The following is a 68,941-nucleotide window of genomic DNA, read 5'->3' as shown; positions in this document are numbered from 1 at the left end:
AAAAAAATGTTTTTTTTTTAATAAAAATTTCCATTTTAAAAAAAATATATTCATATTTTTTTTAAAAAAAATTAATAATTTTCATTAAAAAAATCGTTCTTTTTAAATTAAAATTTCGGGTTTTTTTTTTTTAAAAAAAAATTATTATTATTTTTTTTTTGAATTTATAAGGGTATTTTTGTCTTATTGAAAAATATATAGGGGCAATTTTATCTTTTTGTTAGCCTTGAGGAGACATTGACAATGTTTTGATAGTTTGGGGAGGACATTGTTACAATGGAAAGTTTGGGGGGAACATTGACATTATTTTGGTAGTTTCAAAATAATCACTCAAAAAATAAATAAATTAAAAAAAAGAAGATGATATTTTTATCATATTCCACATTTTTGTGCCAAAAAAAAAAAAAAAAACACAAATAAATGCATGAAAAAACGAGATGTGGGGAAAATGGCTAAGAAAAAAAATACAAACGAAATAACTTATAATACGTTAATTTTTTTGGGAAAAATATATTATTTTGGAGGGACGAATTCATAAAATATGTATATTTTATAAAGGGGTTCACCCCTACATAGTACAATACCGGTACTTTAGATATTGCCGAATATTGTCTTCTAGTAGCAGCTCGGCCAAATTTGACATCGAGTGGCTCACGCTACTAGCAAAATCGTAATGTTGACATCATCCATACATGATGCGCCCGTACCATGTACATTATCTTTTACGTACTAGTGTATCATGCCATACGATGCAATTCAATATTCACCTAATTTTAATGCATGCATTTATAAAATCATCATTTTCATCATCTTGTTTAATTTATCACTCATTTTCACAAAAATAAAGTTCACAATAATTTAAAATGTATTTCATTTGAGTTGTAGACATGCTCGTTTGATACATAAAATAATAATACTATGTGAAAAGAAGATAATAACAAGTATCCGCATGACTTTTAATTTACTCACTTGAGTCATAGGGTTCCTCCACATTATAAGCAAAGCCGTAAGCAGAAACCTCCAGTTTCCACATGACGTTACGACATTAGAGATAAGATCTCACAGCAATTTTTTTTTTTTTTCTTTCTAAATACTCTATGAATACCTCATAAATAACACCAAGAGCTGATTAAAATACTTCAAAATGTTATAGATATAAATATTGTTTTAGATATATAATGAATAAGGAATACGCACGTGTATCGAATAAGCATCATAGGCAGCACACAAAAAACCATAATTATACGTATCAAATATAATCAAAGACAGTCACTTATAATACTCTTAATGACAATCATAAGGACAGTAAAAATAAAGACGATTACTCCTATTGAAGACAATAAAAGTATAGTTGATCACTCATAATAGTCTTAAGGACAATCATGAAGACAATAAAAGTAAAGACGATCACTCCTGATAATCTTTAAGGACAATAAAAATAAAAGGAATTTATATCACGTTTTACTTTATTTATTTTTTATCTCGTAAGCTTATTAGGCCCTTTAACGACATAATTTGGAAAAACAGATATACACATAATTAAATGGACAATGAGAGGAACTCAATGAGTTCATTTGTAAAAATTGCATTCCCGATCCGAAACACTATTCATGCTAGTACCCTTTTTCTCTCTCTCTCACTAGCTCAGCTCTTTTCTCTCTGACTCTCATGGTCTCTCAGTTTCATCTCTCTCTGTTTTGGTCTCTTCTCTTAAGCATCTTAGCTCTCTTTCTCACACAGAATTGCACTCTCTCGGCTGGTGTGTGTGACTAGTGCAATGGAGAAAGGGTGAAATAAGAAGAGAGGAAGAGATAATTCTATTCTTACTTTTGTTTACGGAAGGAATTTTTTTTTTCGTAAGCAAAAAGGGTAGGCCGAGGAGATCAATTATGGTTCTTCTATCTGGATGTGACCATAGTAGCACATGAGGATATAGATGATGAGAACCGCAAGCGTTCCACTAAGTCCTACTGAGCTATAGTCTGACCCACCTTCACCCGAACATCAATAAAATTTAAAATGACTAATACTAATCAGTCATATATTACATAGAGATTCTCCATTTCTAGAATACTTAACCCACAAGTTAAGACGACTCACTCATCAATTTAAATTCGAACTTATCCATTAGCTCACCACGTGAGTCTTCTAACCAAGTCAATGTATATTCTTATGTCTCACGCCCAACTAGCTTCTTCTCTCCTTCCAAAAAAAAAAAAAACTAGCTTTTTCTCCAAGCTGTTATTTATTTTTTAATTTTTATTGCACTTCTCCCACTGCTTACTTTTAAGTATTTTTCTTTATTTTCTTTTCTATAATTCTATTTAATTTCATATTATACAAACCTCTATCATTTTAATTATTCTAATTTAATTCGATCCTTATCATTACCACACTAATACTATTATTATTAATATTAGAACATAATTATTAAAGGATAAGAAGACTACATAAAAGTCTAAAGTCTATTACACTTCCGTCTGTTTCAACTGTTACGAAAGTCCATTTCACTTCACATTCTAACCGTTACAGAAAATGAATTGTCTCAATTAATGTGGTTTTATTTAATTGTTATTTAATACACATGTAAAAATATCTCTATTTAAATGAATAGAAAATGAATGAAGTGTGAGAGACAATTATAATCAGAGTTTGTTTGAGTTCTATTATGATATCAAAGATATAGGCGAGCGCTATTCAATCCTGTGATTTTTCTCTTTAGTGATAGCACTGCCCTTATGGGATTCATCACTGCTAAACAAACAAGAGACTCAATAAAATACAATGTCAATGATAAGGATTGGTCATGAGGAAAAACAATGCCAAATTTTTAACTACAATCCAATGCCAAAAAGGATGAGATTGTACAAAGCCAAATCCAATGCCAAATTTTTAAGTACAATCCAATGCCAAAAAGTATGAGATTGTACAATGCCAAAACCAATGCCAAAATCTAATGCCAAAAGGCCCAAAACCAATGCCAAATCTATAAGGTAAAATCCATAAAGTTAAATCCGAATCCAATTAAGAACATATTATGCCTAACATTTAGGCAGTACATTAGAAATTGTTGGAATTGAGTTTACAAACTAATACCAAAATAAATGGGTGATAAGTTTACAAACTATATCACACTCTCACTCATACACTTGTCACACTCTCAAAATGTAATACCCCAACTTTTTAAATCATTTTAAAAAGAGTTTTAAACCTCTACTTAACGAGTTAATAGCCTTCTAAATCAGCCATAAACAAAAAACCCTAAGCCATCTCTGCATAACCCAAAGCCCTCACACTTAATCATAAAAGCCTTGAAGTAAAACCCAAGGTTAACCTTTTCTATTCGGACGTACACAAGGGTTGCCGGATGTACGCTTCTATCTTTTAGTGATGACGTATGCCGGGGAACCACATGGACGTATGCCTGACAATAGTACACATGGGGGACCACGAGGACGTACGCTCTTGTTTTTAGCGCGGACATATGCGTGGGGACTACTGAACGTACGCTACTTTTGGATTAACCCCTGGATAATACCTATACGTACGATGCACCATTTGGACCGTTGAGTAAATAGTACTGAACGTACACCCCAATAGTATCGGATGTCTGCTACTTTTCAGAGTAGTTGGTAGCGCCTTCAGCTTCTCTGGCCTATAAATACCCAACCCCCCATCGCCCTTCAAACATATTTCTCGCCTGCAGGCCCTCTAAAACCCCTTAAGTGAATATCTTTGTGAGTTTTGTGATTTGAGAAGAAATGAAGCATTTGTGTGCGTTCTTGCCAATTTCCAAGGTAACCCTTTGCTCGTTATATGCTTTCACTACTATTTTTATTGCTTCGTTAATGTTATGAGTTTCACAAGATGTTATGCTAAGCTCTTTTCTCATTTCCTTACAAAACAAGAAATGTTTTCAAAATAGTTTCAAAAGCTTCTTTGATTCTTTTGTATTGCATGATGTTGAGTTTTCCTACGTTGCATGTGTTTATTCATTAGCCTAGAAGGGATATAATAGCCTATAGATGTTGTAGGAACCTTAAAACACCGTTTGAAGCCCTTAACGGATTGCCTAACTCACTGACTAGACGTATGACCTCGAGCCCGGACGTACGGCCAGGGAGTCGGGCATCTGCCTTAAGCCTCATTCGCGTGTATTTTAGAGTCTAGCAAACCTTTTGTCTGATAAGATTTAGTTCTTACTCGAAAGGGTCCTCTAGTATTACGTATAACGGTGTGTTATATTCCATTATAGTAAGATTTAACGATGTCGGAGGATTCAAGCGAGCGTACGAGGTAAGTAAACACTTACGAACTCTTTCCTTAAAAATGTAGGATATGTTAGTTGACTAACTACGAGTATGATATAAGCATGTTTAATTTTTGTAATAACTTGGTAACTGCTTTATCAACTAATTAATAAGATGCATCGTATGACATGGTACACCGGTACGTGCAGTATAATGGTCATGGGCTTACTATATAGACTTTATTTTATAGTCAAATGTGTATATTGTTATGTGGGCTTTGGATCCCATGGTTTTGTGACCAAGTGCAGCCATTCCCTGATGGTTGGTCATTATAGGACGGACATCATTAGTAGTGTGGGTCATCCGAGGTCGGACTCAGTCATACCACTAATAGGATGGACGGTAGCGTACAATGGCTGGGGAACCGGCATTGTATTACAGGTCCCTCTGGATAGCGCCAATCCTGTTGAGAAGAGGTAATATCTCGGTTAAACCATACATGATAGTTATGACCTATAAAACACTAATCTTTCTACATTAAAATACTTGGGCGATTGCCGCCGATAGTACACCTCACTTTTAAAAACCAAAATGCTACTTTATGGTGTATTAACGGAGATAACACCCCATTTTGAATGTTTACTAAACTGCACATTTATTTATACTTAACTGGACTCATATCATACCTAATTGTGAGGTTTACTTACTAAGTCGTTAGACTTACGCTGTAATTACCCTTTTAGGAAGTCTATTATTAGAACCTATGAGTGGTACGGTCGCTACTACGGACCTTGCTTTAGAATCTGCACGCTGCTATCAGGTTTGTTTTGCATTGTTATTAGATGCTTCATGCCTTTAATTTCGAGGAATATACTTGTCCACATGATGCTTAACAGTTTCTCAGATTTATCTCATCTTCCTATGCATTAACTCTGATAATGCTTAGATGGACGATTCCTCATTTAGTCACAAATTGGTTTAATTGTGGTAATTGCCAGTAACCCTGCTAGATTAGCTAAGACTAATTTTGGGGGCGTTATACAAAAAATGGAAGAGAGAAGTAAAGCAAGATAAGTTTATTATTAAAGAAAACTATCAACCAACTTGCTTCTTGTTTCTTAAAAAACAACGAACACACGTCCCTTATGTAGACATCATAGCATTACAAAATCCAGAATATAATCAATAAACAACACAAAGCACTCATGATACAGCACTCAAACTTGAACAATTCAAAAATCTAATAATTCTCCATATCTATAAGATATGTCCCTCGAATAGATATGCCCATCAACTTCCATTCTTGTCATCATCCATCAACTTGCATCCACCCATTTTTATTTGCTAATTTCAACATAAACATTGTACAATTTAATGGGTGCAAAACGTTACAAAATGGTCAAGGCAACAACCCTTAACACAAGTAAGATAGTCTTCAATTCTTCAGCTGCTCAATATCAATCTTGATGCAAGTCCATTAGAAGATGGAAAAACATGAAGACAGCAAGAAGACACCAACAACATGCAACTCAAACTCGAAACTTCAGCTGAATTGAACAATACTTGTTCTTCTGCCTTTCTAGTTTCAGTGCAAAATTAGTAGCATCAACTTCAATTTTTGACTTGTATTCAGCAAGTTCAACCTTTAATTTTAAAGAGGGTTGTTTCAATCAGTGCCCTCTCAGACTTCAAACCCTACTATCACTCCATCAACATCGACACCACTTGATCATCACATACACAAATTTCAGATTCAACCCATTTTAAAAAAATGCAACCACAGTTTTTTTCATTCTGTACAATCACACAAATTAGGGTTTAACCCATCATTAAATGAATTAGGCATCTATCGAGAAAAAAAAAAAAAATCAACTTCTAGTTCAAATTAAAAGTAGCAAACACTACTGACTAAATAATTTACATAGGCATAAAACCTTTTGCCCAGATTTTTAGTCGTGCAAGCAGTTTTGATCACTATCTTGCTACCACATTTGCAAATCGGGTAGCTCGAGCCTGACGAGCACACCTCACCATCGGAGTGGTCCACGTTGACCGTCTTTGCCTTGCAAGTAGTGGGTAGTGGGTCTCAACTCCGCCAGAGATCAACAGCCCGTAGTGTTTCAGCTTCGTGTAGATCGAAATCTTCTACCTAGTGTGTGTGTAGGTCAAGTTCTTCAGCTTTTAGTGTGCGTGGGACGAGTTCTTCACTGCTATTTTTCACTGATTTCGTTTTTGTAAAATGGGGGAGAGCACGTGTCTATATGCTACACTGGGTGAAGGTATAATGGGTATAGAAAGTCAAAAAAGTCACGTGAATGGCACGTGATGGCCATTCCGTTTGAGGTTAACGATGAGAACTAACAGAGTTGTCAAATTGATTGCAACTGAAAGTTCAGGGGTCCAAATTGATGGTAATTTAGGAGTTTAAAGTGAAATTTTTCCTAAAAAAATTTCTTTAAATCGTGTAGTTATTGGAAGCGGTTACGGTCAGCGGTTATAGTTAATAACCTCTAACCGTAACTGCATTTTCACGCCTATCTGAAATGTATCCAACTAACCCAGTTCATTTGAAGATGAGAGAATCTTATTCTGTCGTGTTCATATTACACAGTAGTAACAGTATCTATAAAGTCCTTCCCCAAAATATTCCCTTAGAGTAGGGCTGGCAATTTTGACACGACCCGCGAACCCGACATGAACACGACACGAAAAAACAGGTATTGGGTTTGGGCTTATCGGGTTCGGGTCGTAATCGGGTGTACCCGATTAAGACCCGGTAATTTCGTGTCTGGCGGGTCGACCCGCCAAACATGGTTTCTGTGTGGGTCTGGCGGGTTGACCCGCTAGACCCGTTTTTTTTTTTTTTTTTTTCTTGCCCCTACTGATCTCCGGATCTCCCTCCTTTTTTCTTGCCCCTACCTCTTCCTCCTCCTTTCTTCTTCTTCTTCTCTCGCTCAGCTTCTTTCTTCCATCTCTCTCCTCCAGTCCTCATGCTTCCCCTCTTTTTCTCCGTCTTTCTCACAGTTTATTTCTCCTCTCTGGATCTTTCTCTCTCAAAAGTGTCATAATTTTTTTCTCTCTCTAGAACATGAGACTATGAGAGACCCACTTATTCTTTTTTCAGCCTATCACGTGGACAATAAATTTTTGGCATTTCAGTTTTTTTTTTTTTTTTTTTGTGGGTTAATTTCATCCACTTTAATTGGTTCAAAATCTGCCCACTCTCAAAAAAGAAAGAAAGAAAAAAAAATCTCCTCTGCCCAATGCACTTATACAGCCACTCTTAAAATTACAAATAAGAAAATACAATTTGATAAAGAGTGGACTTATATCAATTAACGTGAATATATTTTCTAAATGCCAAATAAAATAACTCAAAAATAATTAAATACCATTAATAGATAATTAAATATTAAAAGTAATTAATTGGACATGCAATATTTTTTTCAAAGTGTTTGAAACTTTGAAATCACAAAATAATTTATATTGGTTTTTGGTAGATAGAGTATAATATAATATTATGTTATATTAATTAAATATTAGTCTTACATCCTGCCCCTACAATAAGGAAATTCAAGCTCCGCCACTACTCCCAAATATATAGATATCATATTTTGTGTTGAAATATACATAATTCTTTTTTAGTGGAATGTAATTTGAGCAAAATTAAATTTCTTTATACTAAAAATTATTTTAATAAATGAACTTAGTCAATATGCTTGCTTGTTTTAAATTTAGGTGAAATCATGAGTTTAGTAATTTCTTTTGGAGTACAATTACGGTCACTTTCCTTTTTTTTTTTTTTTATTTTTTTTTTTATCCTTTATTAAAGCCTTTAATATCTTGGAACTCAATTTTTTGCATTGACTGTATTGATGTATTATTAATACAATTCTTTTTTTTTAAAAAAAAAATTTATAGTTTAGGATTTTAACGGGTCGTGTCTACCTAATTAGACCCGGTTATTTTAAATGGGTAAACCGGGTTGTGTCGGGTTACCTGACTATTTTCGTGTCAGATCCGATTACCCGTTTAGCTAAACGGGTCGTGTCTGGATATAGGCTAATCATGTAACGGGTACCCGCGGGTCGTAATCGAGTCGTGTCAGGTACTCATTTTGCCACCCCTGCCTTAGAGCACTCTTTTGAGCCTCACCAAAACCATTTTTAGGTTATTTTGGTGAGACAATTTAACAAAAGTAGCTTAAATCTCTACTTTTCAAACCCATTACGTAAAAAAAAAAAAGTAAAGTAAACAGTACTCACCAAATATAAAAAATATTGTTCACTCACTTATTGATTAAACAACTCATTTTTTTTTTTTTTTTTTCCTAAGAATAAACAAATTGTTGAAAAATAATATTTAAATAGAATAGTAAAAGTGGATTGTTAAAATAGTGAAACGGTGGTGGGTGCTCTAAAAATGTAAGTTATTAGATAAATAAAATTTGGTGAGACTGTTAAAAAATGTGAGTTGTTAGGTAAGTAAAATTTAGTGAGGCTGTTAAGGAATGCTCTTAGCAATATCCCCTTCTTTCTAGTTTGAGCGATTTTAATTTGAGTTTCACTTCAATTCAATGGATACCAATAATTGGAGGCCCAATCCGAGTCAAGACCCCGTTGGGGGAGGAGGAGGACCAGGAGCAGTAGGCGCTGGAGGCGGAGGAGAACCCACCATTGTCACCGGCGTTTGGAGGACCCAATTACCGACCGATAACAAAATGTGATTCTCTCTCTCTCTTCTTAACGAATAAAGTAAAATTCTATTTTGCGCTTTCCTTATATATATATATATATATATATATATATATATACACGGATTGAGATTGATTTGAGTGTTTCGGTTTTATATATGATCAAAACTAGAAATAGTTTCTAATCTCTAACTGTAAGTTTCCGTGTATGCCTCGTTATACACTTACAAGTACAGTGATTGCGCTCTCGATTTTATTGGATATTGCTTTATGCATGGTTTCTTGTTATTTTATTTTATTTTTTATGTAATTTTTTTTTTAAAGCAATTAACGGTTATTAAGGGTTAATTACTGTAAAGCTTGTGATTATTAAGGGTTAGTTACTGTAAAGCTTACTAAACGTACAGGCGGTTACGGTTAGTCAGTCTTTTGACCCTATCAAATGGTTCCACGGCTCAGTTCATTTGAGGCTGAGAGAATCTTATTCCGTCGTGTTCATATTACACAGTAGCAAACGTATCCATAAAGTTCTGCCCAAAATATTCCCTTACCTTACCAATATCCCCTTCTTTCTAGTTTGAGCGATTTGAATTTGAGTTTCACTTCAATTCAATGGATACCAATAATTGGAGGCCTAATCCGATTCAAGCCCACGTTGGGGGAGGAGGAGGACCAGGAGCAGTACGCGCAGGAGGCGGAGGAGAACCCACCATGGACACCGGCGATTGGAGGATCCAATTACCGCTCGATTCTCGTCAAAGAGTTGTGAACAAAATGTGATTCTCTCTCTCTCTCTATCTCTTCTTAACGAATAAAGTAAAATTCTATGTTGCGCTTTCCTGATATATATATGGATTGTGTTTTTGATTTGAGAGTTTCCCTGATATATATATATATATACGATCAAAACTAGAAATAGTTTCTAATCCTAGCTGTGGGTTCCATGTATGCCGCGTTATACAGTTAGAGAAGTACAGTGATTGCGCTCTCGATGTTATTGGATATTGCTTTATGCTTCGTTTGTTTGTTTGTTTGTTTGCTTTTTTTTTTTTTGTTTTTTTTGTTTTGTTTTGTTTTGTTTTGTTTTGTTTTTTTTTGACCAACTTTGCGTTCATCGTTTTGACTGCCTTTTGTGTTAAGATGTAAATATTTCTGTTAGGGTCAGTTTCCCTGGCCTGCCGGTTGGACTCGTGTCTCCCTAGTAAGCTCGATAGAAGTGTGTTCTTGTAGTAGCTTTTTACACCATAAACAGTGTTTTGAGTGTTTACAATATTAAATGGAGAAGCATTAAGCGGAAGCTTGGTTTTTTAATTTAGGCACTATTGGTTTTGGAGGAGCGAAAAGCCTAAAACACATGTAGGCTTTGTAATGTACGTGCATGTTTGACATTTAACAAGCTTGATTTGTGGATGAACATTTCAATGGTAAAATGGAACTATTTCTGTGAAGTTATATGGTATCATCTTAAAACGGTAGATAGTTGCTTAAATTTTGGTCAAGATGATCTCACGTGAAAGAAAAAAAATAAATAAATAAAATTAAAGAATACTCTTGGGGAAAAAAATCCTTGAAAGTTTGAAAAAATGCATTTTAAAATATAAGAATGACAAATCTTCGAATCCCCATACTGACATAGAGGATGGAAATTTTTCGACATCAAAAAAGAATGACAAATCTGACTTTAATTTTAAAGTGGCAGAAGTCATGGATTTGGGTAGCCTACTTCATCATCAATCACAGGCTTTACAACCATAACTTTGTTTAAAGGCACACAAGCATGTGAAGAAGAAACAGTATCACCATCACAATTCATATTAGAAGAGTGCTCACAAAGCATACTCTTAAAGTGACTACTTGAGAGTTTACACAATTTTGTCTCAAGAATTTTTAACTTATCTCTCAAACATGTGTTTTTAGCCTGTTAAGGCACAACAAACAGCACATGCATTCTTTAATTTAGAGATTAAAATTTATTTTTTCCTCCAAATATTAGTGAGTTTTTTTGAACACTTTTGCCAAAATCTGACAAATTCTCAAGGAGATTGTTTTCTACACAGTCAAATCTCCGAGAGGCACTTCATACTAGTTGTAGGAACATCCATGTTCTCACAAAACAACACAAAATTCACAGATGGATTCATGAATGGGGTCAAGGATCACACAGGGAAAAGACCTTTTCCTTTGGTCTCTATACCCGCTCTGATACCGACTGAGAAATATAACAACCAATTCTAACTCCAAACACGTGGAAGCATATACCAATATGCAATTAATCAATATATTAATTGAACACATGTGTATAAAAATATCAAGCCAACAATCACTAACAATCATACAACACAATGTTTATGTTGACGAAGAGGAAAACTTTGCACTAAGGAAAAACCTCTCCGGGGCATTCAAACCTAGGATTTCACTACTAAAAGAAGAACAAACTACAGACAATTGTAAAATTGACAACCCCTTTGCCACTTTACCCAGACAATCTGGAGGACGACTTGCTCCAAGTGTCTCTACTCCAACTCCTTTAGGTTGTTCTTCAGAGAATGAACACCTTACTGATCACCACCGATAGACTTTAGTTATTGCCTAGATTGTGTAGTCACAGCACGCCTACTTGAATCCCAATCCAAGAGTCTTCTCATGAGCAAACCCTTGGCACAACACTCAAGAACGTTGTATAGTTTTACACCAAGGTCTTGGGACTCATCTCTAAATACTCTCTTTGGAGGCTCTGAAAAACGTCTCTAAGAGATGTAGAAAGTTGAGATCAAACAGACTTTAAATAACAATTAGTGTTTTCTGTGCGGCAGCGTTAAAACAAGGAAGTAGGATGTCTGGACATGGCTAGGGTTTTTCAAAGATAACCACCTTCCATGTCTGGACATCAGGCAATCAAAATGTTTCGCTCGCAGGAATGTCCAGACAGTTCAGGGGACAGTAAAACTTCCTGGACTCTTGATGCCTGGACATCTATGTTCATGTTCGGACATCTCTCAAACCCAAGAGCTCATGTCCACAACCAAGTCTGGATCTTTCTGTAGACAACGCCATTCTAGAGTAGCTCATGCCCAGGCCGCCATACCAATGTCCGGACATCACTTAAACCCGAGGGTGAGTGTCCACTATCGTGTTTGTACAGGCCCAAGGTCGGTGATTCCCTTGAACTAACTAGGTCCGGACAACCTATGTTACGCACACAACTTCCCAAGTTTCCAAAACATAAAATTAAGCTTTGGACATGAGCCAATTACAAAACCTAACATAATATGTTCAGGAAAGCTTGGGGGTCTATGATGTGAAAGCAAGGTGTGCTGTTGTGTGACTAATAATTGTAACACTACACTCTCAAGTTACATAGGTCTCACTTAACCCCCCAAAAAAAGTTATCTTGGTCTTCCCACGATGTATACTGAAGATTAGCAGTAAAGGTTTTTTGGCCTTTGTGGATGTTTATATGTCTAAGTTGAGTCCCAATGATAACCATGGATTAAGGGTTCTCTCGTATATTTCTTGTGTATATGGATTGCGCCCCTTTGCTCGTTGTTTGAATATACATTATTTATCAAAAAAAAAAAAGTGCTAGTGAAACTTGCTGAAGTGCTAGTGCAGTGTTGCTGCCCCGCCCTTATAAACTGAAAAATTAAGTTGAGAGAACATTTTTCGGAGTTCCAAGTTTGTGGCTTCCAGATGGTAAAGCATAAACAGTCATGTACTGCCGCTTCTCTTTCTTTCCCTGGAAAAGTACTTGTTTTTTGTTTTTTGTTTTCATTTTAAATTTCATGAAATTGTATTTATAGTTTCTCTTGGTGTTTTTGTGGCTTAAGTTCTGCACTGTCAGCATAGTTTATCAATTTGGATCTCTTTGTGGCCGGTATTTATTAAGAATACATCTGATTTTTATAGAATGGATACATTGAAGAGGCATCTTCCCACTTCTGGCGAAGAGGGATTACATGAACTCAAGAAAATAGCCACAAGGTTTGAGGAAAAGATTTATGCTGCTGCCTCAAGCCAGGTACTTCCATCATAATGCTCCCATAACTTTCATGATGTATACATACATTTCCTTGCATGTATACTTGGAGAATAGATAATACTACGGTACTTCTTTTTCTTTTTTGCATCTTATAGTGCCATGAGATTTAAGTTTTTTTTGTTGATCCCTCATTTCAGTCAGATTATTTACGAAAAATATCTCTGAAGATGCTTACAATGGAGACCAAGTCTCAGAATCCTATAGGCAATTCTTTGCCATCCAATGCTGCTGGCAGTAGCAATAACCCCCGAGATTCAGGTATATAGAGTGTTGTGCTTGATTTTACTTGCATATTTAATATCCATCCCGTTTCTCTCTAATTTTGTGCTTTTGACACTGGTACATGAATATTTTTCACTACATTCACACATTATATATCCAGACATACATTACTTGGATAGGTACATATATAGATACATGATTGTATGTATACATAGTTACTTATGTTTTCGTGACTTTATCATTGTGAACAAGGATGCAATTCTTTTGAAAGGTAGAAAGATGGTCCTTTTTTTTTCCTCACGTCCTGAAATGTACTATTGCCAATATTTTATTGGTGGGGATGTGGAGAGAAGGCAGATACTACATGGAGTTGAATAGGTATGTCTAGCATTTGTTGGGTTGCTTTGCCATTTAAACGGATTATCAAAAATGCACGACACGGACTAGTGATCTCAATGATCACAAGAAACCAATACGCAGCAAATATATCAATTAAAAATACTGCAGTAATAAAAATCTGAAACCACCATAAATCTATCACACATCAACACCACATAATTTTTGTTGATGGAGTAGAAACCTTTGAACACTTTAATGGTAAAACCACTATAGGGCAGCAAAATACAGGAAATCAATTACCGAGAAAGAATACTTCACATTCATAGACACGTACAACCATTGTAACGCTAAGATGATCTGTGTGCAGACAAGCTCCTCATTTGACAACTCCAGCTCGTCACTGGCCTATCTTTCTTATCTGATTCCCTTACTAACCCATTGATAGACTTGTTGATGTAGAAATCAGCAATGTGGATTGGTAAGTCCAAGAAATCTAAACCTCAAGGCTCATACCATCAATAATGATCTCTTGGCACAAAACTCTTAAGTACTCGGTGTTTGGACCACTCAATACCAATGGTGCTTAGCTCAGTAGTCTCTCATGCTTGTTCTTCTTTTTCTTAAAAAATCGTTCCTTTTCAAATCCCTTATGGGCTTATGAAAATCTTACTTGAATTCCAAAGTTGGTTATGATTTTTAGTGGCAATTTCTGGACGCCAAAATAATTTGTCCGGACATGATTAGGGTTTAATGCCTAATCACAGTTCCATGTTTGGACAGCTGCGAACACAACAGCACACGGAGCTCCTTGGAGTCTATCATGTTCGTACACCAGCGCACGTGCGGTCTCTTGAAGTCCTCATGTGCAGACACCATCGCACAGATCAACACACACAACTCCTTGGTAGTTTTCATGTTCGGACACCATTGGACTGATCAACACACACAACTCCCGGGAAGTCACCATGTGTAGACATGTGCGCAGAGGCTAGTGCACACAACTTTTTGCTAGGACCATATTTAGTCATTAATCCACATGTTCCGGCATGAGCTTCTATGCTTGATTTCTTTGAGAAGTATTCAACTCTTCTACCAAAACTACCCAATACCATAAAATACATAGGAACATGTTTTGGACACTGAATAGGCCAAATGAAAGCCCATCTCTCAAAATGTAACACTTTCGAAGACATGAAAGTACTTGGAATTCGATGATATCTCGTGTCTTATTTTTATGAAGGCTCTCATCTCCTCTTGCATCGCTTCCCTCCACTTTGGATCATTATGCCTCTTGTAACTTTCTAAGGATCTCAAAACCTTTATGGATGTTTCCTACACAACAGCCGTATCAATAGCTTCTTCAACATCTTCAAAATACACAATGTACTTATGAACAAATTCGATTATCTTGATCATAAGGTCCACAAGAGAGAGACTGCCCTAGCGATGGCGCGATAGGCGTTGCACGCTAGGGTCCGGCGAGTTTCCATGGAGCGCAACTTCTCTTTTGAAGCTAAAACTTTCTGCCTTTCGGCAAAAGGTGGGTGTCCTAATCTTTGTCTGAAGGAAAGGAGAAAAGGATTCGTTGGGTATATTTTTGCGAGCATCCAATGTTCGTCGTGGTTGGTGGAGACGGTGGAGGCGGCGATTCAGTCTCAGGTGAAGGAAGAAATTGCCAAATCTTACCGTGAGGGAGATAAGGTTACAATGGTCCACGGGGGAGGTAATAAGGTTGGAAGGTTCTTGGAGGTGTCAGTTTTTGTTGAGGGTGGTCGCAAGGGAGTCATTTGGCTTCCGAAGAGCCGTTTTGGGAGGGGGTGGTGGCGATTTGCGGGAGAGCTTCGGCATCTATTGGCAGTTCAAATTAAGAAGGCTGGGTTGGTGGATCTTGGGGGTTCCATCTACGGTGGGGATTCTTGTGAATCCTCCTCCTTCAGATGCTAATTCTGGGAGGTTGTTTGTGGATGTCCTTCAATCTACTTCTGGTGATGAGGCGAAAGCAGTTGGATTGAAGGTTCTCTCCTCAAGTTTTCTCGATCTATTCCCGGTGCCTTCTTGTTATGAGACGGGGTCTGATGGAGAAGGGTTGCGATCTGCCATGGATTGCTATGCGTTGGAGAGTATGCCTAGGCCACGGTGGCGGCGGCTATGTCTTTGAGGTCCAAGAAGAGGAAGGGTAATTTTGGTATTACTGGGTTATTGAGGAATCTAGGGCAAATTCAATCTAAGTTGGACCGGGTCCTTGTTGGGTTAGCCTCAAAGCCCAAGCGTAGGAGGAAAAGGTTTGGTTTGTTTGGCTTAGCTAAAGCAACCTTTGGTCGAGAATCTAGGTCTATCCTTGAAGCAGGTTCGGGTCAATTTTCGACGCTAGATTCGGATCTGGGTTTGGGTCTGTCCTCAAATTTTTTGAAGCCTGTTTCTGTTTTTGCTCCTTCGGTCACTAAAGCAGATGTGGAGCTGCCGGCTAGGTCTCCTTCGAGTCTGCAGGATGTGTCGTAGTCAGTTTGTTTTCCTGATTTGGGTTTCCCATCGAAGACTACTTTGTTACCGGAATCTCCAGCGGTGGCTAGCTCTCCGGCGAGTACTCTGGCTGTCTATTACGCGGCAACAAAGGAAGTTTTAGCTCAGACTGATCGGATCTTTTCCTCGGTGAATGGTTTGATCAATCGGGGGTTTTCAGGCTCCAAAGTGGGTTCTCCTTCTTCGATCGGGTTTTTAGGCCTGGTCGCCGTGTGTACAACGATGGCGGAGGTGCAGCCGGAGCCTTCTGTGGAAGTTGGATTGGAGAAGGCGATGGGATGCTGTTTCGGTGATGGGATAACTATTCATGGTTGCGTGTTGAGACCTAGTTCGTCGTCGGAGGCTGCTATGTTACCGGAGACAGCCCAGGGCCGGTAGAATATTCTGGTGAGTACTGTGTCCAGGGTATCTGTTTCCCCTGTTGCCAAGGTGAAGGCCGCTATCTATCTGGCAGAGGCCTCTGCCTCTCAAGCGTCTCTGGCAGTGGTTTGTGTCCCTTTGGAGGTAGCTCTTGTTAAGGCTGATCGTATCCTGGCATCGGAAAAAGGGTTGCTTCATCAAGGGTTTTTAGGGTCTAGAAATGCTTCTCCTTCTTTGCCTGCGATGAAGTAGGCTTCATCTTCAGTTAAAGGTTCTAAGGTTGTCGTCGAAGAATCACAAGTCTGTTCTTCTTCGAAGAAGCACATGGCAGAATTGGGTTTGAGACTCAGCAAACCTTTTCCTTGCATGTCGGAGGGTGGTCTTCCAATTTACTCCTCTGTCTCCAAGTCTCAAATAGGGTATACCCGGAGAGTGAAGGAGAAGATTGCTAAGCAGTTGTTGCATAAGAACAAGGAGTTGTTTGCCGAGGTTGTGGTGGAAACTACGAAGAAGGGGGTGGAGAACTATTCGGAGGTGGTGCTAGATGCGGTGAAATTTGCCTCCATTGTGGGATTGTCTGGTGGTAAAGGAGGTGCCGAGAAAAGTCTTTTGAAGCTTTTTTCGAATATTGAAGAGGAGATGGAGCCCTATACTCCAAAGGTAAAAGGGAAGAAGGAACTCAAGAATTTAGAATGCTCCATCAATTATGAGGCTTGAGGGAGACTTTCTTCGGAAAGGTGCCAACGTCGGCGGGGTTGTGTTGGAACCAAAAATGCATTTTCATTTCCCCCAGAGGTGCATTAGGGGATTTGGGTTTTTAGGGCTGGTGTTGGGCTAGTGTGGGCTTTAGTCTTTGGGTTCTCTTTTTGGTTTTTCCGTTTGGCTGTGGTTACTTGGTGGATTTTTGGTTTGGGTCTTCTTGGGTTTTGTCTTTGGGTTTTAAGTTGGGCTACCTATGTATTCTTTCTTGTGTACCTAGAGGCGCATTGCGCTTTTTTTGATATATACAATATTACTTATCAAAAAATGAAAGTACTTGACAGTGGGCTCCTTTTCTTTCCACCACTCACATGAGGTCTTTGCAGTTCGTGATTGTAGGTAGACCCTATTGATAATGTGACATGCAATTTTGACAGCTTCCCAAAAATAGGTGGCCAGATTTTTACAATTCATCACTTGACTCTTTCTTTCAACCACTTCATTTTGTTGAGGAGTGATGGGTGCCGAAAACTCTTGCTTGGTGTCGTTCTCCTCACGGAAGTCTGCAAAACTTGTATTCTCAAATTCTTTGACATGGTCACTTCGAATTCTCTTTATGTAGTAGCCCTTTCCATTTTGTAGCTTCTTGAATATGACTTTGGCATGTTCAAAGGCTTCAGACTTTTCTCGGAGTAAAATGACCCATGAATATCTTGGTAAGTTATCAACAATTACCATGTACTTCCTTCCCCCTATACTTTCGGTGCTTGATGGTCACATCAAGTCCATGTGAAGCAGCTCGAGAGGTCTAGAGTGTGGATGGAATTTGTCTTCCCGTGTTGGGACTTGATATGCTTTCCCATTGACTTGGTTCACAAACGGTCTTCTCTATCTTTACCAATTTAGGCAGCCCAAGTATGAAATCCTTCTTTGCTGCCTTGGAGAGATCCTTTAAAGTTTAGATGTCCCAAGCAGTGATGCCACAATTCCACTTTATGAAACTTGGCTCTGTTGCAGCTTAAAGTGGTACTTGGCTCAACCGCATAACAGTTATCAGTTGTCTTTAGTCCTCCCATGATCCATTCTCCATTGTTGTTGAAGTCATTACATTGCTTCTTGGAGAATTGCAGCATGAGATCATCATCACATATTTGACTATACTTGCCAGGTTCACCTTGAGACTTTTGTCATAGAGCACATTGTGTGGCAATGGAAGTCCTGGAATCTCAACTGTGTCCTTGTCCTTCACTTGTGACTGACTACCATCACCAAAGGTGACATTACCACCCTTGCACTCATCAATTTGTTTATACGTAGGCTTATCCCACGACATGTGTCTAGAGCAGCCACTGTTGAGGAACCAAAGGCAAGCGTTAAGCACCTTAAGTGTAGTGTGGGGAACGAAACACAAGGAATCATCTTTCTTCCAGACCTTTTTGAGCTTGGGTTTGGTCATGGGATGGTCATAGGTCCCTTGAGTTCTATTTTTCTTAACCATGGAAGACAATTTCGACAACTCATCAAGTCTCTCACTAATGAGCTTGACTTGCTCAGTCAAGGCTCTAACCTGATTCTTATAATCAGGTTCATCTCTCCTAGAGACATTCTTTTTCCTCCAAGTCTTTTGTATCTCAAAATAAGGCAGTTTGGTCTAGTGTGACCAACAATCCCACAATGAAAATACGTAGGAACAAACTTGGTTGAAGTCTGTTTCTTAGAAGAAGTCATGGATTTGGGATTCACACAATCATGCAAACAAACGGATTTTTTCCCTATCCATATAGGCTACATTAGCCTTGACTCCATTAGCATTCACATGCTTGACAAGCATGGTCTTATTCATAGACACACAAGCATGTGAAAAGCATTAAAAGAACCACAACTCATACTCAGTTAATGCACACCAAATTAAATTTTCAAATTATCACTTGAGAGTTTATTCAAAGAATCCTGTCTCATTTATTCTTTCACAAGAGATTTAACCTTAGTCACTAACATGATATTTTCAGCTTGTAAAGCATCACAGACTCACATATATCAAAAGGATTTTTCAACTCATCAAGCAAGCGATCTTTTTTGCTATCAATATCTTTGAGCTTTTTGGAAGCTCTTTTGTTCATCTTTGACAAATCAGAAAATTTCTCAAAGTGATTATTATACGAAAACTGCAGATCATTTACCTGCTCAAAGTCATCCTCGGATAACTATATAGAGTTAAGAGTCATGAGACTCTAGGACGTTATTCATAGAATCGGTAAGAGACCCAAAATTCCCACCTTTCACAATATTGCTCATATCCAAAGCATTTGGAAAGATTAACTCCATAAAAATAGGGGTCAAGGATCACACCCAAGAATTTAATCCGGACAAAGTGAAACCGCTCTTATTCCAATTGCAAGATGCAGAATAGCGACCCCACCCCAATGATCACAAGCAACCAATACACATCAAATATATCAATTAAAAATATTGCAGTAATAAAAATCTCAAACCACCATAAACGATAAATCAATCTCACATCAACAACAAAGAATTTCTGTTGATGAGGTGGAAATCTCTTTTAACACTTCAAAGGTTAATCCGCTTGGAGGCAAACTCAGGAACTCAATCACTAAGAATACTACACATGCATAGACACTTACAACCACTGTAGCATAATTCCCTTGTCGAGCCACCGGTAGACTTCAGCTCATTGTTGATGCAGAAATCAACAATGTGGTTTGGAAACTCCAAGAGATCTAAACGTCAAGGCTCATACCATCAATGATCTCTTGGCACAAAACTCTAAACACTCGGTGTTTGGAACACTCAATATCAATGGTGTTTAGCTCACTAGACTCTCTTGCTTGTTCTTAAAAAATTGTGCCTTTTGAAACCCCTTATAGGCTTATCAAAATTAGACTTGAATTCCAAAGTTGATTATGAATTTCAACGGCATGGCCCGGACACCAAAATAACCTATCCGGACATGATTAGGGTTTCATTATTAATCATAGTACCATGTCCGGACAGCTGCACACAGAGAAGCACACGAAGCTCCTTGGAATCCATCTTGTCCAAAGACCATTGCTCATAGAGAAGCACACAAAACTCTCTGGAAGTCTTCATGTCCGGAGACCATCACACGGATTAGCGCAAACGACAACCTAGATGTCTTCATGTCTGGACACCATCACACTGATCAATGCAAACAACTCCATGGAAGTCACGATGTTTGGACATTTGTGCATAGGCCAGCGCGCACAACCTGTTGGCAGAACCATGTGTGGATATCAATCCACCTGTCTGGACATGAGCTTTTGTACTTGATTTCTTTGAGAAGTCTTCAACTCTTCATCCTAAAGCCTAAGTAAAACACTACTCAATGCTATAAAATACAAAGGCACATGTTTTGGACACTGATTAGGCCAACTAAAAACCAACAAAAAAGAACTGAGTTGTTGTGTGGTTCTGTGGGGATAGTTCAGTGGGTTAGCCAGTGAGGATGGCAGCTTGCCTAAACGGTCCTTTGCGGCTGTGCTTGTCCCGACTCCGGGTGGTTTGAAGCCGTCGTTGAAGCTTAGGCTCCTGTGGAGGTTTGCTTTGAGCTGGGGAGGAGCCTTCCTCTGGGTGGCGGCGCCTCAATGCTGGAGGCGTTGAGGATCTTGCTCTCGCTGAAGATGCTTCTTGCAAAGGTTAGGGCTGACATGGATCAGGTTATTTCTTTCGGGTTGGGCCTAAAGATCAAAGCTAAGGGGAATTAGGATGAGGGCTGGGCTGGGTGTCAAGTTGAGGGTAAAGCCCAATTATTTGGGGAAGTTTTGGGTTGACCTGGACCAGGTTTTCTCTTGGTTGGAACCGAAACCTAATTTTCTTCTTGGGTATAGGCTGAAAGCCTTTGGATGCAAATTTCCGGGTTAGTTCTACTTCGGGTGATGCTGTGGCTCTGAGTCCTAAAGCGGGTCTTGGGGTTGATTCTACGGCGATGGGTGAAGCGGCGGTCTCTGCTTCTCCAACGGGTAAGATTGATGTCCGATTTCCATCTCCGATGAAGGGTCTGTTCCGGCGTGGGTTTTTTAGGCCTGTGTCTTCCTCTCCGCCTGAGGAGGATGAAGTGCTGTCTCTGGGTTCTACTGAGTCGAATCCAAAGGGGACTGGCCCTATTTTGGATCTTGATTCGTCTTTTGGTGGTTCGGAGTCTTCGGCTAGCGAGGTGTTGCGACAGGGTTCTCAAGGTGTTGGGGACTTGTCCTCAAACGTGGGCGTTGTCTCGACGAAGGGTGAGAAAGATCCTCTGGAATTGTGGCAAGAGAGAGTTGTTGAGCTTAGAAAGTTCCATCAACTTTGGCTTAGCCGGCAGGGTTGCTCAGGGTAGGAAGGACAATATTATAGGGGTGTAGGCTTTCGTGTGGGGTGTTTTTTGGGCTTTGGGTGTTTGCTTTGAGGGTTCTTGGGTGGGTCTTTGGGGTCTCTTGTGGGTGCTCCTTGTGAGCTTAGGGTTTTTCTTGGGTGTTAACTTAGTGGAAGACTAAGGTAACTAATCAAAGAGTAGCGCCTTTGGTTTTGCGAGGAGAAGCGTTTTCGTCTTCTACCCAAAAAGATAAAAACAAACCCGCAGGCTAAAAGAAAGATAAAACTCCGCAGAGTATTTGAGAGAGAATTCTCTTATTTTATAATAATTCAATGGATTTTGTTTTACAAAATAAGCAAGCCTATTTATAGAAAATAAATACTTGTAGAGAAAGTAAACCTACTTCTAGTAGAGAAAGTAAATCTAATCCTAGTAGAGAAAGTAAATCTAATCATAGTAGGAAAGAAAAATAATTAAAGCAAATCTAACCCTATTAAGGAAAGAAAATAATGTTTTAATAAAATAAAATAAAATCCTAATATAAAATTGATAATCAGCGGGAATCATGACAATCTTTCATTTTGCACTTCCATTGTCTGAGAACGGATAAAATTCTGATCAAGCGGCGCTACTCCAATATTATTTTTGATATTTTCCTTATTTTCGTTTTTACCAAAAATATAGGTAAATATCGTCCTACATCAGGTGCATCTAGGCGCTCTCTTGTTATACTTCCTGTGTAATAGCGTTGTTGCACCTCTTAAATTTGCATTTTTTTGATATATACAACATTACTTATCAAAGAAAAAGTTCAGTGGGTTAGTCTTGGTTGCCCTTGGTGTTTGTGTTGAGGGCTTTGGGTGGGTTGTTGGGTTTTTCTTTAGGCTTGCTTTGGCTTCCCTGTGTACACTTCTTGAGTAATAAGGGGCACCTCACGCTTTTCTTTTTCTTTAATAAAACACATTATTAGTTATCAAAACAAAAATTGCTTATGCATGTTCTTTGTTCATCTCCCCCACCCACCATTTTCCTTCAATATTTGTTTTTTCTCTAGCGTGGTGTCTGTTTTTATTGTTTCATATTGAATAGGATTAATAGGTTTGTCATCCCAAGTTCACAACCAAGGGCAATTGCCATGATCACCTTTTGAGTTATGTTTTCATAAACCACTGACAGCCCCTTACCCATGCCTTTGAAGTGAATGAATTCTGTAATGGTTTTATCATCATATGTAAATCTATAACACTAATAATTCACTGTTATTCATTTTGAGATTTGATCTGTACCCAAAAAAGAAAAAAGAAAAAGAGGAGAAAGAGATTTGATGATATTTTCTTTGGGCAACCACTGCTTTCCTCATCAATTTCTCTCTCTTTTGCTATGTATGGGAGGGGCTTTATAATATTTATCAAGGTCTTTTTCGTTACGGTCATATCAATATTAGGTAATTGGTTAACTTTGGAACTTATATATTTAGTTGGTTTGGATTATCATGGGTCATGCCTAGTAAGGTGGCGGGCTTGTTTGCTTGTTGGTGGTTGAAAGGTCGTTCTCGAAGCGTTGTTGTGTTGAAGATGGTTCCTCTATGCCTCGTGTGGTGTTTATGATTAGAAAGGAATGCGAGATGCTTTGAGGATTGTGAGAGATCCTTGGAGGAACTCACGACCTTCTTTTTTTACACGCTTTTCACTTGGACAGCAGCTGGGCTCGCTCCTTTAGTGATTAACTATCCCAATTTTCTTGTTCTTTTCTCTTCTCCTAGTTAGACATTTCTCTTGTATACTCCTTGTGTACTAGGGTTGCGCCCTTCTACGCTTTTGATATATAAACATAACTTATCAAAAAAATATTTGACCTTGTCATGCTGCAATTTTCCGATTCTGGCTTGTTGATTGGCCACATAAGATTTCTTGTTTCAAAACTTTCTCTAGGTCCAAGGGCATCCAAAAAGACTCTAAAAGGCTCACTAGACCCGTTGTGTGTATCTTTTCCCCTTTTTTAGGAGTTTTGGTAAAAGAATTAAAGAACAATTCTGCTAGTTTCGCATATTAAAACTTTGCAATATTCTATGGCAAGTATAACCAATAGATTGTTTCTGTGTACTTGGGTTGCCCCTTTGCCTTTTTTAAATATATCTCAATTATTTATATATATAAAAAGGTTTAACCAATAGATTGTGTTCATGGTCACTAATGGTGCCTCAACCCTCAGAGGGCATAACCCTCAAGCTACCTTTATCTGCTTGGTTTTAGTTCACCTGGGTTGTGTTGAGACATGCCAAATGAGAGGTCAAACTCCATCCTTATACCGACCTGATTTCCTCTTACATAAAAATGAGAGATCAAATTCCTATCAACAGTAGCCAGTGAATGTTGTTATATTCATCCCTAAGGTGAAAACAAACTATTGAGACCTCTAAGGAATTATTTGATGAAGGATGCACATTGGATCAATTGAAACTAGATGAGGAGTCTTAATAATTTAGTGTGCAGAGAGTGTAAAGTAATTTGCCTTGGGATGCCCTATTTTTACTTCACATGTTTACATCAGAGTTGTTATTTAATGTGCATATGATCTTTCGGAGTGAAGATTCTTTGATATAAATGTGTGTCTTATTAATTTGTTTTTCACTAGTCTAGTGTTCTCTTAGCTGGCCTTCTCTAAATTATTTTCCTTTCTAATGGTTATTCATTCAGGTGCTCATATTGACACATTGATATCTTTGTAGTGTCTCTAGATTTCATGGCTCAGACAGGACATGCAAATGGGGGTGATTGGCAAGAAACGGCTTCTCAAGAGGTAATATGAGAAGGCTTATGAATTTCAATTGTAGAGGGCTATTTATAGGAGTTCAATGGCTGAAGTGTTATTATTCAGTATTGCCGGTACATGAACGCTCGTTTCTACTATGTCGAACGTTCGTTGCTAGGGTTACAAGCAAACATTCATCTTTACTTTGTCGAACGTTTGGGTCTAGGGTTCCAAGCAAACATTCGTTTGTCGAACCTTGAACACTCGACTAAGACAATGAGTTAAGATTCTTCCCTTTAAAACAAACTCTGACAAATCCAATAGTCAAACCAAAGCTTACTTATTTCCAATTAATATTTGGGGTATTACAATAACTCACTAATTTTGTGTTGGATTCATATCAATTTCACAGGTCATGTCAGATTCATCACCCCCATTATCCCCTTCTCATCCCCAAATATGATGTGGCATGCTCCTCCAAACTAAAAAACCAATTCCTATGCACCAAATGTTATGGGATCACGCCATGTCAGCTTTGGGGGATGAGAACATAATAATGGGGTGATGTATAGTGTTATTCCTTAGGAATATCTATTACCCAAGAATGGGATGATCTTGATATTTTTTTCTCAAAAAGTTCTTTTTTTTTTTTTTTATGGAAAAAAATATATATATTTTTAACGGATGATGGACCACCCTAAAGAAAAAAAATATATTTTTTTGCACATAATTTTTAAAATTATGATATTTTAAAAACTTAAACAAAATATAATTTAATTTTAATTACAAAATTTGGTCATTTATATGTTGTTAGGAATGATTCAATTCAAATTCGTCTTGTTTGAAGAACAATCATCTCTATTTAAAATTTTAAATGAAATATTTGAAATAGATACTATTCATCTATTTTAAACTTACGATTTAAAGTTGAAGTATTTAATATTAACTTTTTAGGGTTTAGTCATGACTCTGAAATTAGGGGTGAAAGGGTGGGTGGTTATTAATTGTCTGCTAACCACTAACCGTTAACCGCTCTTGAAGACGGTTATGAAAAATCGCTAACCGCCTTTACGTATATTATATAATATATATTATATTTATATGGGATAAATGTAAAATTGGTTCTTGTGGTTGGCTTAAATTACAAATCACTAAATGTGGTATAAAAAATAACTTATAAGTCCCTGTAGTTGGCCTAAATTACAAATCACTCACTGTGGTATAAAAAAGAATTTATAGGTCCTCAAGGTATGCCAAAATAACAGTTTACTTCACGAAATAAATTTCCGTTAAATAATTAACAAAATCTGTCACTTTGCAATGTCATACCCAATAAAAACGCGACACATATTATTATTAATTTCTAACTTTCAAAAATAACAATTAGGATTTTTCACATTATTTTACAACTCCAACTAAAATTGCACATCATCCCTCACTCCGTGTGATACTATTATAGTAAATTAACCTAATATTAATACAATAAATTAACCTAATCTCTTATATTCCCAAAATTTTACTCCGTGCGTAACTCTCCCTCATCTTCATCTTCCTCAGTCACTTTACAAAATGTGACCATCAAATTCTCGCAAAATGCTTTTAAATCGTGGCGAGGAAGATGAAAATGAATGAGGGTTACACATTGGGTAAAATTCAGGGATAGAAGATATTAGGTAAATTTACTATAATAGTATGATGTGACAAAGTAATGGATTTTGTTAAGTTACTTAACGGAAATTGATTTTAGGAAGTAAACTATTATTTTGACCTACTCTTAGGATTTATCAATTATTTTTTATACAACATAGATTGATTTGTAATTTAGGCCAACTACAAGGACCTATAAATTATTTTTTATACCAAAGTGAGTGATTTGTAATTTAGGCCAATCACATGGACGGATTTTGTATTTATTCATATTTATATATATATATATATATAAATATAAAAAAAAAAATGAAACGACGTCGTTTTGTGCTTATATATATAAATTTAGAAATGATGTCCTATGTAGTAGGGTATTATCATATTACCATATAAACGACATCGTTTTTGTTTTTTTAATGAACTTAATTTTTTTAAAAAAATATTTCTTTAAAAAACAGTTAACGGTTATTAATCGCTAACCGCTGGTTAATCGCATAGGCGGTTGTTAGCGAATACTAACCGCCAAAGCAATTACGGTTATTCATTAGCCGCCTAGGCGATTACGGTTAGCGGTTATAGCCAATAACCGTTAACCCGTAAAGGCCTTTTCACTCTATCTGAAATGGATCCGACTGACCCAGTTCCTTTGAAGCTGAGATAATCTTATTCCGTCATGTTCATATTACTTATTCTGTCATGTTCATATTCAACAGTAGCAAACGTATCCATAAAGTCCTTCCCCAAAATATTCCCTTACCTTACTAATATCCCCTTCTTTCTAGTTTGAGCGATTTGAATTTGAGTTTCACGTCAATTCATTGGATAACAATAATTGGAGGCCCAATCCGAGTCAAGCCCCCGTTGGCAGAGGAGGAGGACCAGGACCAGGATCAGGAGGTGCTGGAGGCAGAGGAGAACCCACCATAGACACCGGCGATTGGAGGACCCAATTACCGCTCAATTCTCGTCAAAGAATTGTGAGCAAAATGTGATTCTCTCTCTGTCTTCTTAACAAATAAAGTAAAATTATATTATTTTGCGCTTTCCTGATGTATATACGGATTGTGTTTGATTCGAGTGTTTCGGTTTTATATGTGATCAAAACTAGAAATAGTTTATAATCTCTAGCTGTAAGGTTCCGTGTATGCCGCGTTATCCAGTTACAAGTACAGTGATTGTGCTCTCAATTTTATTGGATATTGCTTTATGCTTGGTTTCTTCCTTCATCGTTTTGACTTCCTTTTGTGACTGAGTTAAGATGTAAATATTTCTGTTAGTTTCCCTGGCTTGTTGGTTGGACTTTTGTCTCCCTAGTATGCTCGATAGAAGTGTGTTCTTGTTGTAGCTTTTTACACCATAAACAATGTTTTAGTGCTTCTTTTTTTTTTCTTTTTTTTTTTTTTTTTTGTAAAAAGCAAAGGCATGTGGTAAGCTTGAGATTTGAGTGTTTACAATATTAAATGGAGAAGCATTAAGCGGAAGCTTGGTTGTTTAATTTAGGCATTATTGGTTTTGGAGGAGCTAAAACACATGTAGGCTTTGTTATGTATGTTCAAGTTTGACATTTAACAAGCTTGATTTGTGGATGAACATTTCAATGGTAAAATGGGACTGTTTCTGTGAAGTTATATGGTATCATCTTAAAACGGTAGATAGTTGCTTAAATTTTGGTTAAGATGATCTCACGTGAAAGAAAAAATAAATAAATAAAAAAAATTAAAGAATACTCTTGGGGAAACAAATCATTTAAAGTTAGAAAAAATGCATTTTAAAATATAAGAATGACAAATCTGACTTTAATTTTAAAGTGGCAGAAGTCATGGATTTGGGTACTTCATCATCAATTACAGGCTTTACAACGTTAACTTTTTTTTTTTTTTGGATAAGTAGTGTTTATATAACAAAAGTGCAGAGGGGTGCAACCTTAGTACACAAGGAGTATACAAGGAAAACGTCTAAATAGAAGAAGAGAAAAGAACAAAGAAGTCAAGATAGCTAATTACTAAGGGAGCGAGCCAAGCTGCTTTCCAAGTGTAAAACGTATAGAAGAAAAAGGCCGTGAGTTCCTCCAAGGATCTCTCAGAAGCCTCAAATCATCTCTAATTCCTTTCTAACCACAGACACCACACGATGCATAGGGGAACCATTTTCCAAACAACAGCACTCCAAGAGCGATCTCCCGACCACCAACAAGCAAACAAGCCCTCCATCTTGCTAGGCATGACCCAAGACAAACCAAAACGATTGAAGATGGCATACCATAAGGAATGAGCAATCTCACAGTGAAGGAAAAGGTGATCAATAGTCTCCCCATCTAATTTGCACAAGCAACATCTATTGATCACAATAAGATTCCTCTTTCTGTGATTATCAATATTAAGGAACTTTCCTAACACTGCCGTCCAAGTAAAGAAAGCCACTCTCGAAGGTGCCTTCGTGCACCAAATACTCTTCCAAGGAAAAGGACTCGCCTCTTTGCTTACCAAGGTATTATAGAAAGATCTAACATCGAACTTCCCTTTTCTAGACGGAACCAACCAAATTTTATCCTCCCCTTCCCTACTCATTGTGTGAGAATATAACATAGTACAGAACGAGGCTAGCACTTCCAATTCCCAATCATGGACCGACCGAAAGAAGCTAACATTCCATTGAAGAGTTCCACCCGTAAGCTCCAAATTGTCAGCAATGGACGCATCTTTTGCACTAGCTATATTGTATAGGCCTGGAAAAGTTTCCTTGAGGATCGTATCTCTGCACCAAACATCATCCCAAAATTTGATTTTAGACCCATCTCCTAGATCGAATCTAGTATGTAGAAAACAATCACCACCCCTTACTAATATACCTACAAAGACCCACCCCATGAGGCCCAGGAGTATCAACAAAATGCCATCCACCCCACTCAGAACCAAACTTGGCATCCACAACAATTCTCCACCAAGCCTCTCTCTCATGCGCGTAACGCCACAGCCACTTCCTTAGTAAAACTTGATTGAAAACTCTCAACTTCCTAATCCCTAAACCACCTTTAGAAATAGGAGAGCATACCTTGTCCCAGTTAACCAAGTGATACTTGAGCTCTTCGTTTTGACTACCCCAAAGAAAATCACATTGGAGCTTCTCTATCCGCTTGGCCACAGAAGCAGGTAAAGGGAAAAGGGACAAGAAATAAGTAGGAAGATTAGAGAGCGTGCTCTTGATCAGAGTGAGCCTTCCTCCCTTGGAAAGATACAACATTTTTCAACTAGCCAACCTACGCTCAACCTTTTCCAAAATATCATCCCAAATGGTCTTGGCCTTAAAGCAAGCGCCCAAAGGGAGCCCCAAATACTTCAATGGCAAAGAAGCTATACCACAGCCCAAGACCCCAGCCAACTCTCCCACATTAACCACATCTCCTATCGGGACCAAAGCTGATTTAGCCATATTCACCTTTAGACTTGAAACAGCTTCAAAACAAGTAAGTAATGCTTTAATGGAGCGAATTTGATCAAGATTCGCCCCACAGAAAACCAACGTATCATCTGCAAATAAAAGATGAGAAATGTTGACCCTCTCAGACACATTAGCTCCCACTGAGAAGCCCGAGATAAAACCATTATTGATGGCAGCAGCAATCATCCTACTAAACGCTTCCATAACCATGACAAACAGAAACGGAGACAAAGGATCCCCCTGCCTCACCCCTCGAGAGCTTCTAAAGAAACCGGAAGGAGTGCCATTTATCAACACCGAAAATCGAGCAGTCGAGATACAACGCTCAATCCAAGAACACCATTTTTCGCCGAAACCACACCTCCTAAGAAGATATAAGAGAAACTTCTAATCTATATGATCATAAGCCTTCTCCATATCCAATTTACAAAGCAGCCCCGGTTCCTTAGAACTGATCCGACTATCCAAGCATTCACTTGCTATAAGAATCGAATCCGTAATTTGCCTACCCTTAACGAATGCATTATGAGGCTTTGATATCACCCTATCCAGAACCCTCCTCATCCTATTAGCAAGAACTTTAGCAATAATCTTATAGGTTCCACTTATAAGACTAATAGGGTGAAACTCCTTAAATTCAGAAGCCCCAGGCACCTTTGGAATAAGAGAAATGAAAGTAGCATTAAGGCTTTTTTCAAACTTACCACGAGCATAAAAATATGAAAAGACCACCATAATGTCTTCCTTGATCACCTCCCAACAATCTTGAAAAAAAGCCATAGAGAAGCCATCCGGACCTGGAGCCTTATCTCTGTCCATGCCTTTTACCACTTCCAAAACCTCCCTTTCCTCAAAAGGAACTTCTAGCCGATCAGCCTCGCCCGCATCCAAAACATCAAACGCAAGATTATCCCCCCTAGGCCTCCAATTGGAACATTCAAAGAACGAAAACTCATAATATTGCACCGCATGGTCCTTAATGATGTCTTGGTTAGAAAAAAGAGAACCATTAATAGCTATGGAATCAATGGAATTGCATCTACGATTTGAATTGGCAATCCAATGAAAGAACTTAGTGCACTTGTCACCCTCCTCGAGCCAACGAATCCTGGATTTTTGTCTCCAACTAATTTCCTCTTGTAAAAGAGTAATCTCCAACTCCCTAATAATCACCCTTTTTCTTTCCTTCTCTTCTTCATCTAAATCTCTCTCTTCCTCCAATCTATCCATAGCCTTCAACTCTTCCGGTTTCTCTATGCACCTAGCACTCATTTTTCCAAATTCAAGCTCATTCCATCTTTTGATGTCCGCCTTTGGCTTTTTGGCAAAATAAAACTCGGAGAGCCAGAAAAAGTATAAGACGACCACCAAGCCCGTACCCTATCCACAAATCCATCAGTTTTCAATCACATATTCTCGAATTTGAAAGGCCTCTTACCCCTAACCATGCCATCACAATCAAGCAAGATGGGGAAATGATCCGAACACAGTCTAAGCATCCTCTCCTGTATCATGTCAGGATATTTGATTTCCCATTCTGGAGAAACTAAAAATCGATCGATCCTAGACCGTGAGTAGGAATTAGACCAAGTAAACGTCCCTCCAGCAAGGGGAATATCCATAAGCCCCTGCTCGGATATGAAATCCGAGAAATCTGTCATTGCACAAGTGAGACGCGCTCCCCTCGCCCTTTCACTAGGAAAGTAAGTAACATTGAAATCACCATCGATACACCACGGCACATCCCACCAGCTGATGAGACCAGCCAATTCCTCCCAAAGAAGATGTCTGATGTAATCAAAGTTCGGACCATAGACCCGCGTAAAAGCCCAAACAAAATCATCCTCCACATTCTTAAAAGAACAGGCTGCGACAAACTCTCCCACGCAAACCTCAATCTTCATGACCTCCCTTCTATCCCACATCAACAAAATGCCACCCGAAGCTCCTCTTGATGCAACAAAGCACCAATCTGCATAAGCACATACCCACAAATTTCTCATAAAACTGCTGGAAATGTACTCCATTTTCGTCTCTTGAAGGCACACAATGTCCACCTTCCATTGTCTAAGCATATTTCTCACCCTCAAACACTTATTACCCTCATTCAGCCCCTTCGCATTCCAAGAAACAATCCTTGGCTTCATAGAAAATCTCTTTGTGCCCTTCCTTTAGCCCTAGCCCGACAAGCACTACCATCGTAATTAATGGAACTTACAAGATTATTAAGTTCTCTCGAACCTTTTTTTCCCGCATTTGAGGTCACGCCCGCTCCCTTCCCTTCATTATCTGCAATTATAGTCACAAATAGCTCCGAGAGCTTCCCTTCATACCCATCACTCAAAAGCCCCACGTAATGACTAAATTCCTCGACAAGCTTCAAGACCCTGTCAACGGGCTGAGCCCCCTTCTTCCCCAAATGCCCCAATGCTGGACAGCTCATTAACGGAATGTGATCCTCCCCTTCAAACATTTCCATTTCCAAACCTGCCACAGAGCTATCCCTAAGTGGAGCAGATTTCTCCATAGAACATGGAGAATTGTATACCTCCAAGCTGGTTTGAATAGGTCCACTGTCCATATCATTCCGGGGTTCCAAAGGAACTTCCTTTTCCTTCGGTGTCTATACCTGCTTTGATACTGAGTGAGAAATATAACAACCAAATACTTAGGTCTCCAGGGCATTCAAACCCAGGATTTCACTCTACTAAAAGAAGAATAAACTACAGACAATTGTAAAACTGACAAACCCTTTGCCACTTTACCCAGATAATCTGGATGACGACCCGCTCCAAGTGTCTCTGCTCCAACTCCTTTAGGTTGTTCAAAGAATGAACACCTTACCGATCACCACTGATAGACTTTAGTTATTGCGTAGATTGTGCAGTCACAGCATACCGACTTGAATCCCAATCCAAGAGTCTTCTCATGAGCAAACCCTTGGCACAACACTCAAGAACGTTGTATTGTTTTACACCAAGGTCTTGGGACTCATCTCTAAATAGAGGCTCTGAAAAACGTCTCTAAAAGATGTAGAAAGTTGAGACCAAAGAGACTTTAAATAACAATCAGTGTTCTCTGTGCGGCAGCGTCCAAACAAGGAATTAGGATGTCTGGACATGGCTAGGGTTTTTCAAAGCTAACCACCTTCCATGTCCGGACATCAGGCAATCAAAATGTTTCGTTCGCAGGAATGTCCGAACATTACTCTTGTTGCCCGGACATCTCTCAAACCCAAGAGCTCATGTCCACAACCAAGTCTGAATCTTTCTGTAGACAGGGCCATTCTGGAGTAGCTCATGCCTGGGCCGCCATACCAATGCCCGGACATCACTTAAACCCAAGAGTGAGTGTCCACTATCGTGTTTGCACAGGCCAGGGGTCGGTGACTCCCTGGAACTAACTAGGTCCAGACAACCTACGTCACCGTCTCAACATTAGTTGATGTATTTTTGTTTTTACAACAGTCTGTAAATTTTGAAGCGCTGGCCTACGCAAACAACTTCCCAAGTTTCCAAAACATAAAATTAAGTTTTGGACACCGAATGAGCCAATTACAAAACCTAACATAATATGTTTAGGAAAACTTGGGGATCTATGATGTGAAAGCAAGGTGTGCTGTTGTGTGACTAATAATTGTAACTCTACACTCTCAAGTTACATTAGGTCTCACTTACCCCTCCAAAAAAAGTCATCTTGGTCTTCCCACGATGTATACTGAAGATTAGCAGTAAAGGTTTTCTGGCCTTTGTGAATGGTTTATATGTCTAAGTTGAGTCCCAATGATCACCATGGATTAAGGGTTCTCTCGTATATTTCTTGTGTATATGGAATGCGCCCCTTTGCTTGTTGTTTGAATATACATTATTTATCAAAAAAAAAAAGTCCCAGTGAAACTTGCTGAAATGCTAGTGCAGTGTTGCTGCCCCGCCTTATAAACTGAAAATAAAGTTGAGAGAACATTTTTCGGGGTTCCAAGTTTGTGGCTTCCAGATGGTAAAGCTTAAGCAGTCATGTACTGCTGCTTCTCTTTCTTTCCCTGGAAAAGTACTTGTTTTTTGTTTTTTTCATTTTAAATTTCATGAAATTGTATTTATAGTTTCTCTTGGTGTTTTTGTGGCTTAAGTTCTGCACTGTCAGCATAGTTTATCAATTTGGATCTCTTTGTGGCCAGTATTTATTAAGAATATGTCTGATTTGAATAGAACGGAAACATTGAAGAGGCATCTTCCCATTTCTGGCGAAGAGGGATTACATGAACTCAAGAAAATAGCCACAAGGTTTGAGGAAAAGATTTATGCTGCTGCCTCAAGCCAGGTACTTCCATCATAATGCTCCCAAACTTTCATGATGTATACATACATTTCCTTGCATGTATACTTGGAGAATAGATAATACTACGGTACTTCTTTTTCTTTTTTGCATCTTATAGTGCCATGAGATTTAAGTTTTTTTTGTTGATCCCTCATTTCAGTCAGATTATTTACGAAAAATATCTCTGAAGATGCTTACAATGGAGACCAAGTCTCAGAATCCTATAGGCAATTCTTTGCCATCCAATGCTGCTGGCAGTAGCAATAACCCCCCAGATTCAGGTATATAGAGCGCTGTGCTGGATTTTACTTGCATATTTAATATCCATCCTGTTTCTCTCTAATTTCGTGCTTTTGACATTGGTAAATGAATATTTTTCACTACATTCACACATTATATATCCAGACATACATTACTTGGATAGGTACATATATAGATACATGATTGTATGTATACATAGTTACTTATTTTTTCGTGACTTTATCATTGTGAACAAGGATGCAATTCTTTTGAAAGGTCCAAAGATGGTCCTTTTTTTTTCTCACGTCCTGAAATGTACTATTGCCAATATTTTATCGGTGGGGATGTGGAGAGAAGGCAGATACTACATGGAGTTGAATAGGTATGTCTAGCATTTGTTGGGTTGCTTTGCCATTTAAATGGATTATCAAAAATGCACGACACTGACTAGTGATCCCAATGATCACAAGAAACCAATACGCAGCAAGTATATCAATTAAAAATACTGCAGTAATAAAAATCTGAAACCACCATAAATCTATCACACATCAACACCACATAGTTTTTGTTGATGAAGTAGAAACCTTTCAACACTTTAATGGTAAAACCATTATAGGGTAGCCAAACGCAGGAAATCAATTATCGAGAAAGAATACTTCAAATTCATAGACACGTACAACCATTGTAATGCTAAGATGATCTGTGTGCGGACAAGCTTCTCATTTGCTTCGTGTCCCTTGACAACTCCAGCTCCTGACTGACCTATCTTTCTTATCTGATTCCCTTACTGACCCATTGATAGAATTTAGTTTGTTGTTGATGTAGAAATCAGCAATGTGGATTGGTAAGTCCAAGAAATCTAAACGTCAAGGCTCATACCATCAATGATCTCTTGGCACAAAACTCTAAGTACTTAGTGTTTGGACCACTCAATATCAATGGTGCTTAGCTCAATATTCTCTCATGCTTGTTCTTCTTTTTCTTAAAAATTCGTTCCTTTTCAAATCCCTTATAGGCTTATGAAAATCATACTTGAATTCCAAAGTTGGTTATGATTTTTAGTGGCAGCGTCCGGACGCCAAAATAATTTGTCCGGACATGATTAGGGTTTAATGCCTAATCACAGTTCCATGTTCGGACAGCTGCACACACAACAGCACAGGGAACTCCCTAGAGTCCATCATGTTCGGACACCAGCGCACTTGTGCTCTCTAGAAGTCTTCATGAGCAGACACCATCGCACAGATCAACGCACACAACTCCTTGGTAGTGTTCATGCTCAGACACCATTGGACGGATCAACACACTCGACTCCTTGGTAGTTTTCATGTTCGGACACCATCGGACGGATCAACACACACAACTCCTTGGAAGTCACCATGTCTAGACATGTGTGCAGAGGCTATTGCACACAACTTTTTGCTAGGACCGTGTTTAGTCATTAATCCACATGTTCCGGCATGAGCTTCTATGCTTGATTTCTTTGAGAAGTATTCAACTCTTCTACCAAAACTACCCAATACCATAAAATACATAGGAACATGTTTTGGACACTGAATAGGCCAAATAAAAGCCCATCTCTCAAAATGTAAAACTTTCGAAGACATGAAAGTACTTGACAGTGGGCTTCTTTTCTTTCCACCACTCACATGGGGTCTTTTCAGTTCGTGATTGTAGGTAGACCCTATTGATAATGTGACATGCAATTTTGACAGCTTCCCAAAGATAGGTGGCCAGATTTTTACAATTCATCACTTGACTCTTTCTTTCAACCACTTCATTTTGTTGAGTGATTGGCGCTGAAAACTCTTGCTTGGTGTCGTTCTCCTCACAGAAGTCTGCAAAACTTGCATTTTTGAATTCTTTGACATGGTCACTTCGAATTCTCTTGATGTAGTAGCCCTTTTCCATTTTGTAGCTTCTTGAATATGACTTGGCATGTTTTAAGGCCTCAGACTTTTCTTGGAGTAAAATGACCTATGAATATCTTGGAAGTTATCAACAATTACCATGATGTACTTCCTTCCCCCTATACTTTCGGTTCTTGATGGTCACATCAAGTCCATGTGAAGCAGCTCAAGAGGTCTAGAGGGTGGATGGAATTTGTCTTCCTGTGTTGGGACTTGATATACTTTCCCATCTGACATGGTTCACAAACGTCTTCTCTATCTTTCCCAATTTAGGTAGACCAAGTATGAAATCCTTCTTTGCTGCCTTGGAGAGATCCTTAAAGTTTAGATATCCCATGCGTTGATGCCACAATTCCACTTCATGAAACTTGGCTATGTTGCAACTCAAAGTGGTACTTCGCTCAACCTCATAACAATTATCAGCTATTTTTAGTCCTCCCATGATCCATTCTCCATTGTTGTTGAAGTCATTACATTGCTTCTTGGAGAATTGGACCATGAGATCATTTTGGACACCGATTAGGCCTACTAAAAACCTAACAAAAAAGAATTGAGTTGTTGGGCGGTTTTGTGGGGAAAGTTCTATGGGTTAGTCTTGGCTGCCCTGTGTGTTTGTGTGGAGGGCTTTGGGTGGGTTGTTGGGTTTTTCTGTGGGCTTGCTTTGGCTTCTTTTTGTATACTTCCTGTGTAATAAGAGGCACCTCACGCTTTTCTTTTTCTTTAATAAAACACATTATTAGTTATCGAAAAAAAAAAAAAATTGCTTATTCATGTTCTCTGTTCATCTCCTCCACCCACCATTTTCCTTCAATATTTGTTTTTTCTCTAACATGGTATCTGTTTTTGTTGTTTCATATTGAATAGGATTAATGGGTATGTCATCACAAGTTCACAACCAAGGGCAATTGCCATGATCACCTTTTGAGTTATTTTTTCATAAACCATTGACATCCCCTTAGTACCCATGCCTTTGAAGTGAATGAATTCTGTAATGGTTTTATCATCATATGTAAATCTATAACACTCTAATAAGTCACAGTTATTCATTTTGAGATTTAATCTGTACCCAAAAAAAAAAAAAAAAAAAAGAGAAAGGGATTTGATGATATTTTCTTTGGGCAACCACTGCTTTCCTCATCAATTTCTTGTTTGCTTTGTATGGGAGGTGATTTATAATATTTATCAAGGATTTTTTTTTTTAATGAAAAGCATATGAGTGTATCAGAAATTGTCTTTTTCGTTACGGTCATATCAATATTCGGTAATTGGTTAACTTTGGAACTTATATATTTGACCTTGTCATGCTGCAATTTTCCGATTCTGGCTTGTTGACTGGCCAGATAAGATTTCTTGTTTCAAAACTTTCTCTAGGTCCAAGGGCATCCAGAAAGACTCCGAAAGGCTCACTAGACCAGTTGTGTGTACGTTTTCCTCTTTTTTAGGAGTTTTGGTAAAAGAATCAAACTATTGAGACCTCTAAGGAATTTTACATTGGATCAATTGAAATTAGATGAGGAGTCTTAATAATTTAGTGTGCAGAGAGTGTGTAAAGTAATTCACCTTTAATCCTGGGATGCCCTATTTTTACTTCACATGTTTACATCAAATTGTTATTTAATGTGCATATGATATTTCGGAGTGAAGATTCTTTGATATCAAATGTGTGTCTTATTAATTTGTTTTCCACTAGTCTAGTGTTCTCTTAGCTGGCCTTCTCTATATTATTTTCCTTTCTAACAGTTACTCATTCAGGTGCTCATATTAACACATTGATATCTTTGTAGTGTCTCTAGATTTCATGGCTCAGACAAGACATGCAAATGGGGGTGATTGGCGAGAAACAGTTTCTCAAGAGGTAATATGAGAAGGCTTATGAATTTCAACTGTAGATTTTTGGTGGAAACGTTTCTTGTGAGGGTTGTTGGATTTGGGTCTGGGTGAAATTTGGGCTTAATTGCAATGTCCGTAGTCGCTGAACAACAGGACATAACAATTATAAAACTATATAGATATGGAATATCAAATGGAGAACAAAACTTCGTATCTTTATAGGATTTGAAGAATTATCTTCGCAATAGAGAATATGAATTTTTTTTTTTTCAAAAGAATTTTTTTTTTTTTTTTTTTTGGGGAAAATAGACATTGTTGAAACTTATATGGAATCTTTACTATCCTAAAAAAAGTGCTCCTAACCATACTTTTAGAAAAAACGAAAATGAAGATAAAGAGTCAAGATGCTCATTTATCTTATGCTATAACAGTGTATATGGTATTGCATTAGTGAGGATAATAATGCTGCACATATGCCAATGAGACTGAATTGAAATTAAGATGGTAATCTGAATATACTGATTACCAGCCATGATCAAAAGAAAAAGAATAATGTCTACCAATGAATTACTTGATGGTGTGTGTTGGCGCATGTCGTTAGTTTTTCCCTCGTGTTTCTTCTTGCAACCGGGTTCTTGAGCTTGTTTGTTGTTGAGTTCAAAACCTATGAGTTATCGGTGCTAGAAGGGGAGCCTTTGCTTCGGATGGTTGAAAGAGGCTGAGGGTTATCCGGTGTAGTGTTGCTGGGTAAGGTGAGTGTTGCTTGGTTATCTTCCATAGTGGAGGATTTGTTTTGTAAGGCAGAGGTGGCTGAGTTCTTCAAATTGTCTAGGGAGGAGAGTTTTATTGTCCAACGATGTTCCAATAGGTCTGGTTTTTTTCGGTATTGGAGGTGTATGGAGTGGCGGTCATAGATGCTCCATTGTTGTGCCCGAGGGAGAAGAAGGCAGGGGTGGAGATTTTTTGTTGGGGAACTAGGAAAGGCAGTCGCCTTTTTCGATCATTCTCATGGCAGTGGTATCCGGGGCGCGATTCCTCAACGGCCCATTGATGGCATGCAAGCTATTGGAGTTGGTGAACGTTCTTTGTCTACTACGAGTAAGGTGCTATCATTAGGAGGCTCTTATGTTCATTCTCTCGGCAGTAGGAGCAGGGGCAAAGTTCCTTGATAGCTCATTGGTGTCTTATACGGAGGTGCTAGGACAGCCGCTGAGGTGTCCTACAGCGCCGGTCCTCCCTACGGTGTTTGGTACAAGGAGGGTTCACAACCTATCTGTTGGTTGAGGTGAGGCAAACTTGTCTTGTCTCTGCTTTCATGCTGCAACAAGAAATGTTCTTGTACGTAGGGATGTGGTGTGTGTTAGTGGGAAAATAATTTTGTCAGCTAGAGTTTTTAAAAAGGGTTTTAGTGGATGAGGGTTTGGGTTCTTTTGGGCTTAGGGATGAGAAAAAGGCTGAAAAAGATAAAGCCCATCGTGCGCCTATTTCTAAAGGCCAATCATCTAAAGACAAAGCCCCCTCTTTTGTTAAAAACGATAAGGGCCCCCTTACCATGAAATGTGTGCTTCATGTGACGCCCACTTTTAAGTGGGTTAAGAGAGCTCGTTATGGAAGTCCTTTCTTCAGGTTTAGACACAATTGTGGTTATGGGTCTTTTAAGGTTGGAATCGGATCGTACCAACTCGCCTTGTCCAATAGTTTGCTAGAGGATACACTGCCAGCTCTTGCCAACATTGTTCCTAGTGTGCATGTTGAGCAGCTAGCTGGCAATGCGCCTTTGCTGGGCGTTGGAGATGGTTGCTCGCCACTTACGGTGGAGTCTTTGGGTAGGTGTACTGCCCAATTTTGTGGTTCTCAAGTGGTCTTGCTGGCAGTCATCGAAGATATCGAGAGGGCTGCGCAACCTTCTCCTAGGGATTTCGTTGCTGTGTCTGAGCTTGTTGGTAGCCCCCTGGCCATGGAGAATCCATCAGTGCTTCGTGTAACATAGTCCACCATCCTCTCCCCTTAGATTTTGCCGGTGATATGGTTGAGTTGATACCCATTCCTTCTTGACTCTTCATTGTATAGTATAGTTTCTTTGTATGCAGACCGTTGTGTTTGTCTCATTTGGGTAGGCACGTGGGCTTGAATTTTATGGGGGAAAGTGCTAGTTCCAGCTCTTTTTTCCCCTTCTCTCCTCTTTCCAAAGAGGTGTTGCAGGGGGCAATGTAATGACCCAAGGAAAAGTTGTAGCTACATTTGTGCTATCATCCCAAAATGACTAGTTAATTTGGAGCTTTCTTAGAATTCCTTATAAAGAGCAATTTTACCTAGTAATTAGGCAATGTATGACTTAACACTCATGACTTTATCTTTACAAACCACCCACTATGTTGGATACTCTTCATCTTCCCAACATGGGACCGGGTTGTTACAAATCCCTCTCTTAAACTCCCGACGTCTTTGTCAGCGCCATTCATGCAGTGCTCTAATACCGCATGACTTGGCGTTGCTAAGTGGCTCTGATACCATTTGTAACGACCCAAAGAAAAACGCTAGTCACATATGCGTTATTGCCCCAAAAGGACTAGTCAATTTGGAGCTTCCCTAGAATTCCTTATAAAATTCAGTTTCACCTAGTAATTAGGCAATATGGGATTTATCACTGATGACTCTATTTTTATAAACCACCCACTCTGTGTGGGATACTCCTTATCTTCTTAATATGGGATTGGGGTGTTATAAACTCTCCCTTTTAAACTCCTAACGTTTTCATTAGGGTCATTCATGCAGTGTTCCAGTACCACATGACCTGGTGTTATTAGGTGGCTCTGATACTATTTGTAACGACCTAGGAAAAAGTGTTAGCTACATTTGCGCTATCACCCCAAAAGGGCTAGTCAATTTGAACCTTCTTTGGAATTTCTTATAAAGCCCAGTTTCACCTAGTAACTAGGCAATGTGAGACTTTGCACTCATTATTCTATCTTTATAAACCACTAATTCTATGTGGGATACTCCTTATCTTCTCAATATGGGACTGGTGTGTTACAGGCAATGTGTGCCTAGTTAAGGATAAAGGCCTTGCTTTTGCTTGAGTGTGATTGGGGGTGATGTGGGCGGTGGGGGGAGAAGTGATGCTCTTGTTTCCTACTCTTTTCTAGATGTGGATTTGTTCTTTGAGAAGGTGTCCACTCCGTTGGGATCCTGTCCAGTGAGGACAATAGGGTCTCTGCCTTCATCCTGGGTTCTGTAGACAACAAAGAAAGTCCATCATATTGTGGGGCTTTCATGTGAGGATTTTGAAGAGGAGTTGAGGCGTCAGCCTCATGCTCCAGTTTTGGAAAAAAGGCAATAGAGAATTAAGAAGGTTAGTTTGCTCCTTTAACTATGACACAAACAGTGGCAGCGCTAGCCTTGGTAGAGTCAAGGTGGAGAGTTGCTAGTGGCTTTTTATGAAGCCTAAATTGTTATCTTGGAATGTAAAAGGGTGTTGAACGAGGGTGATAAGTGTTTGAGAGTTAGAAATCTTCTAAGACAGTGGAAGGCAGATATTATTTGTTTGCAGAAGTCTAAATTGGAGCTCATTTTCAGCAGTGTGGTGCGAAGTTTGTGGGGGTGTCAACATATGGATTCGTGCTACTCACCTTCTAGAGGGGCTTTCGGTGGTACTTTGGTTATGTGGGATAAGAGGATGGTGGAGAAGATCGAAGAGTGTGTTGGGGAGTATACTGTAGCCTGCTCATTCATAAATGTTGAAGATGGTTTTGATCGTGATAGAAGGTCCTTGTGGGAGGAGTTGGTTGGTTTGACTAGTTGGTGGAATTTGTTGTGGTGCATTGGAGGAGATTCAACATCACCTGGTTTCCTAGCGAAATACTGGGCGAAGCTCGTTTTAGTGTCGCTATGATGGATTTTTCTGATTGTAACTTTGAGCTGGGCCTCATGGATCTTCCCCTTGTAGGGAGGACTTTTACATGGTCTAACAAATGGGGACTCACCCTCTTGGTCAAAAATTGATAGATTTCTTGTTTCTCCAGAGTGGGAAGCTAAGTTTCCTAATCTTTTTTTAGAAAATGTTGCATATATTGTGCTTAGACCACTTCCCCATTCTCCTTGATTGTGATGGTAACCAGGGAGGCAAAAAATCTTTTAAGCTTGAGACTATGTGGCTTAAGGCGGAAGGCTTTGTGGTTAGGATAAGGCGGTAGTGGTCTTCTTATCACTTTCAAGCCTCTCCTAGCTTCATTTTGGCTCATAATTTGAAGGCCTTGTAAGTTCTAAAAATCTGGAATGAGCAGGTGTTTGGCAATGTGGAGTCCCATTAAAAATCTCTTATGGAGGAGTTGTGTGTTCTTGATGGGTTGGAGGAAGTGAGAACCTTCGTTGATGAAGAGAAGTTGAGGAAAACCTTCATTATCAATGAATTGGAAAAAGTTACTTTAATGGAGGAGATTAGTTGGGGGCAAAAGTCTAGGGCTCTTTGGCTAAAAAAAGGTGATAAGTGCAAGAAGTTCTTTTATCGGGTGGCTAACTCAAATAGGGGAAACGACTCCATTGAAGTGATGTCAGTTAATGGCTCAGTTTCTTTTGATCAATTTGCTATTAGGGAACATATTGTGCAATTCTATGATAGTTTGTGCTTAGAACAATTCAACTAGCAACCTAGGCAGGATGACCTTGCTTTGATTCCATAGATGCAGAGGCTGTGTGAGGAGAATGAGGTTTTTAAGGTGATGAAAGGCATTAATAGTGAGAAGGCGCTAGGGCTGATGGATTTTCTATGGCTTTTTTTCTAAGGTTGCTGGGATGTGATCAATATGGGGGTGTTCCGTGATTTTCACGCTAGTAGTAAGTTGGAAAACAGTCTTAATGCCACCTTCTTTGCTCTTATTTAAAAAAAATCTTGGGCTATTCATCTAAAAGGTTTCTGGCCTATTAGTCTTGTGAGTAGTGTTACGAAGTGGCCATGTCTTGGAGGGGTTCCTCGTTATTAAAAAAAAAAAAAAAAGTCTTGTGAGTGGTGCTTACAAGATTATTGCCAAAGTCATGTACTTGTTTAAGGATGGTAGGGTTACCCTTATTTCTTAGGGGGCGAGATAGGCGAAGAGTTCAAATTTCACTTAATAAGTTGGTTCAAGATTTGTTCTTCAAATTTTGAGGGAGGGTAAGGGGTTCGGAACTTGCTGTTGTATAATCACTCTCCTAAAGAATTGGCTTATTGCGCTCTGTGCATGAGAAAGATGCGTGATGGAGAGTTGTGGTAGACTCTAAATTTGGTAGTTCATAGGATTGGTGGTATTCTAATGAGCTTTTGGGTGTATGGGGGATGGGATATGGAAGAAAGATGGTGCCTTCTTGCCTTTTGTGGTGTCTTTGGTGGGAACACAATGATAGAAGTTTCGAGGACCGTAAAAGGACATTGGTGGAGCTTATGTCTTTATTATTAATACTCCTTATATTTGTGTTTTTGTCTCCTTTGATGCATAGCATTATACATAAAAGATGATTCTTCTAGTTTAGCTGAATGTTGTTTTGGTTCGGTTAATGTTGGCATAATGTCTAAAGAAATCGAGAGAGGACTGTGTTTGTGGATGATTTATGGATGTTATCAATTTAAAAATTCTTTTATTCTTAACAGCCACCCCCACACACCTTACCCCAAATTGTGTAGATGTAGCACATTACCTATAGAGGGTATGGCACCTGAAGAAATGAAGAGTTTGATAATATATGTTGCTAATATTATATTGCAGATCAAAGCCGTGAAGGAGATGTTGGAATCTTTTGAGAAGCAGATATTAGATTTTATAGACACAAATAGGCCAAGGAGTCCTGTTTCTTCACTGCAGCAAGGACAGCTTTCCCCGCCACATGTGCACCCTATGCAGCAGCCTCATGAAAATCAAATGAACTCTCAGTTGCAATCAATGAACTTACAAGGTTCTGTAGCAGCTCTAGATTCCACGGCTCAGACAGGATGTGCAAATGGGGGGTGATTGGCAAGAGGAGGTTTATCAAAAGGTAATATGGGATGACTTTGCAAAATTCACCTGTAGATTTTGGAGGAAAAGTTTCTTGTGGAGGTTGTTGGATTTGAGTCTGGGTGAAATATGGGATATGAATAGAGAACAAAGCTTACCATCTTTATTTTTATAGGGTTAGAAGAATTATCTTAACAGTATAGAATATGGACTCTTCGTTTTTTGTTTTCAGAAACAAAGACATTGTTGAAGCATATATGGAAATAGTTACTATCCTGAAAAAAGTGCTCCTAACCGTACTTTCAGAAAAAAGAAAAAAAAAAAAAAAAAAGAAGATAAAGAGTCCAGATAATCATTAATCTGATGCTATAATGCTGTATAGGGTATTGCATTAGTGAGGATAAGAGTGCTGCACATGCAAATGACACTGAAATTGAAATTCAGATGGTAGTCCTCTTTACTCATAATTCAGATGGTTTTGGTTTATGTAGTTGTTTAAACTATTCATAATAACACTAATTTTGGAAGTAAGTTATCCAAATATATATATATATATATATATTTGTCTGAGAGAGAGAGAGAGAGATGATTTGCGGTTGGTACCTTTTGATTTGTAAAAGTAATGTTTAGCTCTGAAAAGACCATAAAATATGAGAGACTGTAAGATCAGATCTGCATTGGACTTGGAGGAACTTTCATGTCTAGAAGGAGCTAATATAATTAAAAAGAAATGAATAAAAAATGGAAACGAAGGAGCTTTCTTATCGGTAAGGACCTGTGTTCTATCAGCTTCTTGCAAAGCTGTTGAACTTGCATTGACTGAAATCTGTTCTATCAGCTTCTTGCAAAGCTGTTGAACTTGCATTGACTGAAATCTAGAATGTATTTTGTTTACTCATGAGACGATGCATTTAATTATCTGGTGATGCTTTAAACAATAGGTTTTTTAAGTCATGTGTAATGGATTGATTGATTTTATTGCTTGCTTGATTTGCCAAAAACTGCTTTTGGTGAACAGGAGGGAACATAGTAAGAACGAGGCCTAGACATCGATATAAAAGTTATTTTTATTTCTTAGGTCCTAAGATTTGTATATCGGTGGAACCAAGAGTAATTGTAGAAGTCCATCTTAGAATGATGTGCTATTTAAATCACTATTTGATCAAAATCCAATAATGATTAATCACAAGCCTTATGGTGATTTTAATAACCACATCATTCTTGAAAGGACTCAAGGGAGACACAAGAGGGATTTGTAGCATTACTCATGGAACCAAGGGAGCATTTGAGATGAAATATAGAATGGAAGACTTATTATTATCTCTAGATACTAGAATGATGAGTAATCTTATGACTCTTATGTCTTTCTAAAATTGATGTGGTTTTAAAATTACTATTAGATTTTAATCAAATTGTGATTTTAAAAGCCACATTAGTTTTAGAGAGCCATGGGAGTGATATTTAGAATTACTCTAGAATGATACATCTAATCTTGATTATAAAGAGCAGCAATACACAATAATATGGAAATACAATAAATGAGAACATGCATGGATAGGAAATCAAATTTGGAAATAAAATCATACAGTTGCATATCTTTAGCACTCTCCCTCAAGCTGAGGCGAAGATATCTTGCAGGCCCAACTTGCATAGGGTTGAATGAAGAACATTATTGGACACTCCTTTCATTAAAATATCTGCAAGTTATTCCCATGACTTCACATAAGGTATACAAATCAATCTTGCATCAACTTTTTCCATTTTTTTTTTTTTTTTTTTTTTTTTCCTAAACAAGCAAGGGAAAGGAGATTACATGATTAAACAAACACAAAAGGAGATGCCGCCCTGACAACAAAGCTCAAAATGGTAAGTGCAATACAAATACAGGAACAATTCTAGATCCAGTTCAAAAGGACCAAACAGCAAGCAATAGTGATTGCCAATGGTCCAAGAAGAACTATAAGCAAGTTGGGCATTTTCTAGGGCCATACAGAGCGATACAAATTGCAAAGAAACTTCGTGAAGAGTCTGTTATGATAAAAGCAAAGAAACAATCATTGTTAAATAGTTGTTGCAAGGCATGCATTGCAAAGCACCAAATAGGAGCCGTTGAAGGATGACTACCAGCATTAATCTCCACCTCAAGATGAAACCATATCATGGCAAGGAGATAAAAAGCCACAAAAAGCAAGAAAAACAACAGAATAAAACATAAATTACAACAAAACAAGCACCCAAAACAGCAGCACCAGATCGGATCAGAGGCGGTTGATGATAGGGCAGGGTGGATGGCGACAAGTCGGCAATAGAGGAGCAAAACACCACAAAGCACTAGCAGGGGCGAAGGTAGGCAGGCGAAGGACAGAGCGGAGGAGCGCCGACCAAGCTTTGGAGTGTGCAGATCACAGCTCCGCGAGTGATATCCACTATCGGGCTCGTGAGGCACACGTGCCGGCGAGTGTTGGCCGGATGGAGATGCTAATGACTACAACGGGAAGCGTAGAGGCCATGGAGCTTGATGGAGAGGCACTTATGATGGAGGAGCTGCCTGATATTGACAGATCGAGTTCTGAAAAAAAACCAAATTGGGAAAAACCAGTAAGGGGGCTGCGAAGGTTGATGGGTAGCTGGTGGAGGCTAGGCTCGGCTAATTTGTGGCGAAGATAGGACGGAGCTGAACGGCAACGGTGGTGGAGTGATGGGAGCTGTTGTAAAGGGAGAAAACGACTGAAAACGAAATAAAGAAATGAGGAAAACACGAGAAACAGGGAAGAAAATGGAGAACAATGGGGGGAAGGGAGGAGGAAGGGAAAAAAATTCATCCCTCGTCCCTCAAGCAGTCGTACAAGGTGAAGGAGAGACCTCACAAGGAGGTGGAAAACTTCTCTTACAGAGAAGGGGGAGCTTCTCTCTCTACAAAAGAGAGAAGCATGCATGCACTTTTTCCTTGATAAAATGTCTATCAATTTCAACGTGTTTAGTTTAAGATAAAAAATTCAATCAAGCCGTGGTGTAAACTTGGTGTTTTGTATCCTTCAATAGGAAGTAGACACCTCAACTTGAAACAGCAAAAAATAATATAACATTTGTTTTTTTTTTTATAAGTAAAAATTTATATATCAAAAGCACAGAGGGGCGCAACCCATATACACGAGAAGTATAAAAGAGAGCGCCTAAGAGGGAGAGAAATAAGAAAGGAAGTTAGAAAAACTAATTACTAAAGAAGCTAGCCAAGCGGCCATCCAAGAGTAAAGAGTAAAAAAGAAAAGATGAGTCAGTTCCTCTATAGTCCTAGTAGAGTTCTCAAAACATCTAGCATTTCTTTCAATCCATATACACCACATAAGACATAGAGGGATCATCTTCCATACTACCGCACTTTGAGCACGACCTCCCGACCACCAGCAATAAAAACAAATCCCTCACTCTGCAAGGCATAACCCAATGCAACCCAAACCGACTGAAAATAGTGTGCCAAAGAGTTCTTGCGGTTTCGCAATGGAGAAGAAGATGATCTACTGACTCTCCTGACTTTTTGAACATACAACACCACTCTGTCACCACAAGGTTCCTCTTACGCAGATTATCATGAGTCAAAATTTTGCCTAGGGCCGCAGTCCACCCGAAAAAAGCCACTCGCAAAGGCACCTTAGTGCACCAAATACTCTTCCAAGGAAACATCTCATGGTCAAAATTAGACAAGGCCTTGAAGAGCGACTTAACCTCGAACTTGCCTTTCCTAGACGAGGCCTAGCAAATACGATCCACCGTACCTACAGAGATCTTGCACGAGTACAACCGATCTAAAAAAGGAGCAACCAAATCCATCTCCCAATCCTGAACAGGTCGCACAAAAATGACATTCCACTCTATAACCCCACTCCTCCAAGTAAAATTATCCTTCACCCAAGCTTCTTTGTGTCTAGCGATGCTGAACAAAGATGGGAAGTCTTGCTTCAAACGATTTTTCCCACACCAAATATCATGACAGAAACGAACTTTCGAGCCCACCCCCACCTTAAATCGACAACCTTTGGCAAAGGAACTATAATCTTGACGAATATGCTTCCATACACCCACCCCATGAGAACCCGAAACCTCCTTCGTGCACCACCCTCCTTCCTGTTCTTCGTACTTGGCTTTGATAACCTTGCACCACAAAACCTCACTCTCATTCGCATATCTCCAAAGCCATTTCCTCAAGAGAGCTTGATTAAACTGATACAACTTTCGAATACCAAGACCACCGTAGTGCAAAGGACGACAAACTTGATCCCACTTTACAAGATGCAACTTAGCCTCATCTCTCATTCCTCCCCACAAGAAATCTCTTTGGACTTTCTCAAGCCTTTTAGCTATACTCATGGGAATCGGAAACAAAGACAAGAAGTAAGTCGGAAGATTAGACAACATACTCTTGATGAGAGTTAAACGGCCTCCTTTAGAGAGGTACATCCTCTTACAACCTGCCATTTGACGCTCCATCTTCTCAATCACATCATTCCACATAACTGTGTCCTTATACGGCGCCCTAAGAGGGAGACCCAAATACTTCATGGGCAAATTGGCAACACTACAACCAAGGGTATTAGCTAAAACCCCAATGTTCTCCACCTCTCCAATAGCCACAATTTTAGACTTTCCAAAATTAACTCTCAAACCCGAAACAGGTTCAAAACATAAAAGAATGAGGTGCACATACCGGATTTGCTCGAGAGAAGCTTCACAAAAAATCAAGGTATCATCAGCAAATAAGGAGTGAGAGACCTCCAAATCCGAGACCACCCTATCTCCCACTGAGAAGCCTGTCAAAAGTCCTTGGTCAACCATAGCATTCACCATCTTACTCAACGCCTCCATAACAAGCACAAAAAGTAACAGAGAGAGTAGATCTCCTTGCCAAATTCCCCTCGAACTGCTAAAGAACCCTTCCAGAGAGTCATTCACTAGAATGGAAAATCTTACCGATGTAATACACCACTCTATCCAAGCCTTCCACCTCTCCCTAAAACCACACCTATGCAGCAAGTACAAAATAAAGTCCCAATTTACATGATCATACGCCTTTTCCAGGTCCAACTTACAAATAACACTTGGCACCCCTTGCTTCATGCGACTATCCACACATTCGTTTGCAATAAGAACCGAATCTAGGATTTGTCGGCCCCCTATGAAAGCATTTTGAGAGTAGGAAATAACCTTACCCTAGATAGTTCTCAACCTAAAGGCGAGAACCTTAGAAACAATTTTGTACACCCCTCCCACCAAGCTTATGGGCCAAAAATCCTTCATCTCCATCGCACCCGCCTTTTTCGGTATCAAGGAAATGAAAGTAGCATTTAAGCTCTTCACCAACTACCGTCTGTGATGGAACTCGTCAAAAACTACCATAACGTCTTGTTTAACAACACCCCAACAAGCTTGAAAAATAGCCATGGAGAAACCATCTGGACCCGATGCCTTCTCACCATCCATACCTTTTATCACCTCCCAAACCTCCTTTTCCTCAAACTCTCTTTCCAACCACCTACAATCCTCCCATCAATAGACAAGAAAGGTTGGTTGTCCATTCTAGGCCACCATGAACTTTGCTCCGAGTATAAATTTTGATAGTACTGCACCATGTGATCTTTAACCACAACTGGATCATCGGATAAAACGCCATTAATATGAAGCACTTCCACACGATTGTACCTGCGATGAGAATTGGTCATCTTGTGAAAGAAACGAGTATTTCAGTCCTCCTCCTTGAGCCACAAAGTTCTCAATTTTTGACGCTAGTGAATCTCTTCACACAACAAAGTGTTTTCCAAAACTTTCAACATATCCACCATTCGAGTCTTCTCCTCTTGATCTAATCCTCTTGACTCTGCCAATTCATCCAACTCTTGAATACCTCCCATCAACTCCTTCTTTTTCCCCCCAATATCGCCAAACGCCTCCTCATTCCATTTTTTCAAATTCATTTTGAAGGATTTCAATTTATTAGCTAACACATAGCTAGGTAGACCCTCGAAAGAATAAGATCCCCACCAAGAGCTAACCTTGTCGATAAAACCTTCAGCTTTGTGCCATATGTTCTCAAATTTGAAATACTTTTTACCTCCGCAATGAACCCCACAATCCAAAGAAATAAGGAAATGATCGGAGAACATGTGTTGAAGTCTTCTTTGTGACACTGTTGGGAAATGATCTTCCCAATCCGAGGAAAGCAAGTACCGGTCTATTCTATACTAGGTCTCATTTTCTATATTATTGGACTAAGTAAATTGTCCCCCCCATCATTGGAAAGTCCACCAAATTGTTCTCTGAGATGAAGTCTAAAAAGTCCATCATGCCCGCAAAGTGATAAGAAGCACTAGAGCGTTCACTAGGGAATCGAACAATATTAAAATCCCCACCAAAACACCAAGGAACCTCCCACACATTCATCAAACCAGCCAACTCTTCCCAAAGGACCCTCCTCTCCACATCCTCATTCGGACCATAAACCCCTCCAAACGCCCAAACCCAGTTGTCCTCCACATTTTGAAAAGAGCATGCCAGGGTGAACTACCCCACACACTCCACCACCCTCCTATCCCACATCATTAACATCCCCCCTGACAAACCATTAGACCCTTTAAACTTTCACCCCACATGTTGACCACCCCAAAGACTGTAAATCACCTCCCGGGAGATAGTCTCCATCTTGGTCTCAATCAAACAAACTATATCTACTTTCCACTCCTTCAAAAGACCCCTAATATGCAACCTTTTTTTCAGGTCATTCAACCCTCTCACGTTCCATGCTACGATGTTAAGCTTCATGATCCACCAATTTGACCCTTGCCACGACCCCTACCTTGCATAGAGATCGTCTGGCCCCTATCAACAATAATAGCACCACCTGAAAAATCCCCCAAATCAGAGTCATATTGCTTTTTGGCATCTTCAATAGACTTGAACAGAGCTACCAACTCCTCCTTCTTCCCCTCATCTGAAACACCAATTTTTGGGCAAAAATTGAGACAGCTTTCTACTACCCATTTAGGAGAACACTTTTCTGATCCGAATTCTTCTAAACCGATAGTTGTTGAGATACTGTCCTCCTCCCTATTTGACCTAGTCCCAATTTTAATTTCTTTCTGTCCGCTATGAATTGACTAAAACAGATTCATAGCCTCCCCCCGACATACCCCTGTCAACATCCCAGAGTTTCGACGAGGTGAAAAGGCCATCGGAGACTTATTTGAGGCAGAGCCCATGTCCTCACCTACACCGCCTACCTCCACAGAGCACTCTGGCGAACCCCCACCAGCATCTCCAGTCTCCATATGGCGCTCTGGCACACTTTGTGTGTTCTCCAACGAGAAAGGCGTCTCCGGCACCTTCTGGATAGTTCCCAGCCACGACCCTAGTATTCCTTTCGCCTGCCCAGAAGCCGAAGAAGAGGCTTCTAGCAAGCCTATCATTGCGGCTTTCCACCTCTGCAGCCCACGTTTCCTCCTCTCATAAGTCACCATTGCCTTTTCTTTTCCGGTGGACTGTGCCTCTCTCGCCGGACTTATAGAATCCTTGCCACCAGTGTCGACAACCGCCTTGGAAACTTCTTCAGCCGCTGACCCAACCCCCCTGACCTCTGATGAGACCTTTGTGGCCACCGGCGAAGGGATTGCCGACCTATGTAAATCAGGATACAAGCCATACGTGAACTTCTCCTTCTTCGTCGATGCCATCTCTTCTGAGCAAGCTTCTCCTAATGGACCATCATGTCCTGGGTTATTAAAATCCATACCCGAGCCCACCGCTCCTTTAGGTTTAAAGACTGAAGTCTTCTTCACCCTCCACCATTTTTTGGGCTTTATATGTTTCTTTTTCAGCCCAGACCCCTTTATCCCTTTCGAAGCAGGCTTCCTCTAACCCGCTGGGTTTTTGTCACCCTGCCCAAGCCCAAGCCCACTACCCTCCATAGTCTTGAGCGCCACGTCGATCTGCGACAACCCCACGTCACAATCTTGTTGCAAACGCTTCAACAGCTCCCTGACTTTGAGGAGCTTGAGACTTACGTTGGAGTAGGTCTGCCCAGCAGCATGGTGCCCCTTCCCCCCTGTCCCGTCATGCGATCAGAAGCAGTCATCGAGACCTGGGACGTCGCCGGCGTTTGTGAGTTACTCGTTGAAGCTCTAAACGAACGCCCCATGCGACCATCATCCATCGCACCTCGTCTTCCAGACTCTACAGGTGCTTGAACGTACCTCGCCGGACATAAAATCCTTGTCGGAATTACCCCGGGATCGCGGCGAGCCCTCTCCGAATCAAGAGTCTTCGTCCAAATTCATGGGTTTTCTGTCCCTTATGACCAGAAGCAGTTTTTGGCCATCTCTGCACCTTTTCGAACTGTTCCTAGCCGGAGTTCTAGCCCTCTTTAGTTTGCTTCGATGATAGTCTCACTGCCTCCGTGTAACTCCTGCATCCCTTGACCTCTTTATCACTCTTTTCTCCCCTCAACACGCCAAGCTCACTGATCACTTGAGGTTCACGTATAGAAGAGTTTGCCACTCTCATCTCCTTACTGAAACGATCCCACCCTATTCCACGCCTACCTTCTGGAATGATGATCGAGCCACACCTTCTTCTTCCATCAAATTTCTCCACTGTCAGAAAACAACCATGCCTATTAGCACACTTATGAGCAATTATTCTCGGATACCCAGCTTTAGACTGATCCCAAAAGACTTCTGAATTATCCACTGCAATCAAATCCTTCACAATTTGCACCACCCAAGCTAGCTCATCTTTCTTCAAGAAAATGGACCTTTGAAGTCTTTTGCTCCTCTAAAAAATCCTCACCCCTGATACCCCTACCTTAATCAGCACTTCAAACTCCTTGGATTCCACTGACCACCTCCTCGGGTCTGCCATGTTACAGCCTAAACTGACCCCAGACCACTCTCACGCGCCACCCACACTCCGACACAGGGATGAAATTAAAAATAGAGAAAAAAGAAAAGAAAGTTTTTGTTTCAAAAACTTTCAATATAACATTTCAAATCAAATAAATTTTTTTTTTTTCTCTCTTGACAAAATACTTTATAAGCAAAATATCCATCGATAAAACCACCAAAGCCATCATCTTGATTAGTTTTGGAAACCTCGATGTTGAGGGCTCGGAAGTGAGTAAGGTTCTATGATGGGTGGTGGACGCTGGGTAAGAACAAATGGAAAAGTCCATGAGATTACTTTGAATTAAAGATACAATATTTTTATCTTTATTGTATTTGATGTTTTACCTAATATGTCAAATTTCTATTGAAGGCTGTAAAAAAAAATTGTATACCATATCTTGATAGAACGATACGGTAAAGTGTATTACGTGGATTCTCAAGTAAAGCTACCAAATGAGCAAAGTACTGGACCCTTAGATGACTTTAAGTTGGTCTTTATTTTTATTTTTATTTTTTTTTATCCTTCCAACCTACCTTGTGATCCTTTCAATAGGTCTACAAGCGTGAGTGCCCTTGAAGTCATGCATTGTCCTAAGCCTAACAAACCTTCAGACATTTTTCTAATGTCTTTGCATGCTAGAGTTCCAATGGCTTTGTTTGGCAAAGAATTTGTTTTTTCTTTACTACTGTTCATCACTTTTTCTCAAAAAAATCAATATCAAAACATGAGAAATATTACACATCTCAAATTTTCTTCTCAAAAGTTGGTTTTCAAATAATGTATCACCATCCTATGAGTTGGTGACACACTTCTCAAAATAATAAATCTCACGAAATAGTAACACATCATTTAGGAACTAACTTTTGGGAAGAAAATTTGAGATGTGTAGCATGTCTCTCAAAGTATTTTAACTTTTTTTCATTTTTTATATCATATTATTCACTTTTTATTATTATTCAAATAAATAAAAAATCACTACAAAACAAAACTTTTTTCACTTTTTCATACTACTTTTTTACTTTTTTATATCAAACATTCTTACTTTTTTTTCACATCAATCTACATCATCTAAGGAAAATGCTTAGTCATCCACCGTTGTTGCCCAACAAATTCAAGCACGTCATGCCCAAGACAAAAGTGAAGCCTCCACTTATGTCAACGTTGTCCATATTAGATTCAAACAGGGTCCACTTGGGCCAACCAGATTCAGACCATGCACGGATCCCCACGGGCATTCATGAGCTAAACTCGATGAGGTCGAATTCTTCTCAGGAGAATGATGTGAAGCATGAGCGACAAATCATATGAGCTTGATAATTATTGGGCTTTTAAGGAGTAAATTGTTATTGGATGGTAGTTTGAGGGGTTAAATAGACTTTACCCTTCTTTTTTCTATTATTTATTTTCAGACAAGTTGTATTATTTTAATTCGGATTTATGTTATTTTAGTGGGCCAATAACCAAAGTACGATTACGGTTAGAGTTAGGATTTAACTTCTAGTCTATTTAAACATAGTTGTTATTGTACTCGATAGCTTTTGATGAATAATATTATTGACATGATTTTGTAATCTTCTCCCTTCTAATAAAGAAAACAAACCGGATGAGTAAAGGGAGAGAAAGAAAGGAAAGAGGGGACAGAAGAGTATGGCTCCATCATTAGAGTGACTCGCTGTAATTTTGGAATTCAACTATTATCAATTATATGCAATATGATTAAATTCAGAACATATTTTTCAAACTACTAATTTAGTTCTTAATATCCAGTTCTATAAACACTATAAGGCTCGAATAACCTATGCGCTATAGTCAAGGCAAATTTTGATATAGAGTAATGCTATATAGCAGTACTTTTTTTATTATTATTTAATTTTTTAAGTAAAATGTCGAAATTTCTCATTGATAATAATCAAAGAAACACAAAAGTGAGAAAACACTTTGTGGGTATAGTCAAGCCAGAGGCGTTTTGCTCCGTGGCAATGATCTGTTTGATACAATTTGGAATCATCACCCCCAAACTCTATCTCCTGAAAAAATCAAAGCTTCTCTGGCCAGGATGTGGGCTGCTTTATTTCCTTCACGGCTTATATGTGTACATTTCCATTGATTGAAAGACAACAAAACCATTCTAATGTCCACGATCAAATGTCCATACCTGCTGTTATCAGAACTCCTGTATTTCAGAGCATCGCAGATCAGTTTGGCCTCACCTTCTAGCCAAACGTTTTGATGGCCCAAAGCTTTGCATAAGTTCACAACAAAGTAACTTGCCATACTTCCAGCCACAACTGGTTCAAAATTGCCGCTTCTAGATAAGCTTTGAGCTACCAGTAGCCTCCCAGTAGAGTCCCTTACCACGACGCTAGCCCAACCCTTCCCCGAGCTCTATCCAAGGCTGCGTCACAATTACCTTTAACCCAATTCATAGGAGGCTTCATCCAGGATGTGGGGCTTACCATCCCACTTTCCGAAAGGTGGGTGTGGTTGACCCTCACAATGGATCATTTCCAATTCTTCAATGGCTAACATTGCTCCCCATACCACTTCATTTGGATGAGAGAAATTCCATTCATGAACCAGACTATTCCGACGGAACCATAACTTACGTGAGATTGCAACAAAAATCCGAAAATCCTCCTTCTCGCATCTCAAAAAGAAATCCTTTGCCAGGTTAAAAAAATCAGTCCCCCTACACCGAGCCTTCAGGGAAATCATCTTACTTGCCCCCCAAACATCACCAGCAGAAGGGCACTCCCAAAGGATATGAAAAGGGTTTTCAGGCACCTGATTACAAATTGGGCATTTAGGCTCCATGATAACCTTTTTCTTAACCAAATTCTCTTTTGTAGGGAGTAAATTATGGCAACACCTCCACATAAAGTTTTTCCACGTATTTGGAACGTTCAAAGCCCAAATACCAGCCCATAATTTACCCCCATCTCTGCGAGTTGAGCATTCTGCCTTGTCATAATCTTCAAGCTCTTTTGCCATATGGTAAGCACTACTAACAAAAAACTTTCCCTTGGCGGTCCTTCTCTAAATTTGTACATCCGGCCAATTGGTCAAGCTGGGTGGTATCATTTGCATTGCCTTACATTCTTCATCATTAAACATCTCCTTGATCAGGTTTACATTCCACCAATGTGTATCTTGATCTATTAGGTCGCACACCCGAGCCTCCTCATAACTGGTGGGCAAATGAGAATGAACCTTATATGTTGAGGGAATTGGCAGCCACTTCTCACCCCTAATTTTAACACTTTGGCCATTACCAATCCTCCAAATCAATCCCTTCTTTAGCAGCCATCCAGAACTATGTATACTTCTCCCTGCAAAAGACGGCTTATTTCCCAATTGTGCTTCAAGGATCAAGCAATTCGGATAGTATTTTGCTTTCATTATCTGGGCCATGAGACTATCCGTGTTCGCCCATAACCTTTAACATTGCTTAGCAAGCAACGCTTTGTTGTAAACATGGAGATCACGAAAACCCATCCCTCCTTGATCCTTTGATATCCCCATCCTCGCCCAACGCATCCAATGTATACGTGTGTCGTTTTCTTGATGACTCCACCAAAACTTTTGCATTAAGGAATTTATCTCTCTACAAAGAGTCTTTGAGAGCAGAAATACGCTTATCGTATATGTTGGAATCGCTTGGATAACCACTTTGATAAGGATTTCTTTTCCCGCTTGGGACAAAAACTTAAGCTTCCAATCTTGTAACCTTGACCAGATCCGATCCTTAAGGCTTCAAAATGCACTTACTCTTGATTTTCCAACTAGCGCCGGTAACCCCAAATACGTATCGTACCTTTGGGATTAAGGGATGCCCGCAACTTCTACAATTTTTTCCTTCATCTCCATAGATGTATTACGACTAAAAAATATAGACGTTTTCTCCTTATTCAATCTTTGACCCGAGGCTTGTTCATACTTGTTCAGAATCGTTGATAGCCGATTTTCCAATGGGTTAAATCCGCCTTATAGAATAATAAGCTATCATCTGCAAAAAATAGATGGTTCAGGCGTGGTCCATATTTGGAAGTAGGGACCCCCGTAAACTCACCCATTTCATCCGCTCGTGACAATTGAGAACTCAAAGCCTCTGCACATAAAAGAAATAAGTAGGGAGATAGTGGGTCACCCTGCCGTATTCCTCTAGATGGCCAATTTTTTCCCACCGGGTTACCGTTCACCAACACAAAATAATTCATGGTACAAACACACATCATTATCAATTTCACCCACTTCGCTGCGAAACCCATCGCCACCATCACAGCCTTCAAAAAATTCCAATCCACTCTGTCGTAAGCTTTACTCATATCAAGCTTAACTGCCATGTATCCCTTCTTTCCATACATGCGAGAGTGCATCGTGTGGAGTGTTTCATAAGCGGCCAGGATGTAGTCGGTAATAAGCCTCCCTAGAATGAAGGCACTTTGGGTTGCTGAGATAATTTTTGGCAAAATCGCCTTCAACCTGTTTGCAAACACTTTGGAAACGATCTTGTATAAAATGTTACAGAGGCTTATAGGCCTAAAATCAGAGATAGCTGTAGCATTTTGCTTTTTTGGGATCAGAGCAATATAAGCGAAATTCAAGTCTGTATTAAGAATTCCAGAACTAAGAGAAGTAAAAATTGCTTGACAGACCTCCTCTCCCACAATGGGCCAATTATGATGGAAAAAGCTAGTAGAATACCCGTCTGGACCAGGGGCTTTCAAGGGGGACATCTGGAACACAGCCTCCCGGATCTCCTTAGTAGTATACGGTCTAGTGAGGCTACAGTTCATTTCTAAAGTGATGCGTCCAGTAACTCCTTGCAGGCACTGTGTCTTGTCACCAGGCACTGTGTCTTGTCACCAGTTGGTTCAGATGTGTACATCTTCCTGAAAAATTTTATAAAAGCATTTTCAATATCCTCCTCCCTTTCCCACGTACAACCCCTCTCATCCATAATTTTTACAATCCTATTCCTCCTTTTTTTTTTGAGTGGCACTAGATTGAAAATACAGGCCTTGTTTGGCTTGGCACGTTTTTTGTAAATAGATTTGGTACAAATTCACAAACTCAAAATTTTGCCCAATGTTATAAAAATCAGGTTTTATAAAAATTTTGCCACCGTAAGCTCTCCTATTCAAGTAAAATATGAGCTCCTCTTTAAGGTACCCCACTTGCTGTACATCATAGTCATCTTCCACTCCTCCTTGAATCATAGCCAAGTGGTCCCTCTTTTGTTTTATTACCCATTCATTTGCCTTGCATGTATTATTATTCCAATTAGTCAACTCTTCCTTACAAGCCTGCAGCCTTTTTAGTAATCTCACCCACCTGCTCCCTTGATATGCCTTCACACGTCACACCTTGGAGATAATGGCTTTGTAGTCCTTGTGTAGGGACCACTGAGCTTCATATTTAAAAGCTCTCTCCATTTTTCTTCTCCTGCAGTGGTCAAATAATCTCAATCTCAGAGGAGCATGATCAGAGCTAAGCACTGCTTCAATAGCCACACCCGCTCCCGGGAAATTTGTACACCAAGATGCATTTGTCACCACACGATCAAGTCGCTCCTATATAACAGTACTTAAGCCAAATTCATGTATAACAATATTTACTATATCGTATATTTTATATGGTACAAACGAAACATTTTTCCAATATCGTAATTATGCAATTTGGTCTTTAAATGGAGAATTTATCACAGTAGATACTTTTGAAGTGTCTATAAGTACTCTTGCTTTATTTTTGTTCTACGCACGTCGCATGCCCTTTTTTTTCTAATTAAATGCAGGAAAAGGCATACAAAGAGGACGCAAGCCTGCTTTTATCATACACGAAAGGTCGCCCATTCAAAATACTTTATGGTTTATGGTTAGGTTCCGATACCATAATGATTTTATTAATATATTAAAAAATTTAATGTCATAAATAAGAAGAAATTACTTTCCAAATTATATTATCAGATTTATTATTTTAGAAATGTGAAACCGACTGGGCGCCGCAAACTGCCACCTTAGCTAAAGTAGGCGGCATAACTTTTGATAACTTTTGATAACTTTTCATCACTCGCGTGTCCAGTGTCCAAATCGGCTTCAGTTCCTCCCCAGTGGAGTTCACTGCATTGAACACTTGCTATGATGATTTTCCTCGTACCCAAATCACTGCAAAATTCAGCCGCGTAGAGAGCTCCCACAGCCTCCGCCACCACTGGGTAGCTCATCTTTCTTGTAAGACTCTTAACTGCAAGGACACATCCCTCTCGGCCCTTTCCAATACCTGTTGATTTCATGAAAATTTCTTGATTTATTTATTTATATAAAAGAGTCAACCCATTTTGTTCGAAAGCACCGACCGGAGAGGCTTACCTCGAAAGAACCTGTACGTACAGGTCACCATGACACCATCGCCGGTGTCTATGGTATTTCTTGCACATATATTCGTTACACATGGTAGAAACTCTATCCAGAGTTCCAATAATCTACCCTTTGCCTCGCTCTCAAAATTTGTGTCAAGACCATTAAGACTCCATTTATTCGTTTCTTTCTTGTTTGAGCGATTTGAATTTGAGTTTAGCGGTGGTAAAAGCTTTAGGTCCGCTTCGATTCGCTTATAAATTGATATTATTTAGAGAAATTCGATGGATACCAATAATTGGAGGTCCAATCCAAGTCAAGCCCCCGTAGGAGGAGGAGCAGAAGGCGGAGGAGAACCCACCATAGACACCGGCGATTGGAGGACCGAATTGCCGCCCGATTCTCGTCAAAGTATTGTCAACAAAAGGTGATCTCTCTCTCTCTCTCTCTCTTAAACGAATAATGTAAAATTTCTATTTTGCTTAACTTTCCCGATTATATATATTTACGGATTGTGTTTAATTTAGTGGTTTCTAATCGCCAGCTCTAAGGGTCCGTGTATGCAGCGGTATACAGTTACAAGTACCTTGATGGACAAAATTAGCTACAAATTAGTCTAATAAATTGTAAGTGTCTCTTAGCATGTGAGAAACACGAGTAATGATATAAGGAAGACCAGAGTCCTCATAGAGTCCTCCCAAATATGATGTGCTATTTAAAACCACCAATAGATCAAAATTCAATAATGATCATCTCAAATTCAATGGGAATTTGAAAAGTCACGTCACATTTGGGGAACATGTTTTTTTATTAACATGTGCTTCTTACATGTGTTTTTTTTTTAATAGCATTAATAAGAAAGCATGTATTTGTATTTCTTACATGCTTTTGAAATACATGTCACTTTATTAGACTAGTTTGTTTTACAAACTAGTTCGTAAAATGGAACTATTCCTGTGAAATTATGCAGTATCATCTTAAAAGGGTAGATGGTTGCTTAAATTTTGGTCAAGATGATCTCACATGAAGGAAAAAAAAAAAAAAGGGAATAATCTTGGGGAGAAAATCCTTGGAAGTTTGAAAAAATGCATTTAAAAATATGAGAATGACAATTAGGACTTTAATTTTAAAGCGGTAGATAACTTTGTGAAAACAAGGTGTGCTGGCATAGGAGTTTGGACTACAATGGCTAATACTATATCAGAAATTTGAAACAAAAGATGTTGCACAATTCCCAAATAAAGAAGTGGGAATAGAATTTGCTCAGGAACACTTGGGGGTCTTTCATGTGAAAGCAAATTGTGCTGTCGCGTGACTCAAGTTATATTGGTCTTACTTATCCCCCCAAAAAAAGGTTATCTTGGTCTTCCCACGATGTATACTGAAGATTAGTGGTATAGGTTTTCTGGCCTTTGTGAATGGTTCCTATGTCTAAGTTGAGTCCCAATGAAACTTGCTAAAATGCCAGTCCAGTGTTGCCCCCCTCCCTTCTAAACTGAAAAATAAAGTTGAGAGAACATTTATCGGAGTTCCAAGTTTGTGGTTTCCAGGTGGTGAAGTTTAAACAGTCATTGACTGCTGCTTCTATTTTCTTTCCCTGGAAAAAGTATATGTTTCTTGTCCTTTATTAATTTTAAATTTCATGATTCTCTTGGCGTTTCTGTGGCTTAAGTTCTGCACTGTCAGCATACTTCACAAATTTGAATCTCTATATGGCCAGTATTTATTAAGAGTACATCTTATGTTTATAGAATGGACACATTAAAGAGGCATCTTCCCGTTTCTGGCCAAGAGGGATTACATGAACTCAAGAAAATAGCCATAAGGTTTGAGGAGAAGATTTATACTGCTGCCACAAGCCAGGTACTTCCATCATAGTGCTCCCATAATTTTCATGATGTATATGTACATTTCCTTGAATGTATACTTGCAGAATAGATAATACTATTTTTCTCTTTTGCATCTTATAGTCACTCGTGCAATCTCACATCCAGCAACAACAGCCGCAACAAAATCTATTACAACCCAAACAGTTGCAATCTTCTCAACAATCAGTCATGCAAACATCATCTGTGATGCAATTGTCTCCTCTCTCTGGTCTTCAGCAGAATCAGCAGCCATCTATTCAACAAGCAACACTGTCCATGCTTGAGCAGGATTCTCAATCAGTTCTCAGGCAGCGGCAACAGCCACAGCAGGCTGCTATTATTCATCAACAGCAAACACCAATGCAGCAGCAGCTGATAGGGCAACAGTCAAATGCCACAAATATGCAACAGAACCAATTAATTGCTCAACAGAAGAGTGTTGGGTACATGCAACAGCAGCAACAGAGGCTGCTTGGCCAGCAGAGTAATCTTCAAAACATGCAGCAGCAGAAACAACAGTTAATAGCTCAGCAAAATAACCTCTCTGATATGCATCAGCAACAGTTGGGCTCACAAACTAATGTTTCTGGGTTACAACAGGAGCAACAACAGTTGCTTGGAACTCGGTCTGTTAACTCAAGTATGCAAACTACTCAGCACCGAGTACACATGCTAAAACAGCCCAAGGTTCCAGTGCTGCACCAACCACAACAGAGCGCATCTAATCTGTTACCAACTCAAGGGCAGCCGTCACAATCACAGCCACAGCCACCAGAGCAGCATCAGCAGCAATTGATGTCTCAGATTCAGTTGCAACAGCAGTCAAATTCATTACAAAGGGATATGCATCAAAGGCTTCAAGCATTAGGTCAAGCATCGGGTTCCTTGCTTCAACCACAGAATGTAATTGATCAGCAAAAGCAGTTATATCAAAGAATTCTTCCAGAGACATCATCAAGTATGTCATTGCCACTATGCATGTTTCTTCCCTGTTCCCATATCACTTTTTCTGTTTGGTGATTTTGTATTCAGTTATCGTACACTCCCCTTGCAAGACTATCAGCCTGAAAATTTTATACATATTTCTTTTTGCTTCTCTTTTATTTTTTCTTTTTTTGCTGTCCGACTTTTCAACTGTGCCTGGTTTATATTCTCAAAATGCATTGTGGTTGATAATGTTTTTGATGTAAATTTGCATTTGTTTAGTAGATGTGTGGTTGGAAATGGAACTTTTTGCTGTAAGTACTTATGTAAAGTCTGGAAGTTTTGGGAATGATTGAAGGATGCATTCATTTTGTGCTACTCAAAAGAAATTTCATGTTTCAAAATCTCACGTCTAGATAAAAGACCTAAGTTCTTGGTGAAAATATCACTGCCCTCTGCCAGCCCCACCTTAAGCACCACTTTTCCTGTATTTATATGCAGTGCTGCAAGTTATGTTGTCAATGTCATTGTTATTGATTCCACCACAACCATCTCCATAGTCTTTGCCATGGGTGGGTTCTCCACTGCTACCACCACATCTGCCACCACATCATGGTTGCTTGCCACACTTGTTAGCACTTTCATCTCTGCACCCATGATCACCTTTTGAGTTATTTTTTCTCAAATCACTGACAGTCCCTTAGTTACCCATGCTTTCAAAGTGAATGAATTCTGTAATGGTTTTATCATCATATGTAAATTATTTACCTTCTAAGCGGCTATTCATTCATGTGCTCATATTTTCATGCATTGATATCTTTGTACTCATATTTACACACATTGATATCTTTGTAGAGTCTCTAGATTCCACGGCTCAGATAGGACATGCAAATGGGGATGGTTGGCAAGAGGAGGTTTATCAAAAGGTAATATGAAATGAATTGTGAAATTCACCTGTAGATTTTTAGAGGAAAAGTTTCTTGTGGGGGTTGTTGGTTTTGGGTCTGGGTGAACTTTGGGCTTAATTGCAATGTCCTTAGTTGTTGAAAAACAGGACATAACAATTATAAAATTAGATAGATATGGAATATCAAATAGAGAACAAAGCTTCCCATCTTTATAGGATTCGAAGAATTATCTTAGCAATAGAGAATATAATTTTTTTTTTTTTTTCAAAAGAAAGATTTTTTCAGAAAACGGACATTGTTGAAGCTTCTATAAATTTTTTACTATCCTGAAAAAAACTCTCCTAACCATACTTTTAGGACAAAAGAAAATGAAGATAAAGAGTCAAGATACTCATTAATCTGATGCTATAATGATGTATATGGTATTGCATTGGTGAGGATAATACTGCTGCACATATGCAAATGACACTGAATTTGGAATTTACCAGCCATTAGCAGAACAAAGAAAAAATGTATACCAATGAATAACTTGATGGCATGTGTAGGCGCTTGGCGTTGGTTTTTCCCTTGTGCTTGATCTTGAAATGGGGTTCTTGAGTTGGTTTTATGCTGAGTCCAAAACCTACAAGTTATCAGTTCTAGAAAGGGGGTCTTTGCTTCGGATGGTTGAAGGCAGTGACGGAGGAATGGGGGGGCTGGTATAGGTCATGGCCCCCCCAATTCACAAGAAAACCTTTGTTTCTAGCAGGATGTGTGGTGTAGAGAAGCAACTCTCAATATTTTCCCAGAACTCTATTCTATAGGTCAGGATAAAGAGGCTTTAGTGTCAGATTATATGGACTATTCTGGCACCTATGTCCATTGGAAAGTGAGTTTTATCATGGCGGTCCAGGATTGGGAGCTCGAGTCCCTAGTAGCATTCCTCGATCTTTTTATACTCATCGAAAACCCTTCAAGAGAAACAAATAAAAATGTTGTGGTTCCCAACCTATAATCATAGGTTCAAAGTGAAGAGCTATTACTATACTTTACAGATTGGTGACTTCATCCCTTTTTCCTTGGAAGAGTGTTTGGAAGGTGAAGGCTCCTCCTTGTATCACTTTCTTCACTTGGACGGTAGTTTTGGGTAAAATTCTTACGATTGATAACTTTCGGAGGCAGGGTCTTACCCTTGTTAATTGGTGTTGTCTTTGCAAGAAGAGCGAGGAGACCATAAACCACCCTCTCATCCATTGTGAGTTTACTAGGGAGATATGTCATTTTATTCTCATCTTTCTCGGAGTCTGGTGGGTCATGCCTAACAATATCGTTGAGCTACTTCAATGTTGGGAAGACACAAGGGCAAGGACAATCCAAAGAGGCCATACGGAAAGTCATCCCACTTTACTTATGTAGAGTATTTGGAGAGAAAGAAATTGATGTCTTTTCTAGGACTGCAAATCTAATGTGCTTCAACTAAAATCTTCTTTCTTGAGTGCCCTCTTAGATTGTGCTGTAACGTTTGTTCCTAATTTCTCCTCTTCTAATCTTGTAGGTCTTGTTGACTTTCTAGATTTTCGATCCCAATCGGTGGTTGCTTCTCTTATATACTTTTCGTGTACATGGGCTTTTCTTTCTAATAAATTATTATTCATATATATATATATATTCTGTTTATGTATACAACTAATGTCTGGTGATATATTATGCACAATTATGTAGATGTAGCAAATTTCCTATAGAGCGTATGGCTCCTGAAGAAATGAAGAGTTTGATAATATATATTGCTAATATTATATTGCAGATTAAAGCCATGAAGGAGATGTACTTACCTGAAATAAATGAAATTTACCAGAAAATTGCTACTAAATTGCAGCAGGTATTTTAAACTTCGAACCTTTCCTTGTGCCATTCGTTGACTGAGTTTACTCATTAGTCAGCTTTTCAGTCATACTTATGGTGGTAATGGCATCCACCATAACTATTGGTAATTTTCTAACTTGATCTTTGTCCATTACCTGTGTTCTTATTCTTATTATTTTTGTTATTGGTTTCTCCAGCATGATTCTCTTCCACAACAACTAAAGTCAGATAAACTTGAGAAGTTGAAAATGTTTAGGACTATGTTGGAGCGTATTATAACATTCTTACAGGTTTCGAAAAATAACATATTACCCAATATCAAGGAGAAGTTGGGGTCTTATGAGAAGCAGATATTGAATTTTATAAACGCACATAGGCCAAGGAAGCCTGTTTCTTCACTGCCGCAGCCACAATCTCAATCTACTCAAAAGCAGTCTCATGAAAATCAAATGAACTTACAAGGTTCTGCAGCGGCTCTAGATTCCACGTCTCAGACAGGACGTGCAAATGGGGGTGATTGGCAAGAGGAGGTTTATCAAGAGGTAATATGAGATGACTTACGAAATTCACCTATACATTTTTGGAGGAAAAATTTCGTGTGGGGGTTGTTGGATCTGAGTCTCTGAAATTTGGGCTTAATTGCATTGTCCGTAGTTGCTGAACAACAGGGCACATCAATTCTAAAACTATATAGATATGGGATATCGAATAGAGAACAAAGCTTCCCATCTTTATAGGATTAAAAGAATTATCTTAGCTGTACAGAATATGAACTCTTTCTTTTTCTTTTTCTTTTTTCAAAAAAAAAAACTACATTGTTGATGCTTATATGGAATGTTTACTATCCTGAAAAAGTGCTTCTAAGTTAACCATAGTTTGAGAAAAAAAAGAAAATGTAGATAAAGAGTCGAGATACTCATTAATCTGTTGCTAAATTGCTGTATATGGTATTGCATTAGTGAGGATAATAGTGAATTCAGATGGTAGTCTGTGATACTAGTGACAATCAGCTAAACCGTTCTTGTTAAGCTTCAATTAAAAAAAATAAAAAATAAAAACTAGTTGGAAGTTGGAATGATTTTGGTTTATGTAGTTGTTTAAACTGTTCATAATTGTATTTTAGCTTTCTTAGCTAAGAATCTAACACTTGGAAGTATTAAGTTATCCAAAATATGAGAGAGTGTGAGACCAGATCTGCATTGGACTTGGAGGAACTTTCATGTCTAAAAGGAGCTACTAGAATTAAATAAAAAATAAAAAAATAAGAAGAAGAAGAAGAAGATGGAAACAAAGGAGCTTTCTTGTCGGGATCTATCAGCTTCTCGCAAAGCAGTGGAACTTACATTGACTGAATCTAGAATGTATTTTTTTTCCTCGTGAGACGATGCATTTTATTATATGGTGATGCTTTAAACAATAATGTTTTTTTTAGTCATATGTAATGGATTGATTGCTTTTACTGCTTACTTGATTTGACAAAAAGTGCTTTTGGTAACAATTTTCTCTATTCGCGGATTTTACTGATTGGGAACTAAAATAGGATAAAAACTAGAAAGAAAAACTAGATATTGTAATAATTTTATAAAGAAATCAAGGCACACAGATCGAGAACTTCTTGAAAATTTTCAGATATATTGTCAAACTTTCACATGGACTTATTTTCTTGATTTATTATTAATTAACCAAATTATATTTCTAAATTTTTATAGTTTGATTGTTCTTTTAAGCTAACATGTTGACGAATATATAAACATTTCAAAATATGAAAAAACTGTTGAAAAAAACTAATTAAACAAATTACAAGTGTTTTTTTTTTTTTTTTTTTTTAAGGTTTTAATTGATAATTAAATAATGTTTACCTGTTCATTTCTTTTGTTACTTATATTATTTAATATTTTTGACAATCAATTTTGTTTGAGCTCTTTCTCTTAATCTTTTCTCTCCTAAACGAAAATCTCGGCTCCGCCACTATTTGTATATGTAAAATATTTCTTACAAAAATCGACTGTTGGAAAATCTGTACACCCATTATCTTGGGCACTGAGAGTAGTTTCTGGAAAATTAGAATTTAATCAATTTAAATGAGGTTTACCTAGCAAGTTGCTTTGGTGAAGTACCTAATGGGCAGCCTGATATTTCTATTCATGTGTACAACTAATGTCTTGTGATCTATCATCCATAGATGTAGCACATTTGCTATAGAGAGTATGGCCTGTGAAGAAATGAAGAGTTTGATAATATATGTTGCTAATATTAAATTGCAGATCAAAGCCGTGAAGGAGATGTTGGAATCTTTTGAGAAGCAGATATTAGATTTTGGAGACACAAATAGGCCAAGGAACCGTGTTTCTTCACTGCAGCAAGGACAGCTTCCCCCGCCACATGTGCACCCTATGCAGCAGCCTCATGAAAATAAAATGAACCCTCAGTTGCATTCAATTAACTTACAAGGTTCTGTGGCAGCTCTAGATTCCACTGCTCAGACAGGACGTGCAAATGGGGGTGATTGGCAAGAGGAGGTTTATCAAAAGGTAATATGAGATGATTTACGAATTTCACCTGTAGATTTTCCGAGGAAAAGTTTCTTGTGGGGGTTGTTGGATTTGCGTGTGGGTCAACTGTGAGATATTGAATTGTATCTGATTATATCTTAAAATTACTAATGGCAGCCAGATATTTCTATTTATGCATACAACTAATGTCTGGTGATATATTATCCACAATTATGTAGATGTAGCAAATTTCCTATAGAGCGTATGGCACCTGAACAAATGAAGAGTTTGATAATATATGTTGCTAATATTATATTGCAGATCAAAGCCATGAAGGAGCTGTACTTACCTGAAATAAATGAAATGTACCAGAAAATTGCTACTAAATTGCAGCAGGTATTTTAAATTTCAAACGTTTCCTTGTGCAATTCATTGACTGAGTTTACTCATTAGTCAGCTTTTCAATCATACTTATGGTGATAGTGGCCTCCACCATAACTATTGATAAGTTTCTTACTTGATCTTTGTCCATTACCTGTGTTCTTGTTCTTATTATGTTTGTTATTGGTTTCTCCAGCATGATTCTCTTCCGCAACAACCAAAGTCAGATCAGATTGAGAAGTTGAAAATATTTAGGACTATGTTGGAGCGTATTATAACATTCTTACAGGTTTCTAAAAATAACATATTACCCAATTTCAAGGACAAGCTCGGGTCTTATGAGAAGCAGATATTGAATTTTATAAACACAAATAGGCCAAGGAAGCCTGCTTCTTCACTGCCGCAAGGACAGCTTCCCCTACCACATATGCACTCTATGCAGCAGCCACAATCTCAAATTACTCAAAAGCAGTCTCAGAAAAATCAAATGAACCCTCAAAATTCTGCAGGGGCTCAATGAACTTACAAGGTTCTGCAGGAGCTCTAGATTCCACGGCTCACACGACATGTGAATGGGGGTGATTGGCAAGAGGAGGTTTATCAAAAGGTAATATGAGATGACTTACAAAATTCTCATAGATTTTCGGAGGAAAAGTTTCTTGAGGGGTTGTTGGATTTTTGAGTCTAGGTGAAATTTGGGTTTAATTGCAATGTCCGTGGTTGCTGAACAACAGGACATTAGCAATTATAAAACTATATAGATATGGGAAATGGAATAGAGAACAAAGCCTCCCATCTTTATAGGATTAGAAGAATTATCTTAGCTGTACAGTCTCTTCTTTTTTTTTTCTTTTTTTTTTCTTTTTTCCAAAAGAAAGATATCTTTTCAGAAACAAAGACATTGTTGAAGCTTATAAGGAATTTTTACTATCCTGAAAAAGTGCTCCTAACCATACTTTTAGGGGAAAAAAAAAATGAAGATAGAGAGTCAAGGGACTCATTAATCTGATGCTATAATGTATATGGTATTGCATTTGTTAGGATAATAGTGCTGAAGATATGCAAATGATACTGAAATAGGAATTCAGATGGGAGTTTGCGATACTAGTGACAATCAGCTAAACCATTCTTGTTAAGCTTCAATATAAAAAAATAAATAAATTAATAAATAAAAACTATTTGAAAGTTTGACTGGTTTTTTTTTTTTTTTTTTTTTTTAACTTCACTTTAAACTTCTAAATTACTGCGCGTTTTGAGAAGACCCTCCAAAGTTAAAAAAAACTCTCAATTTGAACTTCTCAACTTTTAATTATAATCAATTTAAACCTTTATGTTAGTTTTTAAACGTTAAAAGTGATACAATGACGTTTATATCTTTGACTTTTTTATAAAATTTTAAATTTACCTTTAATTTCAAATTAAAAAAAATAATAATAAAATAAATAAAAAGTCCACTGTGGGTCACCTTATGACCCAGGTTGGGTCTCTGGCAAAGACCCATCGTGGGTCAAATGGCCGCGACCCACACTGTGTCTAGACTGAAGCCTAGTTGTGGGTTAGTAGACCCATGCTGGCTAACGGCCAGACCCGTGCAGGTTGTGGTCAAACCCAGCCGTGGGTCATGGCTAGACCCATGTGGGTCTGGCTTGACCCACGGGTCACAAGGTGACCCACAGTAGGGTCACCTTCGACCC

General features: G+C 38.7%; 2 protein-coding genes across 4 annotated transcripts; both read left to right on the top strand.

Moving 5' to 3' along the window:
- Positions 1-9,519: 9,519 nt before the first annotated feature.
- LOC132187481 (uncharacterized) lies at positions 9,520-43,802 on the top strand (the record flags this gene model as incomplete). Its single annotated transcript, XM_059601806.1, is given in 9 exon segments — positions 9,520-9,719; positions 12,850-12,961; positions 13,120-13,240; positions 24,181-24,251; positions 26,633-26,838; positions 33,494-33,605; positions 33,763-33,883; positions 37,537-37,607; positions 43,321-43,802. Coding segments are annotated over 9 exon segments (1,257 nt in total), but the record flags the coding sequence as incomplete, so codon positions are not given.
- A 14,728-nt stretch (positions 43,803-58,530) lies between these two features.
- Positions 58,531-68,070, top strand: LOC132187480 (mediator of RNA polymerase II transcription subunit 15a-like). 3 transcript variants are annotated; one of them, XM_059601802.1, is made up of 10 exons: positions 58,531-58,706; positions 59,108-59,259; positions 60,584-60,695; positions 60,803-61,658; positions 62,480-62,550; positions 64,316-64,390; positions 64,572-64,916; positions 66,639-66,905; positions 67,188-67,262; positions 67,444-68,070. In XM_059601802.1, exons 2-10 carry the CDS (start codon positions 59,117-59,119, stop codon positions 67,765-67,767), a joined length of 2,268 nt encoding a protein of 755 aa, XP_059457785.1. In that variant the 5' UTR covers positions 58,531-58,706; positions 59,108-59,116; the 3' UTR covers positions 67,768-68,070. The 3 variants fall into 3 exon arrangements, with proteins under 3 accessions (XP_059457785.1, XP_059457788.1, XP_059457786.1); XM_059601805.1 differs by lacking the exon at positions 64,316-64,390; XM_059601803.1 differs by having other exon boundaries at positions 58,531-59,259.
- Positions 68,071-68,941: the final 871 nt, after the last annotated feature.

The sequence above is a fragment of the Corylus avellana genome, chromosome ca7, assembly GCF_901000735.1.
Source record: "Corylus avellana chromosome ca7, CavTom2PMs-1.0".
Taxonomy (NCBI): Eukaryota; Viridiplantae; Streptophyta; class Magnoliopsida; order Fagales; family Betulaceae; genus Corylus; species Corylus avellana.
Note: the sequence above shows the minus strand (reverse complement) of the source record. Positions and strands in the feature narration are given on the sequence as shown.

Excerpts from the sequence above, each read along its gene's own strand:
- LOC132187480 (XM_059601802.1), top strand. The coding sequence starts at position 59,117 with ATGGATACCAATAATTGGAGGTCCAATCCAAGTCAAGCCCCCGTAGGA. Across the intron at positions 60,696-60,802 it reads ATACTGCTGCCACAAGCCAG|TCACTCGTGCAATCTCACAT; the intron begins GTACTTCCATCA and ends TGCATCTTATAG. Across the intron at positions 64,917-66,638 it reads AAGAGGAGGTTTATCAAGAG|ATCAAAGCCGTGAAGGAGAT; the intron begins GTAATATGAGAT and ends ATTAAATTGCAG.